At 42.5% G+C, this 72,089-nt stretch overlaps 1 protein-coding gene, 1 long non-coding RNA gene and 1 pseudogene across 6 annotated transcripts; 1 reads left to right on the top strand and 2 right to left on the bottom strand.

Annotated features, from left to right (window-relative positions):
• Positions 1–24,687: 24,687 nt before the first annotated feature.
• Positions 24,688–31,451, bottom strand: LOC116902281. Its single transcript, XR_004388061.1, has 3 exons — positions 31,355–31,451; positions 26,795–26,907; positions 24,688–24,729 (listed from the first exon to the last, which is right to left on the bottom strand). It is a non-coding gene; the product is annotated as an uncharacterized LOC116902281 (long non-coding RNA).
• On the top strand, positions 29,567–54,919 carry Cnr1 (cannabinoid receptor 1). 5 transcript variants are annotated; one of them, XM_032904685.1, is made up of 3 exons: positions 31,857–32,149; positions 32,882–33,118; positions 49,532–54,919. In XM_032904685.1, exon 3 carries the CDS (start codon positions 49,594–49,596, stop codon positions 51,013–51,015), a length of 1,422 nt encoding a protein of 473 aa, XP_032760576.1. In that variant the 5' UTR covers positions 31,857–32,149; positions 32,882–33,118; positions 49,532–49,593; the 3' UTR covers positions 51,016–54,919. The 5 variants fall into 5 exon arrangements, with proteins under 5 accessions (XP_032760585.1, XP_032760595.1, XP_032760562.1 ...); XM_032904694.1 differs by lacking the exons at positions 31,857–32,149; positions 32,882–33,118 and adding an exon at positions 29,567–29,679; XM_032904704.1 differs by lacking the exons at positions 31,857–32,149; positions 32,882–33,118 and adding an exon at positions 29,767–30,380.
• LOC116890632 lies at positions 48,473–48,611 on the bottom strand (annotated as a pseudogene).
• Positions 54,920–72,089: the final 17,170 nt, after the last annotated feature.

Genomic DNA, 72,089 nt, shown 5'->3' with positions numbered 1-72,089 from the left:
GAGCTTGAATAATTTACATGACCTCTAATGCCTAATTTCTTTAGCAGAGAAATAAAGATGATAACGCCAGCTACCTCTAAAAGCCCTGGGTTTGATCAGATTTATATAAATCACCCAGTACAGAGCAAGTGCTCTGTAAACAGGAGCTGCTAATTATTATTTATTAGGCTGAGGTGTGAAGGCCAGGTGGGGCCAGCCATACTTAAGAGTTGTGAGGAAAAGCATTCCGAGAAGAGAGAACAGTGTATATTCAAAGCCGCGGGAGCTCCTGGGATCTGTGGAAAGGCCAGTGTCGCTAGAACTGTGCAAGTGAGGGAGAACACACTGGAGGATGGTGTGGGTGGGCACCATATGGTGGCTGCGTGAGCGCCAGCCCAGAGAAGGCAGATGCTGGGTTCCTTCAGAGTTGCTTTCCCCCTGGAGAATGTGAAAGGACAGAGGGCAAAGACGTTGAGAACGTGTGTAAGAGGGTGGTTCTATTGAAAGTCCGCGCGACCCAAGTGAATCAGGACAGGAGAAAAGATGACCGGGACTGATAGAAGGAAGACACGGGAGCAGCTGAGTGGGTGGCATCCGCCCCACAGGAAAGGTGCTTCAGGAAACCGAAGTTTTGGGAAGAAAATAGGGTCTTTGGATGTGTTAGATGAGAATGCCTAATTTCTGCGGCTGACGAGGGCCAGGGAGTGACTCTGAAATCCCATGGCTGAAGTGGGCTGTTGAAGGTAATCATAGTGAGAAGTCAAGCATAGAAGAGTGCGCGCATTGAAGTGATTGCCCATACAGAGTCCTGCTACCAATCAATATGATGGCATTGCATGGATTAGGAAACGACACCCCCTTTTCCTGTGGCTTTATCGTCATCTACCAGAATCCGTCGGAACATCTTTGCGGAGACATCAATTTATACGATTTATACAGCTGTCGTCTGCATGCTGGACCCAACAAAAATGACAGAAGTCATGGAGGAGGAAGATGGTCCAGGAGCTCAGGCTGGGTGTAACCAAAGGGCATGCACGAGCAGAGTCTGCTGACTGACGCTCAGGGCTGAGGGGAGCAGTGGTGTGGCTCTCCCGGGAGGAAGAGTAACAGTGTTCAAAAGAGAATGGGGTTCCAACTGCTTGAGGTTTGTGAAGCATGAGGCTCCACACAGAGGGTGCAGACAAAGGGCAGCTTCCGGGATCGCCCAAGTGCTTTTGTTATTTATTAAAAATGTTATGTGTTGCATTTTGATCATATTCTCTCTCCACCAACTCCCAGATCCTCCCCAACTCCCTGCCTATATGACTTCATATTCTCTCTCTCAAACAAAAACAAATCTATAAAACAATGAAAATAAAACAAAGAAAAAAAGAAACTCAGTAACACAAAACAAACAAAAAGCATGTGTGCAGACACACACACCAGAAAAACAAACAAACAATCAAACATGGCGTCTATTTTGTGTTACCTAACTATTCCCGGGCTTTATGGAGATGCCTAGAGTTTGGTTGATATCCCCAGTGTCAGTTCACTGGAGGAAAACCGATCTTCCCTTTCTCAGCAAGTGTCGATTGTAAATAGCTTCTTGGTTAAGGGTGGGATTTTGCGTCCACTTTCCTTCTCAGTTATAAATTTGTTTCTGGTTTGAACCTGTGAGAGTTCTCTGGCTACTGCCACCGTCTCTGTGAGTTCATATGTGCACCGGCTCTGTTGTGCTTGGAAGACACCGTCTCCTCGCTGTGAGTCATCACATCAGGCTCTCACAGTCTTCCTTCCTCCTTTTCTACCTCCTTTCCCCCTGGATCCCTGAGCACTGAGGGACGGATTTGCTACAAACAACACATTATTCCAAAGATCCTCAGTCTCTGTACACTGTCAGGTTGTGCGTCTCACGTTGATTCCCACGGACTGGAAGCTTCTCTGATGACAGGTGCATGATACACAAATCTATGGGTAAAAATGTCAGTAGGAGTCACGCCATTGCTATATTACTTTAGCATAATAAGGTTTTAGTTCATCTATTGTCTTTGCAAACTATTTTTGGTTTACTCTATTAGATTTCTCCCCCCTCTTTCAAACTTTCCAGTAAATAATTTGTGTCTCTTTCATCTCTAGATCTCTGTTTTCCTAAAAGCCGCTGGGTAGATTCTTATCTCCCCCGACAGAAAGCGTGCCCTTTAAGGGTGCAATGCTACCTTGTCTCCTTGTTTATTTAGTCGTGGTTGAGACATAATAGATATGGGATGAGTGAATGAACGGATAAAAATATTTTTGCTTTTGCTACAAAGTCCTAGAAAGGAATAATTGTTTATTCACATGAACTAGCTTTATTTATGCTGCATCTAGGGCCACTTTAAGTGTGAACTTTGGGTATTGCAGAGAGAATAATTTATTGGTATTGCCTACCTTTTTCTCTCATTAAATAGATCCTTTATTTTGTAGTTGTTTTTAATACTAACAATTTTATTCTATTTTGACTTTAATGGAAGTAATTATTTTTATAGCTTTCAGTCTTGCTAAATGAAAGAAACGTTTTTAATATTTAAATTTATAAGCAACCATCAATTTTGAATTCACAGTTTTCCTTTATTCTACTTTTAAAACTAATATTTTTTTTGCTTTGGATATTCAGAAATCTCATATTGTTTCATCACTGACATATATATCATATATATGTATATATGATTTACAATAGCATGCTTTATCTCAGTAAACAAAGCTGAAAACAGCAAAGTCCTTCTCTGTTTTGAGGGCAGTGGCTCTCTGTTTGGAGTACATTCATGGCTATGTGGGAAGAAGACTTAAATTGCTTTGTGATCAATATTGGCATGTTAGGTTTTCTTTGGTGATGGTAGGATATATATTTTTTCTTTTTAGGGTAGTAGATGAAAGACTACTTAAAAGTTCCCTTCCTAAAGTATCATTTCAGGGCAGGGAAGATGCCTCACCAAGTAAGGATGACGCTGTTATGTCTGATGACCTAGGATCAATCCTCAGAACCCACATGATGCAACGAGAGAAGACTTTCAGTGTTTGCTGAACTTCAAATTATGTGAAATTTCAAGTACATACAAGAATTGAGAGGGAATAAAAATGGAGAGTCTTCAAGGAGAGGTAGTCCGCATCGTGACCAACTCTCACACAATCTGTCTCATCTACATCTCTATACACGTTGTCTCAGCTCTGCTGATCACTGGATGGTTTTGAAACACATTTTATCTGCAGATATTTCAATATAGAACGACTAAGGAACTCTTTTAAAAGATAGGCACGGACCTGCGAAGATAGGTCAGTCAGTAAAATGTTTTGTCTTATGAGCATGAGGCTCTGAGTTTGGTGTTTAAGCACATATCAAATTTCTGGCTACGGTGGCGTATGTTTGTGATCTCAGTGCTGGAGAGGCAGAGACAGGAGGATCTCTGGGGCTCACTGGCCAACAGTCTAGCCTAAGTGGAGAGCTCCAGGACAATGAAAGGTACTACTTCAAAGAAGAGAAATGCCAGTCCTGGGGATGACACTATATATTTCCTCCTTGTATCTAGGGCAAAGAGGAAGTTCTTTTGCTCTGTTGTGTACGCTGAAGTTCTTTTGCACAAATAAAAAACTGCAAGGAAAACAGAAAAAGGCAAAAACATACATGTCAATGTGTACTTATGCATCCATATACACATGTGTAAACACACATGAACACATATACACACATTAAAATTTTAACCACAATGCTATGATCACATTTAAAAATTCATGCTTCTTACTGTTGTCAAATATCTTATCGACACTTGGACTTCTTTTTTGTTGATCATTTTAAAATAGACACGGAATCATCATCCAAAAGGGTTCATGACCGTGCTTAACTGTGGTCTCAAATCTCACTCATTTTATACCGGTCCCTTTTTTTGTTCCCCTTGTATCTTATTTGTGCAAAAGAACTTCAATGCACAGAGCAGCACAAAGAACTTCCTCTTTGCCCTAGAGAGATCTAGGTTTTGTTGACTTATTCTACACGGTACTTCATTACGTTCCTATATTCGATGCATGAGGTGTAGTTTGCGATCTGAGGCTATAGAGGCCAGTTGGATCGAGCTGAAGGTTTATGAGGTGGCGCTTAGCAGTGTCTGCTATCACTGGGAGGCACACAGTACACGGTTGTCTCTCCGTGATGTTCATATCTCATAGTAATCACTACCAAGCTATCGTTCAGTAAAAATTGTGTTGGCACACGTGTTGCTGCCTTGATCCCAAACTGAAAGTGGAGCCTTGTCGGGGAAGTCAGGATACATGTTTTTTAAAAACCACTTAGAAAGTGCTTGCATCACAAAAGGAGTTTTGGCTAGGTATGACACCATATGAAATAAATATATTTGTAATGCCCTAAGTAGTTTAGTATCTTTTGAAAGAAATACAAAATTGAGTGAACGCTCCGAAGTTGTTGCTGTTGTTAGGCACATAAAATTCTGACGTCCATTTTTGTTTAAAAAAATTTGGAAGCCCTATTTTGGAACCCGATATGTACTTGAAAGAACAATTCCTGTCTCTCCTTATTCCTATCCTCCTCCAGACCAAATTGCTCTGTCTCTTCATCTTCAGCCTACTAAGGTACCTTGCAACAGACCCACAAGAACAGGACCAACTAATCATGGGCTAGAACTTCCACACCGTGAGTCAAAATCAAACCCTTCCTCTTTTTAAGCTATTTCCAGTATTTTATCATAGCAATGGAAAGTTGATCAACACGGCCAGACTTCCATCAACCTGTGTAGATCTTGTCCTGGGATTGAGGATCCAAAAGAACGGGTGGACTAGAGTCTAATGTTGTAGACAACCTGACTTCAGTTTTGATGCACTTTTATACTTGAATGTAACAAAGAAAACAATGACCCAAGGAGTATTGTTTGAGTTCAGAAAAGCATAGTCAGAAAATCATGTAAATGAGCACCCATAAGCACATACTAAATATTGACAGGGCATCCCTTTCCCAGAACTTTTCTAAGGACAGACCAATTTAAGCACAATTGTCTGGCAAGCACCATAGATTGTACCTGAGAAAGCATGAGAGCGAGGCAGAGGGCCATACCCAGACTCCAGGGTACACTGACCAGATAGGGTTCTATAGCCGTGTTCTGGCATCCAACAGGAACAAATATGCCTTATAAATTGAATGTAAATGTTTAACAAAGGAGGCACAGAATTCAGGTCCAAGAACAATCCAGGGAACAAAATGCACCTGAGGTAAAAGGCCCTCTGCCTTTTCTCCTGGAGCCTCTCTCACAGTTCCCCAAGGCCTTGTTCACCATGCATCATTCTTTTGATCATGTTCCAACAAACACAGTAGCGAACATTTCAATTCTGATACTCCTTTTATTGGTTGGGATTCTATAAAGTGAATTTTTTATATGTGTCTGTTTTCCTCATATCAGAACAACTGCTTGACTCCCTTTACTTATAAACTTTCAAAATAGTACATTTTCACATTGTGGTGGCTATTTTTGTGTGTCAGCTTGATAGACAGAAGCTGATGACATAGTCATCAGAGAGGAAGGAGCTTCAGTTGGGGAAATGCCTCCATAAGATCCAGTAGTAAGGCATTTTCCCCAATTAGTGATCAGTGGTGGAGGGCTCCCAACCCATTGTGTGTGCGGTCATCCCTGGGCCAGTGGTCCTGGGTCTATAAAAGAGCAGGCTGTGTAAGCCTTGGGGAGCAAGCCAGTAAGCAGCATCCCTCCATGGCCTCTGCATCAACTCCTGCCTCCCAGTTCCTACCCTGCTTCAGTTCTTGTCCTGATTTCCTTTGGTGATGAAGAGATGTAGAAACATAAGCAGAATAAACCCCATTGTCCCAACTTACTTTTTGGTCATGGTGTTTCATTAGCAGTAATGGAAACCTAACTAAGACACATCTTCCACAATTGACCAGTGACTTTTTATTTTTCCAGTAAATTTTCTTCCTAGTATCATTATCAATTTAAGATTTTGAACATATCTGATGTTCTCCAATTTAAGCACCAACTGTTTGGCTCTATTCCAAGATGACTTCTGAGATCTCTGACAGGAGTTTAATAGGCTCCTAGTTTTCTTGAATGTCATGCCAACTTATCTTGTCCCTCACCTGAAACCAGTCATTTCCTCAAAAAACTCTGTTTTTCTTTTTTTTTTTTAATGGAACAAGATTATTCTGAAGCTACAATCTGATTGGCAGAGGTATTCACTGCTATAGCTCAGAGACTATTCCTAGGGGTTTTCTATTGATAGAGAGTATATAAACTATATTTACATAAAAACACATGTAAGTGAATATAGACTGTGGAGTGGCTCAGTGGGCAGAGGTATTCACTGTTAAGCCTGACAACCAATCCCTGGAACCCTTACATAGTGGAAAGGGAGACCCAATTCCTACAAATTGTGCTCTGACCTCCACACAAAGGCACACGCAGATGTGCACATGCACACACACACACACACACACACACACACACACACACACACACACTCAAAAATAAATAAATGTTCTATTTGCATGTGTAACTGTCATGGTAGACGTTTTTATTTGTTTCACCCTGGTAATTTGATTTAAAGAACAAACTACTTCCTGTATTCTATTGGGACAACATTGAAATCTTTCAGAATTCAAAATGTATTGGTAGGAGACAGTTTTGAGCAGATGCCTCTGGACAGTTTTCTGATACGAAGTTTAAAGCAAAAGCATGTTTAAAATTTTAGAAACAAAATTGTAAAGTATAGAAATATTCATGGTTTAAAATTATGTTTAAGATTAAATCCAATCGCTCTTTCTAAAAGCAAAGTAGAAAAGTACATATGCCACAAAATAAATTTTGGCTAAGTATGATGTCACAGTATACTTTTTAACACTCTGTTGGATTTGGCGTGGGGGGTGGGGGAGGCGTTCAAGACAGGGTTTCTCTGTGTACCTCTGGGTGTCCTGGACCTTGTTCTGTAGACCAGGCTGGCTTCAAATTCCTAAGCATCGTAATTAAAAGTGCGCACCACCGCTGTCTGCCAACTTATAGCACTGAATGCTAGCCCACTGAGGTTGTTTTGCTTTATAAGTCTTATTACAGAAGACATGTATACATAAAATCCCAAATCTTATAATTTGAATGTGTATTTGAGAAACTGTTATCAGAAAGGGAAAATGATTATTTTCTTTCTCTTATATCACAACTGTATCTGACTTGTTTGCTTCATAATAAAATAGGCAGATTATCTTCCATCCGTATTAATGTTACTATTTCCACTTGGCTTCGAGTGAAATAATTGTATACATTCCTGCTTTTAAAAACTATTCTGTTGCATCCTGCGCACTAGGTGACTAGGTTCAAACTTCGCTGGAATTTTTTTTTTGCACTAAATGGACGAGAGCAGAGAGGATCTGAAATAGCTTTGCCCTAAAGTCAACTTTCCCATCCGTGCTAATTCAGGAATGTGGAGGAGAGACAAATTATAAAAGTCCCTATTTTTGTCACGGTTTCTTCCTCCCCACCAGTGCCTTCACATCTCTGACGGCTTTTCATCCTGTCATTAAAAGGACACATTTTGGCATTAGATTAGACTCAGAGTTGGGGAGTGAGTTGGTGAACTTATCCTTGACTCTCACAAGAGTCCAGGCTTAGAGTTTACCCCAACCACTGCTGTTTTGTGTGCTCCTGACCCTTCCTGCCTCACAGGAAGGCCGCTGAGGACTGCAAAGGACTAAAGCATGCTGAGAGAGCATCTGTCAATGGCTTAGATGACAAGCTACCTAACAAACCCCACCTGGTACAAGCCGCAGATGCCACAGTGAGAATGTCACCTCACTCCTGTGTGGTGGCCAGGTATTGGCACTGTCTATTTGATAGGCTGTGAACAGAGTGGGAAAACTCACAATATAATGCAGGTCTATCAAAATCGAAGATGTGTTTCGTAAGTAAAGATGAAAGGAATTCTGGTGGTAGAGAGAGGCTGGTAAAACAAAACGAAACAAAACAAAAATCCCCAAACTGATTTTTTTAAAAAAAACAGAACAAAGATCAGCTTTTTAGAGTTTCTGTTTTCCTTTCTTCCCAGAAGATATACCACCATTCCATTAACCTGCTCATTTAACTCAAAATCACTTCAAATGCACGACCAATTTCATTAAGTATGAAGGAATTTAGTAATAAACAAAACTAAGAGGAAAAAAGTTATAATCGTGGGCTAATAAATCTTTTTTCACTACAGTCCAAGCAGTATACCATTTCCAGTGGCTTTGTTGGTCTTTTATTTATAGATGATTAAGAACATTCTCAACCTAAGATTTTATTTCCAGTTCAGGGCTTTCTCTTGGGGTTATTTCCTTTTGGAAAAGGTGGATAGGATTTGTTTACCTAGTTGAGGATCTGAGGCCAGCTAAAGTTCCTGTGTAACAGTTTCCTCTAAGATTGAAACATACTATCCAGCAGGGAAGCTCCTTAAGCATCTCAAAATAATTTCAGGAAGTCCCAGAAACTGACCAAATTCACTAGCTCTACTCCCTTCCAGTGTAAGCATTAAAGCTGCTGAGCAGTTACTCTCAGACAAGCCACGCTAGGGAAAAAAGACTCTCAGAACAGACTACCTGCCTGGAAGAAACAGAAACCAGCTTAGCTGCCGGAAGAGGTTCAGACAAGCTTAGGTACCTGAAAAGGACCGCAGACCTCCAACATGTTGAGCTCCCTGCAGGCCTCAATATAATCCAGATTCCCAGGTTTTGTGAGCTGTCACCTATGCTGGGGTTGACTTTGGTGGCACAGCTGTTTTTGGGACACTTCTGTTCCTCTAAGTAACCCCTTACTCATATTCCTGTAAGTAACCCCAGTAAAACTCATGGTCTACCAAGTTGGACTTTGGTAGTGTTCATAGTTTGCTCTATCATGGGATTCCTATCTGGAGTGAAGGCAAATAGACAAGTGTGTTGTATCCTCCAGGTAAAGTCTTTCTTTCTCTCTCTCTCTCTCTCTCTCTCTCTCTCTCTCTCTCTCTCTCTCTCTCACACACACACACACACACACACACACACACACACACACAAACGGAGAGAGAGGAGGAGGGAGAAAGGGAAGGGAGAGAGGCAGATGGACAGACAGAAACATACATAGAGAGTCAAGTATGCCTTTATTTCGTTTTATTTCCACTTCTCAGTCCAAGAATCATTTCTTTCCTTTGAGACACTTCCAGCTTTTGGAAGATGAAAACCCTTCTCCACACCGATCCTAACTCCAGACTGACCCAGTCTAATTTCAAACAAACTACTAGTCAAACTGGATCTGGTCACCTGCTGCATTTTTTTCTCTCTACCATGACCTTCCAAAGCACTGCCTCAGCTCTTGCTTCTCTGGATCCCCATTCTGAGGTGACGCTGAAGTGGAGGACTGGGTTCTTGCTCCCCTCTGCAGGAAGTGGATCTGGACCACACTTGGGAGTTTAGTTCCCCACCTTTCAATGCTCCTGTGGGAAAGCCAAAGACAAGGTGGTAAAGTCTCCCAGTCTTGGCTCACAGCGTTTCAAAGCGCTGCAAGCTGGTGCATTTACATTGTAACAGAAGAGTCTTTAGTTCATGGATGGAGAGAGCTTAGCTGTTCAGGGAACACTGATTTTTTAGCAGCAGGGAACATCTCATCAGAATCTTAGACAGAGGAGACAAAGTATGGCTTAATGGCTCTGTCTACATATGTGTTTCGTCAGAAACTATTCTCTTTTCAGAAGAAAAAACCTTCATATATTATTTTAATAACTTGAAAATTATTCAAATAAGCATATTTCCTTATCTTACCAATTCTCAAAAGCCAAGATCTGTATATGAAACTCCAAAGCCCCTTTGCCTTTTTTCTTAAAGCTTTGTGGAGAAATAATTAAAAATTGATTGAAGTTACATTGCACAAACATGCCTTATATTTATGGCAATTAAATTTAGTTATAAATGTAACTACAAATAGTTATATATTTAATTGAAAATAAAAGCCTCCTTAAAGGCAAGATAAATTAGAACAATTTAAATTAATGACTGAGCTGATTTTCAGTTTATTGTGTTTATCTTTTGTGATTGTTCCTTTTTTTGTTCTTCCTTTTCTTCTGCATGTTCCTTAAAATATATTTGGCCCAGAAGTAATGACGTGTCTATTCTAAATAGACACTGTGTCTCTCAATCTGACTATCAGAGGATTGAAATAGGCCCAAAAGAGATGGGATTTCTGCCAAAATTCACTTGAGGAGTACCCTAGGTTTTGGGGAAGAAGAAAATGAGAGATAGGGGGTGAGTGTCTCCAGGCTCCTAAGGCTTGGGGGAGCCATACACTCAGTAGAAACTTGGGAGGCTCCTGGGAACTCCAGGATTTTATGATCTGGAGGAGTGAGGTTCCTGGAGCTTCTGTGTCTGTTTCAGGCACTTCTAATTCAGAGGCAGCTACAAGGTCACCTCCTCCGGCAGAACTTGGATGTGGATGGCAGCAATCTGAAAGGCCAAGGGCCTCTTAGATCAGAAAGTCTGGGAGGAAGAGATTAGAGAAGGGGTCAGAGGAAGATGGATGAGGAAGACTTGGAGGAGAGCAAAAGGAATTGGTGTCAAATTGGGTTTACACAGAGCACCAATAAAGTCTCAACAATGGGGTCCTCCGACCATGAGCCTTGCACTGCTCAGGGAGGCAGAGGTCACAAAAGAACAGAGGTCTTAGTCAGACTGGTGGCTCTTTCACCTGTATAGCTTAGAGGGTGTCCATGCTCCCAGATGCATGACTTCAGGGAAGGGGGAGGAGGGCTCTCTGCCCAGAAGACCTTAAAAGGCAAACAGAGGAACAGAGGAAGGCAGACTGTCACAACAGGATGAGACTGCCTTACTGGAACAGCAAGAGGTCTCAATGGGATGAAGATTGAGCATGTTTAGAGGGGCTGGGGATACACACACACACACACACACACACACACACACACACACACCACCACATATCACACACATCACACACACACACACACACATTTCCACACACCATACACATACACACACATCCTCACAACACACACACACACACACACACACAACACACCTTCCCAACACACATACCACATACACACACATACCACACACAACACACACACACACACACACACACACACTACTCACACCACACACACATACCACATATCACAGCACACACACACATAACACACATCACACCACACAACATACATACCACACACACCACACACCACACACACACACACACCACACACAGCACACCACACACACAACACACACACACAACACACACCCCCACACACACCACACACACCACACACCACACAACACACCACACAGACTACATACACACACCCCACACACACCCCCCACACACACACACACCCCACACCATACACACACACACCACACACACACCACACACACACCACACATACACCACACACACATACCACATATCACAGCACACACACACATAGCACACATCACACCACACATCATACATACCACACACACCACACATCACACCACGCACCCCCCCTCTCACACACACACACCACACACCACACACACACAAACAAACACCCACACACAAACAAACACAAACAAAAACACACAACCAACAAAAACCACCACACCACACAAACACACCACACACACACACACACACCACATAACACACCCCACACACACCATGTATCACACCACACACACACCACACCACACATCACACAACACACACACACTATATACAACACACACACATACCACACACACACCCCACACCCACTACACACAACACACCCACATATACACACATACCACATATCACACCACACACACACACAACACACACATACCACACATCCCCACACACACACACACACACACACCACACACACCACACACACACACACACACATACCACACACACACACACCACACACACCACGCACACACACACACTCTACACATAACACACACACACACACTACACACAACACAAACACATACCACATATCATACCACACACACACTACACACAACACACAATACACCCACCCACACACATACCATATATCACACCACATACACACCACACACACATACTACACACAACACACACAGACACACACACACTACGAAGTTATATCCATGTTTTGTGGTTTGACTGGAAGCAGCCTAGGTGGTTTTGATACACAATGATATTGTTTCTGCGGGTGGAGCTGTCCTGTCAGGTTGGGGCTAAGCCATTTATGGCTAGGGCTTACTATCTCACTCAATTCCTCATGACCTGAGGTTAGTACCTAATATTGTGTACTGAAAATTATGATTAGTGGATGTGAGTCCTCATGTGAGATGGGTCTCTGGTTGTTTAAAGGTCTCAGAGATACAGGAGCACAGTACAGTCCTTCTGCTTTTTTTAAAATAATAGTAATGATGGAGGGAGAGAGGGAGGGAAAAAGAAGGGAGAGAAGGAGAGGGAAAGGGTGCCCCAGACAGTGTGACATATATATGGCTATCTATGATCTTCTGACAGTTTGAAACTTAATTAATATAATTCATATAGTAGGACCTTTATTTATAAAGTTTATTCTGTCTTTAACACACATTTTGAGCAATGCTAAAAATATAATTAAGAAATTAGTAACTTACCCCAACTATAAAAATCTACAGTTTAAGAACAAATGAAATACACCCATTTCAAAATTGTTAATGTCCTAATATAGAGATACCAATGAAAACTAGGAGCTAATCCTATGTCTAAAGTAGCATGATGTTCTCAAAGAGATTGTTTACTCTGAATAACATTTTATGATAAACTTGAGACAAGATTTATATTTTGTCAGAAAGATTGTTTTATGTTTTCTGCTGTTTGTGTTTTCCAGTTTTGGCTACTCGGGAGACTGTCTTAACAAAATCAGAAGTCAGTTAGGAATCAGTCTGTGTTGACATATTCCTGTACATAACTGTTTTGTAAGTGTGATGGTTTGCATATGCTTGGCCCAGGGAGTGGCACTATTAGAAGGTGTGACCTTCTTGGAGGAAGTGTGTCACTGTGGGGGGCTTGGAGACCCTCCTCCTAGCTGCCTGAGGATGCTCAGTCTGCTCCTGGCTTCCTTCTGGTAAAGATGTAGAACCCAGCTCCTCTTGCACCATGCCTACCTGGATGCTGCGATGCTCCACCTTGATGATACTGGACTGAACCCCTGAACCTGTAAACCAGCCCCAATTAAATGTTGCTCCTTGTAAGAGTTGCCTTGGTCATGATGTCTGTTCACAGCAATAAAACCCTAACTATGACAGTAAGTAAGAATTTTAAGCTGATTTTAGTACATTTAATGCTCTGTATATCTGTGGCTAAAAACATGTATAGCCATGCATCTAAAGGTTGTATTATGCAAAAGTCACAGATTTGAAAGCGTGTTAGGTTCATACATACAAAGATATCAACGGGTGGTATTACTCAGTGCTGTGTATTCTTCGCAGTCTGAGGTACTCCAGGAAAGAGACAGGATAATGGCATTAGGAGTCCATAGTTGCAGCCAGAGCCAGCCTGAGAATGGGCAGAGCAGACCTGGCCCTGGGCCAGGCTGATGAGTTTAGGTAACACCACTCAGTATAAGAAATAAAAAAAAAAAACCCTAAAAAAACATGATAGCACCCTGAGGAGTAAGAAAAAGATAACTCACGGTGACTGTCAATTTGGAGAGGTAACAGCAATGGTCTTCCTATCCACATAGCTAACTTTGCACGTTTGAAGGAAAAGCTGGTACAAATGCTGGACTCTGCTTGTCCTGTACTGGACCTTGCCTACAGTTGCCTTTGGTTCCCCCTGGATTCTATCTCCTGAAACCAGTGCTACCTGCTTAAAATGGACAATGATGGACCTTCAGAGATGTACAGTTGATCTCTTAGTGTCGTAACAGGTGTGAAAAGCTATCTAAAACTTTTGCCATCCATACAATCTTACTATTTAAAACCTAGGTATATACCAATTCACTCTGACAAAATAGGTATTTTGCTAATATATACATAATATATATACTTGTAAATACTCTATACTAAGTAGCAATGTTCACAGAAACATAGCTTCTGACAAAGAAACCTGAACACTGTTTCTGAAATGCTAGAACATCACCCACAGGAAAAACAGAATATATTTCAAGTGTGTCTGACTTAAGTGCTACTCCTTCTATACCCTAGCTGCTTAAAACTGGGCCTAAGTGGTTTGTTGGCATGAACTTTTGACACTTGTCTCCTGCCTAGCCATAATATGGAATTGAATCAGACCAATCAGGATCAATACCTTTTCCTAGCATAATGGGGCAATGGAGAACACATCACCAGATAGTAAATCACTGATGTCTTTAGAGAATGTTGTTCAGAGGCAAGGGGAGAAGCTGTCAGAATTGATGCAAAGTCACGCTGGGCATGGTAGTGTTCGCCTGTAATCCCAGGAAAGCCGAAGCAGGAGGGTCGTAAGTTCGAGGACAACTTCGGTTTCATGATGAGATGCTGTCTTGAAACATCAAGGGGCATTTGCTGTGCCAGCTCTTCCCAAAGCAAAGCCGCGAGTTTATTAAAAATAGTTCTTTTTCTTTTTTTCTTTTCATCTCAGTATATCAATCCTGGAAAAGCCTAGACTCAAAATTTCAAACACTATATTTTGCTGGTTTTAAGACATCGCTAGTAATAGATGCACCATTATTTTATGAATGGCAATGGTAGGGAAATCTCAGCCCAACAAATTATGATGACTTCCTATAGGCAGTAAGCAGCATTTTATTTTGCCTTGCTTTTTATTGGTTCTTTGTGAATTTCCATATCATGTACCCCAATCCCACTCATCTCCCCAGATCCACACACCTGCCCTCCACTCTTACAAATAAATAAATAAAGCAGGAAATATTATTGTGGAGCTCGTTGTGTGTCCCACAGTCTACCCTTTATCCACACTTCTTGGCTTGCAAATGTCAATCTCAATGAGTCATTGGTTTGAAGACCTCAGGCTTCTGCTACACTATCAGTTTTGGAAACTCATTGGGACTTCTCTTAGATATCCTGTTGTCCTGTATCATGGAGGTCTTATAGTTTTGGATCTGTAGGGCCAACCCCTTCAATGCAGTTCATTGATGGGATAGATGTTGGGTTGGGGGCCAACTCAGATCCTAGATCTGGGCCCGAGAGGCATTTGAGCTGCCCAGCCTTTCAGTCCTCTTATACTCATATCAGCAGAGTGAGCTCAGACCTACCTCAGCTAGGTCATCCACTGCTGCAGCTAGCAAGGGGCAGAGGCCATGGGTGAGGCTGGCAGGCCTCTGCTCTCATGCCCCTGAGCTGATTCACTGTTAACCTCCACAAACCAAGGCCAGCTCTCACTTTACTGCCCAGGTGGGCACAGGCCTACTCTCCTAGTCCTGCAGACACAGAGGGACAAGGATAGCTCTCCTGCTCTCATGACCCCAGGGCCAGCTCTTCCACCTGCTGCAGGTCGTGAGGGGTGAGGTAGGTAGGTAGGCATTTTCGTCATCCATGCTTCCACATGAGTGGCTGGACCAGCTCTCCCACACTCACATCCTCTGGCTGGCTCACCCTCAGTTCCTGCAGCCAGGGTCAGCTCTACTGTGCTTTCTGGGTAGTGTGCTCCCAAGTACTGAAGCTGGCATGAGGTAGAGTCAACTCTCATTAAACAAACAAACAAAAACATGAATATATATATATATATATATATGCATTCATACATATGGTTCTTATGCATGGCTGCCTGGCATTAACTAAAAGGTGTTTTCACCTTGGCCCCAACGTCCATCCTGTTTATTATACTTGCTTCAGACACCAGCATGCTTCACTTCAAGGTTGTGGTGTGAAAACAGAATGTGGGGAATTGTAACAGGCTTGACAGAAATGAAGACTGTTCTAAATAGACACTTGACTATCTCATTCTGACTAGCAGACTCTTGAAACAATAGACCCAAAAGACATGGAAAAATTCTCCCAAGAATCTCTTGGTAGGAGAAAGAACAGGCATCAGCCAGAAGGGCAAGTTGTCTCCTAGAAAGAGAAGTCACACAGCTCTAACAATGAGTCAGACCACCTTACGGTTGAACCTAAAGCCCAGACAAAGATGGGTCAGTGTAGGTAGGACCACACTTTCCCTGGCACTGCTTAAACACATATATCTTTGGTCCTCTGTTTAAACTTTACCGTCACTCCCGAACCCCAAAGACTGACCTAGGGGATTCATTGGGTCTCTTTCCAACATGGCTACATTGAATGAATCTCCTCTTTCTGCTTTCCACAATAGTTTGGTAGGATGAATGGCTGACTCTGGCTTGGGGCACGGACCCCATAGGATTATTAAGAATGTCTACTAAAATGTGTCCTCTTTAAAAAACAATATCACCCTGGCACATCAGAGTAGTGTGGCATGCTTTATCGGACCTATTTTTGCTAAGTTTGGGAGTTATTTCTAATGAAGTCTTTGCAGCAAAGAAGTAGATGGGGGGTAACTCAGCACAGAAGAGCAAAGATGGGAGTCAGCGGTGGGAAAATGACTAAGAGGCTGGACGAATTCTTCACTAACCAGACCTTACATTGAAGGTGGGCCAGAATGATCTTATCCAGGAAGCTGGCAGCGGGGAGTGCCCAGCATGATTCAGTATCGGGGTGGGGTGTGAACTCTGACTAAACTGCATAGGTAGGATCCCCATAGAGTTGGGTTCTTCAAGAACAGAGGTAGAAGCCTGAGTTGGGTCTCGGAGAGCTGAGGGCTGAGAGACCTGATCAAAGGAGAGGATCTTGGTCAGTCAATGCATAGGCTTTTTACGCAGAATGACACGGAGGAGACTGTGTATCTTTATTTGATTAGGTAATTTTAAAGTTAGATTTTTTGATAAAACATTTAATCTGTAGCTCGCTACATCCATGGGAAGATGAGTGTTCCCACACTATTTCTCTTGCTGTGATCTAACACAGATGAACACGGATGAAAAATGGCCGCCAAGGCAGCTTTCAATAGCAGAGCTTTGTGGGTAGGAATCTGATAGCTTTCAGATAGCGAACCCTACTGTCTAACACTTTGGCGTTGAGGAGATAATAGGTATCTTCAGTTTTCTCCTGCCCTTCTGCCCCACTCTAAAACATGAAGAGGACGTTTCTGGTCTTCTCTGGGAATGATAAACCTCTCTGACCTCGGGACACACTTGCAAGTCTTCTGAGTTCCTCTTTGTTTAATGATAACCTCTGTGCAAGTGCTTTATCAGACTTAGCAGAAAAGCACAGCCTGTTTCCTGTTTCGTTTCTAAAGCCTCCTGTGCCACTAAATACTAATTAAATAAGTGTGTGTGATTAGTGTGCTCTGTTGTAAAGGCTTCCCCCACAAACCCCGCTGAGAAATCAGTTCTTCTACGTTTTCATTAGCAAGGTTGCTTCTGTGAAATCTAGTAGTGACCCATCATTTAGAGTCCATCTCATGGTAACAGCAAAGTTCTGAGGGTAAGACACCCTAAATGTTGTGATCAGCATGGCGACTCAACTCTATCATAGCCCATGAGTGGGTATCAGCCCACTTCTGTATCTGTCAGGTAAGCCCGGCCCCTCTTACCTCCATGCACAGCTCTAGCAAAAGCTGCCTTAAATCTGCTCACCTGTAACCTCCCTGCATGTAGGTTGCATGAAATCGCCTGTTTTGTTGGTTTATGTTTCCCTGGTACTAGATGACAAATGTAATTAATTCAGGTATGATGCCCTGTGAAGTTTTTTGTAGGCCTTTGAGATGTGCGATTTTTGTTACTCAACTTGGTGTGACTGTCTACCTCAAAAAGTCAAAATTAATAGTGGAAGTCAGAAGAGGAGATTTATTTGATGTGGTCAGATTTGGAAGAGGGACAAAAGATACAGTCACCCAAAGTAAGGGGTCCTGAGGTAAGATCACAGTTTGAATAGAAGACTAAGGTGGTGTAAATGTAACCCTTCCTAGTCAAGGTTTGGTCCTGCCCACTATTGACCCATCATTGTCTGGGCTTCAATTTCAATCTGTGAGGGGCTCTGACAAAGTAGACCTGAGTGAGATCTCTTTCTGAGAGACAAATTGTCCTCTGGATGGGACTTTCTCCTTCTCCCAGCATGAGATTCCTAGAGAAATTCTCGTTTCAATAGTCTACCTAGCAGATTAAGAGACACCAGTGTCTTTTCAGAATAGGTTCACTAGACTCTAACATTGAGATTTCCAGGCAAACCACACATCCATGAACTCTGCATTAGCTTGTCCAACATTATCCCCAGGATACCTCTTGAGCATTTTTGCCAGATATATAGTCACTCATACCTCAGGATAGCCCACTTTGTTCTCTTGTGAGGCCTCCCTATGCCACTTTGTGCTTCTGCTTCCACAGCCATTTCAAGGCTCTAGCAAACCAGATGACTTCAAAGTGAAGTCGCCTGGAATGGAGAAAAATAAATTCTGCCTCAGCTTCCGAATGGAGAGCCAGATGCCACAAAACACTTCCGGGAAGCTGAGCACAGGCATCTGAACAATAACAAAAAGCAGTGAGTGAAGAACCCTCACCCGAGACTTCCTTGTGTGGCCCTTTCCTCTGTTCCTCCTGCAGGCTGCTATACAAACCTTACCCAAAACTCTTCTGGGTGTTCCTGCATCATTTTTTTTCTATTAGCCTGTCCCTTGTCAATTAACTCACAGCTTCACAGCCCTGCAACCAGTAGAGTCTAAATTGCTAGAGAAATCTCAGCACTGTTTATTACAAATTGATTTTTTTTAAAGCATGATTGTAAGTCAGGGAGCCGAGTAAAGGACTCCGTCTTGTACTCCCTAACTCTCCAGAAGTCTGCGAGCTTAGGCCTGGCCTTGACGGTGTGACTGCTTTCATTTCATTTGCACATACACCAGTTTAATTGAATATAGAATTCCTATACCAAAACATTTTCCCTCCCAAGGCTAGCTGGATATTTCTCAGTTGTACTTCTTTGATTATTGGTGTGTTACCAATTATTCTCTTTATACAAGTCCCTGGCCTACCTTCCTGATCTGTTTCCGATCCTCCCCCCACCCCTCGGATCCTCTAGAGGACTGAGGACTAATCTCTGTCTTTGGTGGCTCCATTGCTGGATGCCTCCTGGTTTAATTAGCCTATGGGAGGTACAGCAGGAGGTGGAGGGACCCATGCTGCCTATCCTCACTGGTTCCCTGAGCAACAGCATCTCTGGCAGTGGCAGAGAAGTGCAGCTCCAGGCCCAGCACCCTCCCAGGCCCGCCTTCCCTGCTCTCCCTTGCTTCTTCAGCTCCAGCAACAACACCAACTGGTTCCCATTGTTGATAACCTCTGGCTCTCCTTACTCTCCTTGTTTGTACTTCTAATCCTTTCATTAAGTACTAGACTCATTGAACCATCAGAGATTACCATCTGTAGAGTAACCTTGATCGGGGCTTTGTGACAGTCATTAGGGACAGCTGTAGCTAACAAGAATTGTTACGGGTTCACATCTCTTTCTTTTCGATAGCCAGCCAGTTCCCAGGACCCTAGCTCCCCAAGAAAGGCTTAAAAGCCACAATATTCTCCTATTGCTCACTTCCTGTTTCTGGAAGAGCCGAAGGGCTGTTTCTGGTTTGCTGTGTATGAGGCAGGACAGAATGGGGCTGGGAGCATCTAGGATCACTGTATTCTCGTTGTCATTTCCTTACCACATTTGCCTGGGAATTGTAACTATTCTTTCAACTTTTGAATGTTAGGCTGAATTTCTTTGGACCAGCAAAAGTTTTCTTCTGATTAACACTTGGCTCTTTGTTTCTGGCCCCTTAGGAGACGTAGGCTTTTTTATTGGATATCTGTAACACTCCGCATGTACGTGTCCCCGAGTACTTCCATTATTTTAACGATTTTTTTCAATGTCCTAGGAATTTTGATCATTTGTAACAGAGTCTTTTTTTTCAACATCTATTGTCTGCTTGGCTGCTCCCAATTCTGTTTTTTAAACTTGGTGTTCATGTTTTTTAAATTAAGCAATCTTTCACTACTTCCATAATTATTTATTCAAGTTATACAATCCTTGAATGCCTCTTGAATTGTTACTAGAAAACAAGTTAGTTTTCCAAAGTCTACTGAAAATGGATGATCTGAGCCAGATCACCCTGTATCTTTAAAGTTGAAGAAGAGGTTGTTGGATGGGCAGATGAAGGAATGAATTAGTTCAAAGTTCGAGTCTTTAAAGTCATCTTCAAAAGAAAATTTCCATTAAGGCAAAGGTCAATTTTTAAAATACTCCTTTTTTTAAAACACACTGTCAACTCAACACAATTGTAAACGTGAGATCAATTTAATTTTTTCTTAAGTAACAAAGTACCATTTATATTAAAATGCCAATTTTTTTAAAAAGTTCTGAACCAATACTCTTTCTCTGCAGATGTGGACTGAAAAAATATGCAGATGAGTCATCTGAATTGCAAATGGTCCATGGGAAGCATGGAGTGTCAAGGAAAGAGCAGACCACTTAGTGAGGACCAAAGTCCCAGTTCATCGTTTTAGCTGTACGACGTGCACATGCCGTTGGAAGAAAGTCTCTAATTTCCTATGCGAAAATCTGCTTTACCTACTTCAAAAGAAGAGGACTGGTGTGCATATTAACTAGGAAGCACCACGCAATCTTAATTGTGGCTTTTATTATAACCTCATGAGTTGATTTGTAAGCACAATGTTCCAGTAAAAAGATAAAGAATAGGACTGACTAAAAATGGAGGGAGAATAAATCCAACAGACAAACAAATGAAACCCCCAATTGATCTGCATACTAAAAATAGGACAAAAAAAGTAAGTTTAATGGAAGACTCAGAAGTTAAGAGAAATCACCTTCAGAATGACTAGCACCTGAACCTGTGTTACCTTTGAAGTCAGGAAACTCTCACATGAGAATAAACAGAATTTCTCTACTGATTGAAGTGAGGCAAGCAGATTCATGGAGTGAATTTGCTATATGGATAAGCTTTATTTCTCCAATGGAGAAGCTGTGTTTTAAATGTTGAATTGCATTAAGAACAGTTTTCTAGTGATTGCTGTCTGATGACTTTCTGTGGTCTGCTGTCTCTTCACTTTATTCAATGTACCGTCTGTGCAGTATGTTCAAGCACTGTTGTCTCCTAGGTCATGGGGGTTTTCCCATCAACCCATTGTTGAAAGATGAGGCACTGGCCATCTCTCTCCAACACTTTACTAGAAGTGTGCAAATGATCTCTGTCTTCAGCCTGTCCTTTCTGCAATCTATCCTCTACTATAACAATTTTGTCACTTCTTTAAATCCAAGTTTCTAATGAGTTTCCAAACGTCCTTGTTTGGTTTCAAAGGTTACATTTTCTAGCCTTCCACCCGTTAAGTATTCTAAGATCCCCAATTGCTGTTTGCCATTTTTTAAACTTCTGAGGAGCACATGTTGCATACCTATGCCTAGAATGTTTGTTAAACTGTCTTTTATTCTTTTAGGCATTAGCAAGTCTCATTCCAGTGCATCCTTCCCTAATGGTCTCCGAGAATGTTAACTCATATTCTAGGAAGAATGAGTTATTCCCCCTCTTCTTTTTCCACATCATTCTGTACTTCAATGGCATCTGCTACGTGCATAGATTAGCATTGGTGTCTATCTCCCTACCACACTGTAAAATCCCCAAGCCCAGTGACCTTATCTTAAGCCCAGCGACCTCATCTTTTTGTTTTTGTATCAACCCCATTCCTCAACACGAATTGCTCTATCATGATGCAACTGGGCAAGGCTTGAAAGATACAGAATTTCAGGGGATATTTGCCAAAAGTGGGTAAGTAGAGAAACACACAAAGAGCATCCATGATTCCCCGTTTCTTCAGTCTCAATCAGTCTTCTTGTGTTCATCTTTCTGATTAAGCGGTGATTTTATGGGATATGTTACCAGCTCTGGAGCCGGACAACCAGCTTTTCAAGCATGTGCCTTGGGAAAGGCAGAAAAGGCTGGGAATGGTGCCAAGTCATCTGTTGCTGCCTGTGGTCTCCTTCCCTATATAAAACTGCCAACACGTACCAGTTGCAGCACATGGTGAGGGAAATGGCTGAAACACTCTGCGGCATCCCACGAGTGAGCACTGTCTGATGAAGCCTTCTCTCCATACACTGTGTGGCAGCCTTATCCATGTCATCAAGCAGGACTGGCACCTCACCTTTCGGTGCTGTTAGAAAGGAACAAAATAATAAATTTTATTTTGCAAAACATAAAGAATGAAAAACAGACATGAAAACAAAGCACATGGCAGAAGGAGAAAACTCTGACCTCTACAAATGTGTGCCCACACACACACACACACACCTCTCACTTACACATATGGATAATGGATATAATTTTAAAAAAACTAAGGAAAATGAGCTGCCTTTGGAAGAATTTCCTCATTTCTCGATCATCAAATATGGGCAGAATTCCTAGCTGACAAGATCCAGTACAATACTAGTTCTTAGTGATCAATTGAGTAGATTAGTGGCTGGGTTCAGTGAAGTTGGAACAAAGATTTCTGGTCTTTGAGACCTGAGTAAAGTTACATGGTAAGCATTGGGATAACTTCTATAACCCGAAAATACAAAGGGAGGGTATTTTTGTTTTTCCAGGATTCATTAATGCAGTCGGTGATTTGAAGAGTGAATTAGGCACTGTTCTAAGTGCTCAGCCTAAAAAGGGCAAAGCAGAGAACTCAGGCAGGGGTGGGGCTGATGTCTTAGTGATGACTTCAGACTCCAGTCCTCTCTGAGTGCCGGTCTTGTAATGCAGACCACACTGCGGCGGAGAAAGGATTTTCATGTACTGTAAACTTAAAGTCAGAAAAAAAAAAGTTAAGTCACCTTAGGAAGAGAAGAGATACTGAAAAATAGTCTAAAATGTAATGGATATTTTAGTTATGAAATTAAGTTTGTCCTGAAAATATGGAAGTCCAACTATTGTTATCACAATGTACAATAAGACACACACACACAAACACACACACACACACACACACAAAACACACACAGAGCATAGAAGAGAGAGAGACCGTGGAGCTTCATTGGGCTTCACAGAGAGACTGAACTGAGAGAGAGAAGAATCAAATATTTATTGTGTTTTCTGATGTGGTGTAAGACTGGAAAAATCCTCTGGGTTTTTATCACTATGTATAAAATTACAAAACATCATGTATACATAGAATCACATGGAGCATAGGCAGCAAGAGGTAGCCAGAGAACCGTGGTTTTAGTTTTCTCTTCATTGGGCAGTCTACAACACAGTCTCAGCCTACACTGACTGAACTCCAAAAAAATGCAATTCTAGTGGTAAAATGGATAGAAACACAATTCTTCAGTTTTTCTGTAACATTTTCTGCCAAATAATAATTTGAATTGTGTTCTCTAATAATGTAAATTGTAAACTGGAAAATTTCTATTTTATCACTATGTATAAAATTACATATATGATGGTGGCCTGGCCAACGTATACATAGAATCATGCATGGTACATCCACTAGGAATAAAAATAGATTGAAAATGTATCATGGTTACACATCACAACAATTCAGCTTTCCAAAGTGTTTAAATCATAATTGTATTCGGGTTATACGCCTGGAATTACAATGTATATTAAAGCTACAACCAACCAACCAACCAAAACACAATTATACCTATATGCAAAATGTAGTCAGGTTCTCAGATTAGATGATGACGAGCAGTCTCTCAGAAACATGAATGTCTGTCAAGACATCTGAAAGTTCTGTGAGATGCCGGGCATGTTTTAATTGAGTGGAACTGCCCTGCCTGCTGTAATACATTCTATTTTAGCTCCTAATTTCACTCGCCCCATTACAATAGCAAAGCTTTTCTCCTGGTCCCTCACATTTGCAAAGTCTGTGGCAGATGGCACTGCCCATGGTCTACCATTTTTAAGCTAGCTGAACACTGTCCTGGAGATGGGACCAGCTCAGGATTTCATTTAAATCCAGATGTGTGCTTAGTCAGTCAGATCTATTTAAAGCACTGGGTTTGCAATAGGTATTTTCCGTCAATATCTGTAAGGAAGGGAAGTTTGACTAGAGACTTCCTCTTCCAGGAATGCATTCCACTGATTATGTCTGCATATACTCTAAAGAGTTCCATGATAGGAGACTAGGGTAGAACTTTGATTTAAATGTCTACAGTTGCTTTTCTTTATAACAAGCATGTTTTAATGTTTCTTGTTCTAAATGTTACATTTACTCAATAAAAAATAATAAAAGCCTTAAAGATGACATCGATGACTTGAATTTTGAGCTCGGTGTATTGTTGCCACGACACTGAACTTGCTATCTTGACATCATATTATCTGTGAACCACTTTAGAAAGGAAAATGTTAAATATTCTCTCTGTGTCAGCATATTCAAACTTTCAGGCCCTTTCCTACACTCATCCATATCTTTGAAATATTTTGGGGCAGAAATGAATTAACCAGAGGTTTTCCCTCTCTAATTGTGCAGGGAATTATTTAAAGTCAGACCTTCGTGACTGTCTACAAGAGTCCGCACCACCATTGCTTCAGATCATGCAAGGCGTCAGGTCAAAGATTTCACACAGCAACCTAAGCGCTCTTTTTCAGCATTTGAGAGGCACATGAGATAAATATTCTGGAAATCCTACCTTCTTGTTTTCCTCCTGTTTCTTCTTTTTTCTTTTTTTCTTCTCTTTTTCCTTTCCCCTCTCCATAGAAGTAAAAGGTACTGGGAAAGGGAAGAGGACTTTCTCTGGAGAATGCAGAGGAGGGTAGAAATCAGAGCATTGAGGGCATAGTTGTAACACTGTACGACAGAAAGTCTGAGACTCAAAGATTTTCTAAAATGACATTTGGCAATGGTCCATTTTCCCCATGTGCTCTCTTATAACTTTCACACTAAGAAACTGTCACCTCAATTTTTTCTACATGAGATCTTATTGGAGAAATTATGACTATCTTCTAAATTGATTTAGGCACTGAACTTTTATATTTAAGCCGTCTTTCCGATACCTGGGAACCATATACAATACAGAGAGGAAGTTGCCATCATTTAACTCAATTCTCATACAGACATATAAGTCGTGCAGTCTTAAATACTAAGTATTCAGCTTTGAGAAATGTATTTTAAGACGTAATCAATCACATGCCTTCTTGATTTTTATGAGCAAGCTACGTTCCCTTGAGTTGAAAACTTAGCATTCAGTAGGCAATAGTCTGTAGCATAGCACATACTAGCAATAACCATAGATGGATGGGCACTCAAAGAAAGGGGAGGATGCCATAGCCTCACAAGGTAGAGGGGCAAGGCAATATTTCTCAGTCTGTTCTACAAAAGCAGAGCCACCACGGCCGACTCCACAGGCATTCTTGCTTTTTAATGTCCCTACCTTGAGGGTTAGCTCTTAAGACGTGGACTTTGAGAGACATTATCAATGACACCATAATAATCGTTTTCCCCACCCTGAAGAGTGATACCCCTTGGGCCATAAACTGATACTCCTTTCCATATATTTAGCCAACTGTTAAATACAGCCCATATTGTTGCCAAAGAGATGATTATTCGTACATTACAACCTCTTCTTTGGTCTTCATAAAAGTCACCCCAGCTCAAAGAGTCACAATTTATTTTTTGTTCTTTCTTGAAGTAAGCACAATAATTAAAATAGCCTGTGTAATTTCTTTTCCAAGAAGAAATCACTCGACAGTTAAGAATTTCCCCAGAGTTCTTTCCCAATGATTCCCATGTTTATTATATTACTCGACACTGTCAGTGACAATAAGGGAAGTAGGGAAGATTAGTGTGAGCTCTACCTCTTTGAAAAGATAGGTCTGTACATGGTGAGCAAGAGTCTGGGCCATCATCAGCACAGAGAAGGTGTAGAATATCCCGAATTTCACCTACCTCTGCCTAAATTTATAGTTTTTTAAACAAAAACTTAAGGCAACCATTTGTTATATCTAGTCCTTCATAAGACCTGAGCTGAAACTGTTTTCTTTAATGACAGATAAACTAGACAAAGCAATGAATCGTGGACTAATCACACACACCATTGGCTTTTGCAAATTCTCAATTTTTACTGAGAGCCCAAGTTCCAGATACCAGATTGGGGAGGGGGGGTGCTAGATCTGTTACTGCATGTACTCCTTTTTGCTCATGTCAGTCGTTGTCTTCTCTTTTCTAAGTTTCTACTCAAAATTGTAAAAACAAAATGAAGAAACAAAGAAACCACAAAGAACACGAGTGTGGTGGTTTGAATGAGACCAGCCTCCATAGCTGCTTAGGTTTGAAGACTCATTCCTCGTTTGGTGGAACTGTTTGGGGAGGACTAGGAGGCGTGGCCTCGTTGGAGGAGGTGTGTCACTGGCAGCTGGAACTGAGGTTTCAGAAGCTCACAGCAGTCCTGCTGTCTCTTCTTCTGCCTCATGACTGTGTTTCAGGTGGTAAGCTCTCCACCATTGCTCGGTGCGCCACCTGGTTGCCTGACACCATGCTTCCTGCCATGTCCACCATGCCTTGGAAATCTAAAGCCCCAAATAAACTCTTCCTTTTTGACGCGTTGCCTTGGTTCATGGTGTCTTACTACAGCAATAGAAAAGTAACTAAGACAGTCTATTCAAGGAGGACTGTGCATGACTAAGAAGTGTCTGTCTTCACTACCGGCTATCGTTTGCTGTTTTGACAGTGCTATCCTGCTGCTTATCCCAAGATTTTAGACTATAAATATTTAGATATATGTTTTTTAGTCTTTTTAATTATAGAGCTTTGCTGACAGGTTTGTACTCGTTTTATCAAGGGGAATAAAGGCTGTATTTACCTGGTTCCTTGCTGCTATATTTTTACACCCTTTGCTTGTTTATTCTGTTAGAACATGCTTCTCACGCGGTTCGAAGGTACGGATGCTCCTTCTCCTCATTACTGATCTTCTGCCTGGCAACAAAACCACAACAGAACACATTAGCAAAAGAAAATGCCTTCCTGTCATTTCTTGGCTTTCCTTGCCACTGCTCATCTGGCGTGTTAATGAAAGAAGGTGAGAAGGCGAAAAGGAAAGAAAAAAAATTTTCCCTAAGTAACACGGGTTTAGTTGTATGGAAAGATCACCAAGAAGCCACAGCTACCGTCTTCGCATCTAATAGAGAGTATCCTGAGGTGAAGGAGGTCCTCATCCTTCCTTCTCCATCCCTTCTTTTCTTTCCTGTCTCAGCCTGACTACCAGCTTCCCCACTGAAGGCAGCCTCAGGATGCAAACCCCTTCTGATGGGGGCACGACCAAGAGCCTCCTGTTTCAGCAGCAGTTCGTAGTTCTGAGGCGCAGGCAGAGTCGATGTGGGTGGTTCTTTAGCCTGCCACATCACTGGCAGAACGTGACACACAAGCAGGCATTTCAGACCGCACACTGCAGCTGCTGGAGCCTGGGCTGCAGGGCTGCAGGCCGCCACGCAAGGCAGAGCCACTGCTGCGATACAAAACGCTTTAACACGTCTGAGGAGGGACAGCAACAGCTGGTGGAATTCTAAAGCTACCCTCTGAATTAGAATGAAATCCTGTCACCAGATCATTCCCTAAATATCTTTAATCATCCAGCATTCTAGCCCTATGTGAACGATTATCACCCCACACACACCGAATTGACGTGGGGGGCCAAACTTGGGCCCCATACCCCAAACTCTAAAAGATGGTGATGCTTTTGCTTTGCAGTCCCCGAATAAGGGGACCACTGTCCATCACCTTGGAAGTGGAGGGGAGGCGTCTGGTGAGCCACAGCAAGTTGAAGGAGAAACCTCCATGTGTGTCCTCTTTGGGATCCATGGTTGTGTCATAGACAACCATTGCTTCTTTAATGCTCTGTGCCTAGTGTAACTAGGAGCACATCGACTGTTGCAAATTGAGATCTTTCTTTGAAGTTTAAATATGCCACTTTAACTGTGTTCTCATCTTCTACATCCCACTGAATGAATAACCCAAATTACACAGAACAGTGGCAAATTGGCTCATCATAGCCCTGTTATAATTTTAAAAGAATAAAAGATCTGAAAAGCCAGAAAGCCTGAAGGAACTAGTGACGCCTGCTAAGGAGTTGACAGGTCTTTCCTCAGAAGGACATGGGTTCTACATTCAACCTTGGTTTGTAGAGATCAAGGACCATTTACATTTCGCATCATGTTTACACGTGTCCTTAGCATAGTGTCCCTAATAGGAATGCTGACAGCTTTGCCTTTGCCGTCCCTGCTGTCTCCTCTGGGAGCACAGGACACACTCGGGGCGCGTGGGCTGTAAATCATTTCCTCCCATACAAAAGGGATCTCTGCAAACTGAAGTCCGAGGCATCAGAGAATACCTGGCCTTTCCCTGGTCAGATGCTTGCCTCTCTTTTGGCTTCCCAACTCAGAAGGAAACAGAACAGCTCACTTCTGCCTGGCTGATGAGCTTGGGGCAGACAGAACTTGAAAAACACATATGCATACTCCCCCCCTCAAGAAGAACATTTTCCAAACACCTTGATTCTCTCCGTTTTAACAGAGCATCCCTTTGTGGTAATAAAACACCAGGTCACAAGTCAACGTTTGATTCCATTATTGAATGTTATCTTTAAATTCTGAATACAGTTGGTACAATTTACCAGCTGTCAGACTCTAGGCCTCTCATTCTGAACAGAAGAATAACTAACTAAACAGTAATAGCTTCTGTAATCTCTCTCTGATTAGATTAATACTGATGGTTCCCATCTACAGATCACTTCAGCCAGCCAACCAACAGACTCCCAGTCAATATATATATATATATATATATATATATATATATATATATATATATCCATCGAGAAATAGACATACATACAGTGAAAAAGTACAGCATACATCATCAGCTAGAGATTTGCGATGATTTTGAGACACGGATAACCATCTTTATTAGGAAATTGAGATCCATCTTAGAGAAAATAAAAGCTGGTGTTGATGAAGACTTACGTACAGTACCTCCCACAGGTTGTAAATGACTACTTCCTCCATATGTGATAGGGGCCACCAAGACGGTGGGTCAATATGGAGAAGGTCCTCTACATACTACCAGGACCTCTGTGTGTTGTACATCTCAATGACGCGGAACAACAGTGCGGAGCCACCCCAGTGGACAAAACACAGCAACATCCATATGAGCGCCTGCTGTCTGGAATCACTGAGGACCCCAGCTCCCTGACTTGACCACACAGAGCAAGAACTACCTGCTTCCTGGCTAGCAGGCAGTGCTGAGACTTCTCCAGAGTCTGGGGAGGGGGAGGGGGATCCCAAGAAAGGCAGTGTCCCCCCAAATGTTTGCTTCTGCTAGGAACCTGAGGTGAGCAACCTCCAAAAGAAAGGGGCGGATGATGAAGCCTCTTTCTCCTCTAAATCTTTAGAAAGAGCTGTCCTAATGCTGGAGATGTGTTGGAGGGGGGAAGCTGAGCCTGCAGACTAGGCGGCAGGTTTAAGGCTCTAAAGGTTTCCCACATCCATCCAATCCTATGCATTTCTCCCTCTATGGATTGGTCTGTCAGATATTTGTTTATGTTTACCTACGACTCGATTGCTTCAGCTGTAGACTATCTCAAAAGGCCATCTCCCGACATGGAAATGGAAACTACTCTCTCTAGTGGAAAACAGTCTCAGGGATATTCAGACAGCTAGCGCTCTGCAGGAAGCCTTTCATCAGCCCGATCTGTAGGTAGGAAGATTTCAGACTTTCCTTCTCAGAGCCGGACTCTCCTCCCTGAATTCTGCAGCTTCCTCTACCCTCTACGTCCCTTCTTCCTTGAGGCTCACCCTCTGGGATTCTTGTCACCAGATTCAAAATAGGGGCCGGATACACTTAGCTTTTGGCTTTGGGTGGGGGTAGGACGTTAGGGAGGACTGGTAAAAAAGAGGCCTTGTAGGATGCTGTTTGGGTTAGACGTCCTCGAATCTGAGCAAGGCGTTTAAAATGAACGCCAAAGCTGCTACCTTGCGGGCCTAGGAACTGAACGCTGTGCCTACAGCTGGGTCCCTGGAGCCGACGTGACGTGGCTCCGTCAGGTGGAAACCTTGCGGGCTGACTGGACCCAACTCTCTAAGGAGAACGAGGTCTAAAACGCAATTCAGCTGTAGCCACAACCGCCCGGTCCCCGGGGGCCCGGGCGGAGAATGGCCCCCTCGGCTGAAGCTGCGGGCTGACGCTCGTGTTTAGGGTTGCAATTCGCCGTGATAAATGTAAAGACCAATTAAGGTTTGATCCGTGCACACAGGAGGCAGACGGCGGCGGAGAGTGGAACCAATTAACGAGCATGTCCCCTAATTCCTGCGGCGGCGGCCGGGCGCACCGCCGGTCCCCAGGCTCCCGCTCCAGAAGAGCCCCCGCCCGGCGCGGCGGCTTCTCCCCGGGAGCAGGAGGTGCGGGGAGCGCCAGGGCTGGGGAGGGGGCGCCGGGCGCCCACGGAGCCGAGCTCGTGCGGCCACCGCTGGAGGCTGGGCGCGCCCGAGTGGTCGCGCCGGCCAGCGCCCAGGCGACGCCGTGCGCCCCGAGGGCGGAGGGCTGGTGGCCACAGCCAGGTAGCTGTGGGCTGGAGGCAGTGCGGAGGGGATGGTCGGGCGGAGACCGCACTTGGCTGGCCTTCCTGCCGCCCTGGTTCCGGGTCCCGACCGCCCGGCGCGTGACCTCCCGCGAGGTCCTGGCAGTGAGCAGCGCGCATGATTAACGGCCCCGAGGTCGCGGGCAGTGAGGCACGCGTCCCCTTTGGCCCCGCCAGGGTGGGAGGGCGTCGGGGAGCAGATCAGGGTGAGGCCGCGGGGTCTTCGGGACCCAGCAGTGGCAGAGAGTGAGGATGACACAGTGGCCGCCGAGCGCCAGGGCTGGCCCTCCTAGCCCCCGGGCCAGCGCCGCGGCGGGTACGGCGCAGCAAAGTTTGGAGCCGCGGGCGCCGCGCGCCGGTCCCTCCCCGCGCAGATCCCTTGGCGGAGTCTCTGCTGCCGCCGCTGCCAGGGCAGGACAAAGGCTCATTAACACGTGATGGGACCACGCTTCATAAATGGGACTGGAGAGCGAGCGAGCCAGAGACAGCGCGCGAGCAGAGGGAGAGGCAAGGGACCGCGAGCAGGGCGCGGCGACGGGCGCTCGGGCTGGCCCAAGCGGGCGGCCCCAGGCCGGCCAGCGCGGTCAGCAGGACTCCGGGGAGAGCCTGGGAACGAGGCGGGCCTGTCCGAGCCCAGGGACGCCAGTCCCGGGGGCTGTGGCGCACGGGTGATAGAGGCCAGGGACGCGGGCGCGCAGACCGACTGACTTACTGACCGATCGCCGCGGGCACGCCCCGCTCCACCCCGCCCCGCCGCGCCCCGCGCCGCCTCCCCTGCTCGCTCTCTGCCTCTACCTTCTCCACTTCTTTTCCGCCTCCGCCTCCTTCTGGCTCCCCTGGCGCCAGAGCCTTCCCCTGGCTCAGGCGGGAGCCTGGGCTGTCTGCAGAGCTCTCGTAGAGTCTGGGGGCAAATTTCCTTGTAGCAGAGAGCCAGCCCCTTGGCTGGGCGACAGGTGCCGAGGGAGCTTCTGGCCCGTGGACCGGGGGATGCGAAGGGTAAGACCTGGCACAGTGGCGTTTGGGAATAGCTTTTCCGCCTCCCGCCCCCTCGGTACTGGCCAGTGGTCCCCAGGTGTCCTACGCGGAGTTCGTGTTCCGTGTTCCAGAAGAGCAAATCGTGCTAATGTGGTGTTTACTTAGCTGTATAGTCCCAGCTTGTTACCTGTGGTCTAAGCTACTTCTGGAGGCTTCTACCATTTACAATTTACTGAATGTGCCCCTAGCTCTGCATACACTGATGTCTGCTTTTAGAAAATGTGTAATTGTGCATGTTTGAAAAACAGGCGCTGGAGTCGATGCTTGCTATCTTTTAACCGTTTCAGAAACTAAGTCTTCCGGGGGAATACATGTCTCTGCGCCGAATCTAGAAAACGACTCAACTGAAATATTAAGTGTAATGTAAAAAATCTGTGCCAAATGACGAACTTCTGATGCAGAGCGATAGCTACAGTAGCCATCTCTCTTTAAGGAAAAAAAAAAATCAAATCTGCATAGTATTGATACCTGTGATTGAATGTTATAGGAACAGGAGACTAAGAGCTGGCGCCAGGCGAATAAAGTTGATGCTTTATTTTCAAACGACGTTTCTTGGTAAGATTTACAAGTCATAAATGGAGCGTCTCCTGAATGCAAATGTTTGCTGTGATGGATGAGAACTGTTGTCTGGCCATCTCAAAGTTTAAAGCAACATGCGTGTTTCTAATTGTAGTACATGGGTCATCTCTCAAAGGTTTCAAAGAGGTTAGAAAAAATTTAATAACCTATTTATGAAACATCCTATTTCCTATCTTTTTAATTTTCTTCCAAATAGGAGCTATTAGCTCTTCCTGCCTTTGTTTATTTCTTGGCATATTAAACCTCCTTGGACATTTAATCCAATAAGAGATTAGAGCAGATTTACTGGCTTTAAGGATGTTGAAAGATACCTCTCCCAGTCCCATAACTTCTCATTTTTATTGCCAACTTAATTCCTTTGAACAATGGGGAGATGCACATGCTCAGGGGAGACTCAGCGGGTACTGATTATCTGTGGGGTCACTCCTGACATCAGTCTGTTTGGCAGAAAATTGAGAAACTAGGAGTAGCCGACCTCCGAGGTTCCCACAGGACTGTCTGATTTAAAGTGCTGGTCTTCTAATCCCAGCTTTTGACAATTTGAAAGGGAGATAGATCCTACTGATCGATTTTTCTCTGTCCCCCCTCCCTCCCTTCCCCTCCCCACCCCACCTTCTCTAACTCATTTAGGAGCAATTCTATCAAAATGAAAGGCCGAGAATACTTTCTTAACTGAGAGAAATATTTTTTTTCTGATTACGTCCACAGAGGAACAGAATGCGTGCACCTCTAGCATGCTAAGCAGCACACACTGCAGGCTGTTGGTTTAGGCACACGAGCAGTTGCTGTGGCTGGGAAAGAGGCTTCATGTTGACATGGTTTAAAAAAAAAAAAAAAAGAAAAAACCTAATCATTTTAGGTCGTTAGGAGAACTTACTGTGAACAGGCTCTTTTATTTCTTCAAAAGATGTCTCCCATTTCAAGCAAGGAGCACCCATGGCTGAGGTATGTATGTATCAAGTGTCTACTGGGGGGAGATTTCATTGTGTTCCTGATCCTACGTGAGGAGGGGGCGCGATAATACCACATGGTGGCAACGCTTACTTCTGACCTTTCAAAATGACTTTGCTTGCGTGCTCATTGTTAAGAAGACAAATCTGATACCCCCCCTGCCCCCCGATTTAATGGCATCAGTGGCTGTGTATAGAAATGCATGTTGTGGCTAGAACCTTAATTAAGCCATAGGTGGTGTTTGTGAATCGTGTATGTAAAGTTTTAATTCTGCTGAAAATAAGACCTCACGGTGGAGTGGAGCTGGGCTTGGCTTTGTTTGCTCTCCAGTGTTTTCTGCTTCTTTTTCCTTTCCCTGTTACCCATCTCCCAGCGGACTGTGTTCCTTTCTGTCTTGCCTGGGAGACTGCTCCTCTCTAATAAGCCTAACTGCAGGATCAGTGTGTTCTTTTTGGCATTTGAAAATGTTAAAATAGTGAAATTGTTAAATGTTATCCAGATGAAACTGCTCAGAATGAAATTCTCCAAAAGAACCATGGTATTTGTGACATGCTATGGGTTACAGACAATCCTGAAGGAAAACTCCACGAATCGTTTTATCTATTTTTCTCAAGAAGGAAGCAGCCCCAGTTGATTGTGTTGATAAGTGTTTAGTATGCTCTGTCAGCTTATGAATTACGAAAGCCAAGCCCGTGAAACTCTCCAAAACAATCTATGGCATTCTCCTGCGTTTTGACTCAGGATGAACATTAGCTGCCAGGATGTGTAGACAGGTTCTTTGGTTGTCTTGTGTATTGGTCTTTGAAATTAGACTTGGATTTACTATATGAGAAAAAGCATTATTAAATAGAGCTTATCTGACAGTTTAGAGTTCATGGCACTCACCAAATGCTTCTTCCCAGAAAACAGTTGGCCTGATAAATAATCTCCTCTAACTAGCTATTCAGGAATTTACAAGGAAAAAAGTAACAAATTGAATTTAGATACTGATAACACATTTATACCTAAGAACACACAATTGGTAAAGAGCAATTTGGTCATAGCTTCTTGAATTTGGTCAGTGCAATGCAGTCTCTCCTCTAGGATGCTGCCCCGTTATTCTTGGGGGTAATCACATTTGGTTAGCTGCATAAGGAACACAGTTCAGAGCTTGGGTTCCCAGCATTTTTAAAGGATGTTGGGTCTTTGGGTCTTCCCAGTTGAAGACTCTTCTATCCTGTTTTGGTAGTCACCATTTCTGACTGATCTGGTAGAGTGAACCCAGCCTCTGGATTTAAATTATTTATAATTCTGTTTTTGTTTTTTTTACTGTAAACCAAGACTGCACAGTGCTTGAAACACCACCAGGGCTGAGTCACAGACTGCATACCTGCATATTTTCAGAGACACACAGTTGTGCCTATGTTTCTCTTCCTGGGTGGTGGATAATGAAAAGAGCACAGGGGAATTAAAAACATCATTTATGTACTTGAACTCTGGCTTTTGTATCTTCTTTCCCAGATCTCCAGTTCTATCCCAATCTCGTTCGTATAAAAATGTTAACTTTATGTTATAAATGCACAGATTCTGTTTTGTGTGGGTTGGGACTTCAACACTTCCCCACTGAATTGCTAATTCCTTAATAACTATTTAATTCACTTAGCTGTATGTTCTTAGATTAGATTAGATTCGTCTTATAAAGTTCACTTCAGATTCTAAAGTATTTCTTGGACTAAAAGAAGTGATGTCATCCAGAATATCAATGCTTTCAAACTCTATACTGCAAAAGTTACAAAACTGAATGGGTAGACACACTTTTGTACCTATGCACAAACAAACTTTTTCATTGATGTGTATTATAGATAAAATAAAAATGTAGGTACATTGACTTTTTAGATAGGCAAAAACACCATTCTGATTTTTAAATAAATACTGCAATTTTGGGAAAGTGTCCAAGTTCAAAGCAAGTCTACAGAAGGACCCAGAAGACTCCAAGCAATGGAAAGTGTTCACATTGAATTAAAGCAAGACGGTTATGTTTTCCAGGGTAGGTGGAGATCTGCTCTAGTCTTGTGTGCTCTAAGAATCTTATACATAGTCTAGGATGAGGAAGGGCATCAACACACTTGATTACAATTTTATCATAAACACCAATGTTTATGATGGGTTAAATTTTGGATATCAGATCTATACCAATTGGCAGGAAAAAAAATCACAAAACACGTGTTAAAGTAGCCCTATTTGCTTCGTATTTCAAACATTATCATGTTATTACAAGGATGTCAAAACAGTAGAAAGTGTGGGAGAGCAAAAGAGATGGGTTAACTTTAGTACCGGCCATGACCTCTTACCATGATTCAATTGCTTAATCTTATAGGAATGTTTTCCTTGAACTTGGCACATGGATACTGGGTGTGCTTATGACAGATGGCCAATGACAGGTCAAAGTCATTCCTTGAAAGAAACCAGTGTGATGACCTGTAATTTGGAGCAGAAAATACCTAGTAAAAGTGTTCCTGAGCTATGGTTCTTCCCCAAGCAGGGTATCTAGGCAGAAGAGAGCACATTCCAATACAGAATTTTCTCTAGGACATCTAGTTGGCATGTACAAGAAGAGTTCTCCATCCCCCGCTGATACGTTCCCAGTGTTTGAGGACTTCTCCTCACACAGGAGTGTTGAGCAATATTGGGACTTTAATTGGAAAGTGACCATGAAATTCTCGAGGACCACAGGAGTTGAGTTTTTAGAATGTTTTTTTTTTTTCCTTTTTAAGGAAGAACCATTTGTTCCCCAAACATGAGCTAATGGGCCTGATGTTTGTCTTGGCAGTGACCCGAGTCCTGCTCCGGCCTCAACTGGAGAGATTTTTTTTTTTTTACACCTGTACTTTAGGAATACTTTTGAAGTCTTGTTTTCTTTGTTTTGTTGTCATTCATTTTGAATAAATGTGTTGGAGCTCTTCCTATGAGAACCCTTGTTTTTCAAACAAGTGATGTGTTTCATTGAGTTGGTTGCATCACTGCCATGTATTTTGTACTTTTGAATAAATTTCATAAACATGATTTTGCAATTTTTGGAGGGGAACTCAAAGGAGAGTTTTTCCCCTTAACAGTAGACTAATTTATTATTTAATGTTACCTTCCTACTCTTGTTTGCATTCTTAGTTATGAAAACTGAACAGATATGATACTTTTGACTTGATTCCTTACTACTTTTTATTAATCTTAAATAGCACTTAAAAACATTTTTTAACTTTGGGAGAGAAGGTGCAGTCTAATTTCCCATATTTAATAATGTAATATCTATTTTTTTCCTACTAGCAAATTCCATGCCATTGCTTTTTAAAGAAAAGCAGAGGCATCTTTCAGAGCTGTGCCAGGCAATCTGTTGTGGTGGTTTAATACACTGACAAACGCTCTCACAAACTGTATATGCATATTTAAATATAATTAAAATACAACATAATCAGGATTTTTTAGTTTTTCAGTTTGTGCTTCGATGGGAAGGTCCCTCTCTACCCTTTACTATTTCTTTAGCCATTACTTGGAGCCATATTTTGAGACAAGAAAATTGTAGTCAATATGATAATTGAGTTGGAAGGAGAGCTGCATTCAGACTGCTGAGGAATCGTAGTATGCTTAGAAATAATTTGAAACTGTGTCTTAAGTCCCTGCCTTTTTGGACATTTGTATTTGGCAATTTTACAACACTGATTTCTATAGCAAGTAAATCAACATTCCAAAGTTTGAGATCCCCTGTCTTTCCATTAATATTTGCTTTCCATTCAGCATTCTTTAAGAATCCAATCCATGGATTCTTTAAGGGACACTCAGCTGAATGCTGTGTGACTATTTTGGCTGGTTAAAATATCAACTAGCTTCAATATGTCACTAGCCAGAATTTGTACATTTTCCTTACCCCTCCCACAAGAAGTGAGCAAGGACACGTGAAGGGATAAAAAGGAAAACTGAGTACTTTAACATATAACTGAAATGGGGAGGGGAGAGTCTTTTCCAAGAATTCTGTAGTCCTGACTCTGTGGGAATTTGGCTTTGAGAATATTTAACTACCTTGAGAAGTAACATTTAACTTCTCATAAAACTAAGAGGGAATAATGCTAGAGTAACCTGGGATTCATCTTCACTGAAATAATCTGGAAATGGTTGCTCAGAGTTTATGCATTTGGATATTTTTGGATATATTTCTACATGCTTATAGCTCCTAGGTACTTATAAAAAGATACCAGTTGTGGTTGTACTGCTCTCAGACCCTAGCAGCAAAAGTCTACAGTGAGTCCCTGCCTCTGCAAAGTCTCCATGTTCCTTTCCTGTGACACATTCCTTTATGGTTAGGGAGTAAAGAAGAGACACAAATGTTTCCCACATAAGCAAATGAGCTGAGGCGTTAATTTCTTTGACTCCCTAAAAACTCCTTTATGCTCAGCAGCTAAAGTTTTCTTCTCAGCGTTGTTTAAGAAATGTGTTGCAGTCCTGTAAAACTGAATTGCGAGGTTTTTAAATAGAATCAGGGAAAAATGAGTTTCTTAGCTTACCTTTGCCTACTGGGTTGGTGTGGTTTGCATCTTTGAGTTACTTTACTGGATAAAATGTTACAGGATGTTTCCAGAAAATGTCTAGAGGAGCCCTCCAATCCTACTCTGACTTGCTGGCTCCACTGCTGCTCCTGTGTTCCAGTTGGACAGGAGTATCCTGGCCCCTGCCCTCTGCCTCAGAGAGCTATCTTACAATGTGAGAGCTCTCCTGTTTCTTGAACTCGTCACCCATACTCACGAACAATCTGTCCTCTCACGCGCAGACTCCAGTCTTCTTAAAGCACAACTCCCACCCCCTTTTGGGCTTTTTTTCATGGGTTTCATAACTTTAACCAGCGGTTCTTAAATTTCAGAAATATTTCCTGGAGGCCTTGTTAACAGCACAGATGTGGCCAACTAACCCTAGCATTTCTAACTCCATCGATCCAAACTGAATTTGCACTCATTAGTTCCCAGAGGCTGCCCTGCTGCTGTCTTGGAGAACACCACTGGCCCGTTCGTGAAGCGTGTTGCACGTGGAAACCACTGCTGACCTTCAGATTGGTCTCGAGGTGTGCAGGCGACGAGCTTCCTGCTCAAGCTCACCTGTCCTTTTTCTTCAAGTCATTCCTCCCAAACACTGTCAGTTCCAGCTCAGTTCAGAATGTCATAACTGTGCCACACGACTCCCAGAATGAGTTTGACCTTGTGTATGCACAATGGCACGGAGGTTCTGCACTTTCCTGCACTTGCACGCTTCCAAATCCTATCTTGGTGTTGCTTTTGCATTGTCTCCTGCCTAGTGCTTCTACATTCCCGTGTAGCTAACCGTTTGCGTCTTGTGAGCTCACTTTGGCTTGTGTCTTGTGCCGCTAGTATGCACTGAAAAAATTTTCCGGACATTCCAACTAAAGTAACTAATACTTCCATTTGTAGTTTTAAATATATTTTAAAAAGGAAATCCTGGACTTAAATGACAATGTAATTCATTTAAAATTATGCCAACGAGAGAATAATAGGGAGGGAATTGGATTATTTAAAAACTTTCCCTGTTCCCAATAAATATGATTATTGGAACTAATATTTGCTTCTCTTGTGAAATATTTCATATTAGTCCCGATAATAAAAACATTAGTTTCCATTAATTTTCATCTCAGAGTTAGTTATGATCTGTGTTGATAATTTCATGTTTGCAAGTTAGATAAATATTTCATAACACAGAAATGAGCTTCTTGCTAGAATTGAGGCTGAGCTCCTGAGACCTCCCATTTCACTTTCAGCATCTCTTGGCATACACATATTTGTTTTCAGTAGAATTTTTCTTTACTAATTCTTAATTACTTCCTTGAGGCAAAATTCCAAATATTCACAATTAATTTTTATTAATATATTGAATTTTCTCAATGCCTCTACCTTAGAAAAGTAATTAGAAATTTAATTTTTGTAGGCAGTAGTAATAGCCAACTTTAACCCTCATAACATATTTTCTTTATATTATAATTAATTCAGCTGTAAATTTATGAAATGTTGCAGCAGGAGAAGTTACTCAACCGAAGCGAGAGCTGTGTCCAGTGAATGGAATAACGAGTTGATTCCCATGGGCTTATCAAAGCCACTCTATCTAGTGGCTGACTTTAGTTTTCATATAACTTCTCTTGACAGGCCATTTGGGAAAGATCGGTGCTTAGCACTCACTTGGGAAAGGAAAAAGTCTAATATAAGAACACTTCTATATGTCTTTAAACGTCTATCAGTAGCATGCACTGGGATCCACTCAAGGCTGGATGCATTGCAGGGATCTCCTTCACAGGGTAACTGTAGTTTATCTTACTTCAGAGCCCACAAGAACCAGAGGCAAAAGTGGGCACCTGATCATTGCTGATGACTTCTGCAGACCGCAGTATAAGTCTGATTCTGAGAAGACTCACTCAGAGAGATCATTATCGGCACATTTTATGTTGACATTTTACATCCTTTCAGGGGGACATTTGTAGGAGATCAAGACTAATGTTTAGTGTCCTAGTGGCCAATTGGTTTTATAATGAGGGCAACTATGTTAGATTTGCACTGTTGCCAACGCATGGTAACATCCATTGACTAACTTGCTCTGTACCAGATCCTGAGGCAGGCAGAGGTCTTCTTGCAGGGGAAGATTGCTGGGAGAGATGGCTCAGCGCTGCCCACAGTTGCTTCTGGGAGGACTTCTCAAGGCACAGCTCATGTTCTTTAGAACTCCCATTCCATTATTTTAAGTATGTGAAGGGGTAGACACATGCATAGGCTTTGCGATGTGCGGCCCAAGATAGAGTATTGTATTCTTTGAGTTCTTTACTCAACCCATAGCGATCACATCTCAGAAACATTTCAGAGTGATGTGTTGTGGGAAATGTTCATGACTTTGTGTGTAATGTCTGTGCCAGGCACAGAGTACATGCCTAATAGAAGTGTGGCGACTGAACCATGCGAAGGCACACATCCATCAGCCACATTCTGCAGTCACACAGCTGAGACTGACACAGGCGAAGAGTCTAACAATCATTCATTTTGCTGGAGCATAAACTTTACATAATTTGTCCGAGTTGATTGAGCTCAGAACTTGGGAGTAGGCCTCAGGGATTTCCTCTGTGTTAAAGAAAACTCCACTGATGTTTGCCTGTAGGGAGTGGTTGCTCTGAGCTTTGCTTTACTAACTGCCACCATGTCTTATTCTAAAGTGAGAGGGGATGAGAAAGGTGTCAGACATGAAGGTGGCCGTTTCATATCACAGCTGTGCCGTAGAAGTGTCATTACAATCAACAACCCTGTAAATTGACTAATGAGGCACAAAAAAAAAAATCCACTCATACCTAATTAAAAACGGTGGTGACTTAGATTGCACTTAGTTCATCGTATTTCAACCACCAAGGTGCTACTCCAGAATCAGGAGCTCACTCTACCATGTCCTGGTTTGTTATGCTTGTCTCTGAAGAGCGTGGGGCAGGGAGGCTTGGCAGGTGGTTTGGGCAACCTTTCTGCTGTCCTTGAATCTTCTGTCCCTTCAGATTTTAATCATTTGTTGAGTAACTTTTATCAGGTACTGCTTATCAATGATGTTGCTTGCCCAGATCATCAACTCTTCTATTTCAGAGAGAGAGAGAGAGAGAGAGAGAGAGAGAGAGAGAGAGAGAGAGAGAGAGAGAGAGAGAGAGAGAGGTTTATACATTTTGTGGGCCACGGAGTGAGGAATGTGGGTTGAAGTTCCACATTACCTTCCCCGGAGCATTTGCTCTGGAATATTTTAGGCAAAGCCTTGGCCTTCTGAACCTCAATTGTCCTTGTGCAGAATGGGGATTATAATACTATTTGTGGCACATAAATACTAAAGGAAAATAGTGTGTCACTCAGATTATTCTTAGGCAAGAATTTAGGGAAAGTCGGATTTTCTTTAATATGCATTTATTCATCCGAATCTAAGATTCGAAGCCAAAGAACATATTTGGCTTTTCTTTAGACTTAATTTATATGCTCATGGATTCAAAGTGAAAACACCACTTCATCTGCAGATGAAAGGAGGAAAACCTTAAAGCTACGCTACACCATTGACATCGGGGTAGCGTATTTTAAACCATCGCTGTGAAGACCTTGATAATGAATGGTAAAGATAAGAGCCCATTAGCTGGGTTCTTCATAGTTTATGGTCTAGAATAATATATTGCTTTTCTACTTTTAATGAGAAAACCTCATGTACAACATAAAGACAACTCTAGGAAGCTTTTATTGACTCGAAAACTGTATATTCTTTTCTAGGAGAAGGCTGCTTCCCAAACCACATTCTTTCCGGACTCTGGAAAATATATCTCTTTGACCGAAAAGGTCAAAGACCTTAGTAGGGGCAAACATCTAGGCCACAGAGCAGAATTAAATGGTAAATGGAAATTAGCTCCCAAGCCAAGTTAATTCACAGCATCGCTGGTTCACGTGTGGAAGACTTTTCCTGGAGCACTGCCATCTCACGGTGCTTAAGCCCATGCGATTCCAAGGCGCCTCTCTCTCTCTCTCTCTCTCTCTCTCTCTCTCTCTCTCTTTTTTTTTTTGAGCCCTGCAATTAAATTTTAACAAGCCTTTAAGTGTTAAACAATAGGCTACATTTCACATTAGATTTGTAAGAAAATATAACCTTGGAAATATCTAATGTCACTAGTTCATACTAATTGATATTTTTAAAGAAGGCAGAACAAACCCCCCTCATACCTTTGTTAGTCAAGAATAGACCAAGGAAAATAGTGTGTTTCATAAGCTCAATTTTTCTTTTACAAAATAGATGAAAAGCTCTGAGAGCCAGTCAAGCATTACCAATAGAATGGAATTCATATATATGTATATGTATACATATATATGAGTATATATTTACATATGTGTGTGTGCATATGGAAAGGAACTGACAATAATACAAGGAAGAAATATCATCTACTTTTGACTGATTTATCAGGATAATTAAGCTAATTCTTTATTTCTGTAGCTGAAGGTGGAGAGGATGACCACAGTGCGGAAGCCATAAGTAAGCTTAGTTGTTTGCTCAGCTCTGCAGGGAAGCATCATTCCCCGGGCTATGCTGCTGCTCTGTCCATTGAGGCGGTGACTTAAGACGTACGGTAGTAACAGTAGCCAACTAAAATGTTTCCCTGATAATTTTGAAGACGTAGATGATCAAGGTCCTTCTCTTGAGCAAATCAATAGAAAGCAGCTTATTATCAGAAGTAAATGGGAAAAAGATAGTGAATACATCCATCAGGACCTTGGTTCAGTCCAGGTGAACACCTGGCCTGACACGTCCACACGGCCACCCAAGCAGGACACCCACGACTCCAAACTCCCATATTTGGCCTTGACCCTGTCAGTTTGTATAACAGGAGCTTGTTACTGTCTCATTTTAGTATTTATAAGCTTGGAATACTGGGGCATATTGGTAGGGTGCCAATACAGTCTATAACCATACCAGGGCATACCACCATTCTGATGCTTTTAGAGCTGTATTTATGGACACATGGCCTACATTGAGCAGACAGCAGCCTATTACCTGTAATCCCAGAGATGCTACTCCAGTTAGACTCTCAAGAGTTTTAATACAGATGCAGCAGTGATAGGCACCCAAGTTACCGAAATGCCCCTCTAAAAGCAAACAAACAAAACAACAACAAAACACAAACAGGTCCTCAGAGCAACTGCTGTTAAATTGTACAGACAGTCTCGTCAGCACTTGAGGCCTTGGCTTCAGGATTCTTACACTTTGCCTAATCGGAACCATGGCTGACTTCAGATATTGTTTGGGATTTTGCTCTTTTAATTTAGTGACAGGGCCCTGCTGTGGGAGCCTATGTTGGACTCACGATCTACCCGTTTCATCCACCCAAGTGCCAGGATTATATGCATGGACTCCCACATTCAGTTGTACACATGACTGTTTTATATGCTATAGAATTAAGGACATGGCCCTTGGGTGTATATTTTTAAAAGATTATGTGTTGCCATCCTCACCAAATTCCTTTTGCCGATACCATAGTCAGCTTGTTAATAACGTGCGTTCCCCCGCCCCCTGGGGAGGAAGAGTAGAGATGCAGGTGTATGTGCAGAGAGAGGAGACAAGAACAGATGGTGCCGACCTCAGAATCCAAGGAGGGTTTTCTAAAATAATAGCTTCAACACGTGTAAACATTTTTGTTATTGTTACTATAAAGGCCCGGTTTCTATATTAAGTTGTGAGGACATTTTAGCTGCCATTCAGTCGTTCTTCCGCTACGACTGTAATAAGCCCCAACGGCTTCTTTAACAGGCACATCTACACATCCTGTTAGAATTTCCAATTACAATTTTCCCATTAGCAAACAAAACCGAAAATTAATGGCAGCCCCGCCCCCCCAAAGCCTAAGCCATATCACTAATGAACTCTCAAAGAATATTCTCCATGCAAAAAAATAATAAGGTGGAAATGAGTGCAATAATCCAAATGTGGAAATAAGGCAAAGGCTTTCCAAGACGCAGGACGTCTTTGCCTCCCATTAGCTTCCACAACGGCCTGTACACAGCGGCCTGTACACAGCGGCAATCTGACATTCTGAAATTCACATTTATTTTATACTCTTCCCCTAACTCATATTGGACAGACACAGCAGCTACTGGCTGTCAGGCTCTGGCTTAGATTTAACATGTTGTTGTTAAGGAAAATGTTCGGTTGCTTTGCCATAGGTAGTCTGGTCATATGTGGTGATCGTAAATAAATTCAGCAAATCACAGAGCCCTTTTGAGTTCTGATCTCTGTCCATCCCTAACGAATCATAATTCCCTCCAGTGCTGGCTGCAGTTTCAATCCTTGGCTTCCATGCCAGGAGGCAGATTTACCTGGAGGATCTGGGATTATCACGAACGACTGTCATATCGCCTTCACTCTGGAGTGTGCTGCCTTCACTTAGGTTTTAAAGGGCAGATAAGATTTGAATATACGATGCCCAATAGCTTTAATGTGGTTACCATCAAACCTCCAAACAGATAGAATGTTCCAGCAGAGCTCCTGGAGTCCTTCAAACATGGATTCCCATTGGTGTTCTGGATGATTTACTAACTACCTACTGGCCTCCTGGGAAGTCGGGGTAGAAATAAGTGCCTGAAAGTCACTGTGTTAGATTCCTGAGAGAATGGAGGTAAAGTTCCTCCAGTGCCTAAGCCCAGCTGCCAGGCTGAGACTCTCCTCGCCATGTTTGTGTCTCCTCTATGCCTTATACCTCTGTGCTGATACAAGGACACAACTAAGCAAGCAGCCTGTAAGCGAATTAAGATGATGTGTCTTCTTGAAATGTGATTAGCATACAATGTAGTAGTCAGTCTGTGTTATGTATTCTTGCAATGCAGTTAGGATGTAGAATATGGTGACGAGCCACCAGCAGCACCCAGAGGGAGGACAGCAATGCTTACTGCAGACTTGGCGTTTGTGCTAGGTCCAAGTACGATTTATATCGAGTCAATTTCCCTAACACTTCTGTGATTTAGGCATCATTGTTAGCCTGAGCTTATAGATGAAACACTGCTTGAGTGGATGTGACCCGACAGCCCTGGTCATCCAGTTTCTGGAACAGTTTTCTCAGGGCTTTGCTGATTAGAGTGAGTGGGGAAACTGGGGGAAATAGGTCCCTCTCTGAGCTTAGAGAATGGATCGTGAGGCTTCAAAGCAGGAAGTCGGGACCCACACTGTCTAGTGGGCAGTTGATGGTTACTTTCAGCGCATGAAATGAGGTCCACACACCAGGCTCAGCCCCAGCTCTCTCAGCTCTCCCACCTACTAGATGTGTTAATGGTATATCATTTACCTTCTCTGTGCCTTGCATACAGAAATTACCTCAGACGCAATTGTAGGAATACAATGTGCTGATGCATGGGAAAGGCTCAAAGAGTCTCCTGTGTGTAATAAGCTTTCTGTATGCCTTGGAGTGTGCGAATTGGGGAGGGAGGGCTAATGACACTTAAGAGGTACACCTGATTATAGAGGCCAAGAAGGAGGTGCTGTCACAGTAAGTCCAAGCTCAGGGTTAAGATGGCGAGAAAGATTACTCACAATAGCATAAGCAACGAGGAAAACAAGGTGGTTGGCATTAATTCATTGCGGCATTATCTGCAGTAACAAAAGATGGTTAAAAGCCCCAAGCCTCCCATCAATAGAAGGCTGATCACATTCATCTACCAGACCCTTAGGGCAGTCAGAGAATGAGGTGTGTATTGAACAAGCATAAAGCTGCCTTTGCTGTGTGCTGCTAAATGGAAAGCTATATAGTACATGCAAACATTTTCTAAAGAAGTACAGAGGTGGTAAACACACACACACACACACACGCGCGCGCGCACACGCACGCACACGCACGCACACGCACAGATGCACATACACTCGGATGCATATGGACTTCCTCTAGAAAAAAGTAACAAGAATCTCTACGGCTCTGAGAGATGCACTACTGAGACACAGGTGAGAGGAGCATTATGGTGGATCTTTCAGTACTGTTTGAATTTGAAGCTTGTAAATCAAAATACATAACACATATAAAATGTGGTGGTGCATGCAAAGAGCTCAAAGAATGTGTGTGTGTGTGTGTGTGTGTGTGTGTGTGTGTGTGTGTGTGTTGGGGGGGGTGCAGGAGGACTAGTGACACTGAAGAGGTTCTCCTGATTATAGAGGCCAAGAAGGAGGTGCAGTCGCTGTAAGTCCAAGCTAAGAAAAATAAAGTTGTTGGCATTAATTCATTGCAGCATTAGCTACAAAGTTTCAAAGTTAGCCTCCAACTGGGAGATGTGAAGAACTAGGTGCCCGAGAGGAGATGCCTGAGGGGTGTGGCCACGGGATGCTCAAGATTAGGCTGCTCAGACAAAGGACTACTGCGCTACTTTTATTTGCTTTAATTTTGAGAAAAGGAAATAGATACTAAGTCATATTTTAAAAACTATCTCAGATAATGGCCATCTTAGCAGGTCCCAGAGCTGTCCAGAACTAAAGAAGGCGATAAAATTTAGCGTTCTGTTTAGAAAACTGCATTGTGGTTATGGAAGTAGATATGCAAATCTGTGCTTCAAGGATGTCGTGAGGCTTATGACAGAAGAATCAGGTAGGGAAGCTTTTTAAGCCTTCAGGCACAGAAGTAGCATTGGCTCCAGTCTAGGAAAATCTCTCTAGCCCACAGAAGACTAGGATGCGAGCACTTTGATAGGGAGAGGATCAGGAGGTAGGTGTGCCAATATGTTAGGTCAGTGAGTCACCTTCCAGAGTTGGGGACTAAGCACCTACTTGAGAAAATGTCACAATGTCTCTTTGATCAGGGATAAAGGTTTTCATATGTAAATCGACTTGTTCTGCAAACAAGTTTGCAAAGAATGCTAGTTGACTCCTAAGGTAGGATATATTGTTATTGAAGAAATAATTGTGTGAGGAAGATATAGTAGACAGAAACAGGGAACTTAAGGATGCCTGAGAGTAACTTGCAACCTGGCTGAGGCTGGGAACCTAGGAGAAACATTCTTTTTGTAGAGAACTCGAGAAGCATCAGGCACCAAGCTCAGATCCTGGGCTTTAGTCTCCTTCCTGTATCCTTCCTGCCTGCAGCTTCAGCAACTGCCCAGAGTCTGTTGGACTTAGCAGACAAACTGTATTCAGTATCACCATGAGCTTTATGTCTCACAACTCCTGCTTCTGGCCAGGCAGTCACTGACTCTCACATGGGCCTTGCTTCTTGACAGACCAGGAATAGTGTGCAGAACTGCTCAGAGGAAGGGAGAAAGCTCACTTTCCTGAATGATGGGGAAAGTAACCGTCTTTTCGATAGTGCCTCTGTTGTCACCAGAGCAGCTATCCTGTTGACCAAACAGGGTAAGTGAGTGGGCGAGCCTACCCTTCAACTCACCTGCCACAGAGTACTGAGGGCACTCACGATCACTGTCTGCCTTGTTTCTCTAAGCACAGCTGCCTATGTCACAGCTGGTGAGTACAGGCCAGGTGGCTGTTACTGCCCGTGGCACAGCTCGGGACTGCAGAGCAGAGGACTGTAAGCAGGCCACCTCACCTAGAACACTAATAACTCCCACCCAAATCGAGCTCTAATTTGAGTATATGTGTATTGACTTATTGACCCCAGGGACATGCGTGTGCCTTTCCCATTTTCATGGTGAGATTCCTTCCCTTAGGTAGAAAAGAGATGTTCTGGCCCTATTTGAAGACAATATAATCGGTTAGACAACTCAATCTTAAGCTTCTTTCTATGTGCCCTGCATGGTGGTGAGAATAAAGGTCTCCAACGAGGTCCACGTTGGACTTTCTCTGGAACTTGTGAGCAAGAAGCAGACCAGGAAAATGCTGTGATTCCAAAGCACCAAAGGTGGGACTCCGTCTGAGCATGGGAAGCAATGAGCTAATGGGAATAACAAATAGATAAGGGCTGTCAGGCAGGCAAAGGTGGGAGAGGGGTCATAGCATGAGCCTGTGTTTGTGTAACAAAACCCTATGTAGTACAGCTAAGCCAGGCTGGGGAGGGCAGGACTGGAGAGACCAGGGTTGGATCTCGGAAGGTTTTTGTACTGAACTTCTCCCAGGAAGCCTGTCTGTGGAAGGCTCTCAGGGCGAGCAGACAATGAGAGGGTGAGCATGTTGGCCAGAAGCTCATCTGGGCTGTATGAGCCCTGAAAGGGAGCTCCCATTGAGTCTGCGTTTTGTCTTCAGTCAGAGAGGTTGAAATGAGAGGCACACAATCTTCATGTGTTTGCAAAGCCTCCCCCCCCCCAGCGGATGTGGGACCAGAAATGCTTCTTGGGAGGCTTGTGATCTGATCCTGGTGTGGAGGTTCAGCCTTAGAGGCAGCAGAGTACAGAAGGAGGGCCATATCTATCACTTTACGCCTGCCCCAAATTATGTTTGCTTTTACAAAAGTTGTGAAACTTGAGGTATTAATTTAAAAATCTTTATCTTTGCGTCCTATCCCATTCCACACTCCTCCTACATACTAGGCATATGTATCCTTCCTTGAAGTCCGCTTTGCTGTCTACAGACTACGCTCCACAGTACCTTTCACCTGTTGGGGCAGCCAGCCTTGCCTACAGGTGCTGGGATAGCTGGTCCTCTCCTCTGCCAGATGTCAGACCCCTGTGAGCTCGATGCTGTGTCTGGTGCAGTGTATGGTGTACAATGGGTACTCTGTCGTTTGCTGAATGGATAGTATATTAATAAGTGAATTATATTGATGGCTAGGCTCTCCGTATTTTAGCAGAAAGGCCTAGAATTTCAAATTTTGTTTCAAAAGATAATAGCTTTCTCCTATGTGTTATACATAGAATCAATGGGTGACAAAATTATTGAAATGCATGATTATTCAACTGTCACGTGTATCATCCTGCATTTGCAACAGTCTTTATACACTAAAGAGAAAAATAACCATCTTTTATACTTGATCTTAGCCAAAAGGCTGAGAAGCGATAATAGCCATCTTTTAAACATTTATAAATGCTGAAATTAGTTCTCTTGCTGTATATGTTGAAAATAACATTAAATTGCTTAACTTAGAATTGAAGATCCCATTATATTAGCCATTGGTATTTCTAGCACTGTGTCCATGGAAAGCACTGGACAGCACCAGGGAGAGCTATCTCCTGTCCCTGTGCCAGCGCACCCAGGCAGGAGCTCCTGAAGTATCTACCCCTCTACCACTGCCACCTTCCTCTTGGTAACCTTGGAATCCCACAAGCCTCTGTGCGAGTCTTCCTCCTATTTCCCCCTGATCACCGTAGACATTTTTATAAGTTCTTATCAGCCATGCCACGATCCAAAACTCCCTTCCTCTGGGTGAGGAAGCATGCCTGGTGGGGAGCATCTTCCCACCACGGTCTGGAGCTGTCTCTGGTCCTCTTAAATGGCTTCCTTTGCGATTAAACTGCACTGCTCATCTCTTGGTTCTATTCCGTCCTTTCAGTGATTGTCCCGTCTGTCCAGTCTCATTTCTCTTTCAAGGGATCTCACAGGACAGAGGTTATCATCACCACAGATTGCTACATACTTGATAGTAGAAGCTTGGGGAGGGGGGGGACTCTTCCCATGAGGTGCACAGTGATTTTCATTTCATTGGGCTTGGCACATTTGACTATACAGATCTGTACAAGACCCACTGACTTTGGTTCAAAGACATCAAGAAATGAGAACCATGTGTCTCATGCATGGCACTCCATCCCCTAATTTTTTTGGGGGGGGCAGTTGGGGCTCTCATCTAAATTAACCTATTTTGTTGACTGAACCTCTGTGTTCAGAGGTGACACCAATTTGCGGTGCCTAGTGTTTCTGTTTATTACCCTCCTGACTTTCTTACCTCTCAATATTTTTATGTTTTGTTTTCTCTCCTGTTAGGGTTCCCTCCCGGCATCTCTTTCTCAGTCACCTTGAGTCTGGCCTAATCAAAGACTGAGGTTATGAAGTCGATCCTAGATGGCCTTGCAGACACCACCTTCCGTACCATCACCACAGACCTCCTCTACGTGGGCTCGAATGACATTCAGTACGAAGACCTCAAAGGAGACATGGCATCCAAATTAGGATACTTCCCACAGAAATTCCCTCTGACTTCCTTCAGGGGTAGTCCCTTCCAAGAGAAGATGACCGCAGGAGACAACTCCCCGTTGGTCCCAGCAGGAGACACAACAAACATTACAGAGTTCTATAACAAGTCTCTCTCGTCGTTCAAGGAGAATGAGGAGAACATCCAGTGTGGGGAGAACTTTATGGACATGGAGTGCTTTATGATTCTGAACCCCAGCCAGCAGCTGGCCATCGCTGTACTGTCCCTCACACTGGGCACCTTCACGGTTCTGGAGAACCTACTGGTGCTGTGTGTCATCCTGCACTCCCGCAGTCTCCGATGCAGGCCTTCCTACCACTTCATCGGCAGCCTGGCCGTGGCCGACCTCCTGGGAAGCGTCATTTTTGTGTACAGCTTTGTCGACTTCCATGTGTTCCACCGTAAAGACAGCCCCAATGTGTTTCTGTTCAAACTGGGTGGGGTTACAGCCTCCTTCACAGCTTCTGTGGGCAGCCTGTTCCTCACAGCCATCGACAGGTACATATCCATTCACAGGCCTCTGGCCTACAAGAGGATCGTCACCAGGCCCAAGGCCGTCGTGGCTTTTTGCCTGATGTGGACTATCGCAATAGTAATCGCTGTGCTGCCTCTCCTGGGCTGGAACTGCAAGAAGCTGCAATCTGTTTGCTCGGACATTTTCCCACTCATTGACGAGACCTACCTGATGTTCTGGATTGGGGTGACCAGTGTGCTGCTGCTGTTCATTGTGTACGCGTACATGTACATTCTCTGGAAGGCTCACAGCCACGCGGTCCGCATGATTCAGCGTGGGACCCAGAAGAGCATCATCATCCACACGTCAGAAGACGGCAAGGTGCAGGTGACCCGGCCTGACCAAGCCCGCATGGACATTAGGCTGGCCAAAACCCTGGTTCTGATCCTGGTGGTGTTGATCATCTGCTGGGGCCCTCTGCTTGCGATCATGGTGTATGACGTCTTCGGGAAGATGAACAAGCTTATCAAGACGGTGTTTGCCTTCTGCAGTATGCTCTGCCTGCTGAACTCCACCGTGAACCCCATCATCTATGCTCTGAGGAGCAAGGACCTCAGACATGCTTTCCGCAGCATGTTCCCTTCGTGCGAGGGCACCGCGCAGCCTCTAGACAACAGCATGGGGGACTCAGACTGCCTGCACAAGCACGCCAACAACACAGCCAGCATGCACAGGGCCGCGGAGAGCTGCATCAAGAGCACTGTTAAGATCGCGAAGGTGACCATGTCTGTGTCCACAGACACGTCCGCCGAGGCTCTGTGAGCCTGCTACTTTTGTGGCTGCACAGAAAAAGAAAAAAAAAATTTTTTTCTTTAGCTTAAAACTTAGAAGTCTGTTGTCTCATCGGTTACATATATATTTTTAAGTTTACCGTGTTTAGTAAAATAGTGACTGTCACAGTGCTTACTGAGTTTGCTGACATCTCAATAGCTTAGGTACTTAAACTCCATTCCCCAGGGGTTTACAGTGAAGAAGGCCTATTGCTTCAGTTACTCGGTGGTCCTTCAAAGTCTCTGAAATAGAAGGGAAAACTTTGGCTTCCAAATCCGAAGCCTAACTATCCATAGAAAATCACCATGAAATGAGTAATAACCTTTGTAACCACACCTTTCATGAGGCTGTGTCTGTCCACAGTATTAAAGAGGTACATTTTTACCATAAGTATAGTGCTAAAGTAGAGAAACTTTGTAACCTGTTTTCTGTCCCCGTTAGTTGTGTGTTGTGTCAGTGTTTAATGTGTTGGTTTATTTATTTATTTATTTATTTTTGTCTAGCTTAGCAAAACCAGAATGTAGCCCTCATAAGAGCGATGGCATACAAGAGTGATTGTGTAGCAGGGCGACCCCTGTTTAGATAGTATTACTGTCCATGATACGATTTTAGAAACCTTAGTATTTCTTCCAATCTCTGTATCTAAAGTTAATATTGACATAGGCATAAAGGTTTATTTTTCTGTTCAAACAACAAGAAGAATTTGAAGACTGTTCAAAGTATTGAGCAGAATTCATGGACACTTAAAACTGTGTTAGGCCTGCATTTTCGTAGGAGGACATTTCAATATCTTCTGGACCACAGCTGTTCAGTTGGGTAATGGATTGTGATCAGAATGGAAAAGAGAAAGTAACACTGACTTTCAAAGCTGACGCCCTGACTTTCTGCAGTCGTTAGCTATAACTGGACCTCTTAAGACAGCATGTGTCAACCTTAGTGTATACTGTTATCACTGTGGAGTTGCTGTTCACCTGCTGTGTATCGCATCGTTATGTTCTGGATTTAAGTAGATTTCAGGCCCAGATGGCCAAAAGACAGTTTGTCTTCTCCTTAATTGAGAAGAGACATTGTCTGGCTCAGTAAAATTGTGAGTGTGATTGTAAATGTGTATGTGTGTATGTGTGTGTATGTGTGTATGTGTGCATGTGTGTGTATTCTATCTTGCAACTGTTACAGCCATGTCCCCACAGGAGAAAAATCGACCAAGTGTGAGCTGTACCACTTGCTGCACCCTTGCACATGGATTTAGTTGCTACAGTTGAGCTCTTCATGAAATCCTGTTTATAAAAATTCTGACTGAAACTTCTCAGGAGAGTCTTCCCACCTAGGAGATTGGGTTAAGAATTCTCGTGACGTTTAGGTGTTCTGTAAGGCCAGCAGCATTCAGCAAGAAGTAATCAGTAAGAGGTGCCGGAAAGTAGAGGAGTCTCCCAGGGAGAGGAGAGTATGGGGGATGGTGGGCGCCTACTATTAATCAAAGTCCATGCAAATGGAAATCAATAAAGGGGATGGTTCTACGGCCTTCTTCAACCCCCCCTCCCACAGTAGCAAGTTTCAATGGTGCACGTCAGCAGTGCAATCTCAGGTTAAGGAGCACCATGCCAGTTACCAGGGCCAGGCCATTTCATGACAGAGGATGAATAGGACAGAGGGTATATATAGCAAGTGGGCAGTGAAAACCTGGTGATGGCCCAGTACCTGGCTCTGTTTAGATGTTTGGACAAAGCAAAAGGCAGTGCCTCTGCCTGCTGGTACCAAGATGTGCCAAAACATAAGGACGAGGGTGGCTAGCTTCGGTTCGACATCTCTGCCATGGTGCTCAAAATTTGGGCCCTTTTTCCGATAAAGAGAAGTATTGCTTTTAAGAAGCCACTCACTCCTGATAAATTCTATGTAGAGTCTCTCCTCATACAGGTTCTCCCCAGTCCTGAGGACTGAGTAGCATGAAGTGGAGAGCTAGTATATACCTGTGATTTCTAGTGTTTGGGGTTCCCAGCCTGATGGGGCAGTGCCCCTCCTTGCAATCAATGTGACCTGAGGGCCAAGCTAGGATATATCTAGATTTTTTTCCAGCTGAGTCTCTTGCTTTTCTTCTCTGTGCACAGAGGAGGACTCAGGATGCTGGAGGATTAGTAACTCCATAGAGAAGGGTATTGATAGAATACCACCAGGGGCTAGGAATTGCCGGCCTCATCCTACATCCACCTGAATATCAATCATGTCTCTAGCTACCAGGCTGTACCACCTCTTCTCACAGCTACAAAGACCTGGTAGGACATTCTAGGTATAGTTATTAAAAAAAAAAGAATCCAAGATTCACTTTTAGAACTGTATTTGTGTAAATGCCATTTTAGTGATAAGATTTTATAGTGCATTGAACTTTCAAGACCTAACTCATATTTAATAAGCTAAGGGACAATGGGGCTGATAGCACTAAACTTGGTGCTTATTGATACTCTAAGAAATATCTGTGAAATATCATCATGTGTGCGTTAAGCTACCTTCATTTAAAGGGACTTAAAATTAGGTGGATCCACTTTGGCTTTTCCCATATCATTTCCTAACCATATTGACCAAAACCTTTTCCCCAGTGAGTATTAGTCATTAGAATTACATTCATTAGTATCATTCATTAACCAGCCCCTTAATTAGATTCATTAATTTAAATGATTTTAATTTAATCACTTATACACTCTGGCGTCAGGGTTATCTACTTCCCTCTGACATTTGTCCTTAACATGCATTCTTCGGCCATTGCTCATCTTTAAAGGGGGCCAATTCCCAAACTACTTAACTTTGTCCAAATAAAGACTGAGTCCTAGACTACCAGTATCATTTAAACAAAGAAAGCAGTGTCTAAGAGCTCCTAGATTTACCCCTATGTATTAAATATATGTAAAAATAAATGTGCATCTGGGCAGCTTAGACATAAGTCTGTGTCAGATGTCTCCAAAGCTGTCTGATACTTGACTTTCAGGCTTAGCTGGTATCAAATGCCAAGGAATTTTTGCTACCTAAACCCATCTGCAGGAAATAGGCCCAACTACCAGACGAGAACTAGGTCTCTAGTTACCATTCAGCTCATTAATTTCTGCCATTCCATATCCATAAACAGCACCACTAACATCATGCACAAGATTAGATTCCTAATATTCTTGACTGTATATTTGTATGATATTTTAAAACCTCCTAAATGGCCATTCACAGTTGCTTTGCACTGGCCTTCTGATAAAATGTTAACACACCTATTGTAATATACACAAAACATTCTATCTACTGATTTGGACTGAATGTATGTACATAGGCTTTACAAAAAAGTCAGACGTCGAAGCAGTGGTTTACAGATCAGTGATTTTCAGATAGAGTTTCTTTCAGTTGCCGTGGAATCTTTCAAAAGCACTCTTAGTGTGAACTTACTGAACTCTAGGGGTCCTGGTGATCAGAGTCGCCTAGAGAGGAAACCTTTCCTTGTATTAATATGAACCAAGATACCAGACTATCTTGATTCTCACTTCCAGTGTTTCAAGTGGAAAACGTATTTCCTTGTTGTCTCTGTAAATGGAACATCCTTAATTTTCCTCTTAAAGAATATTGTACTGTTAGATGTTTGTTGAACTGGTAGCATCATTGAGACTGCTGTGATGTCTTTGTCAGTAATCTGTATAATATTTTGTATACAAGTACTTACTGGTAAGATTGTTATTAAGTGTAGCTCCAGTCATTAAATTACTATAGCAAAGTAGTACTTCTGTAATATTTACAATGTATTAAGCCTACAGTATATTTTATTTCATTGATGTAATTTTATTGTTATTTATTCAAGAGAAAGCAGTTCATCATGTCTATTGTCTAAAATTACCTGGAATCAAATAAAAGTTCTAGATTATCACGAAAACCCATAAAAGGCCATTGAATTCTACCTTGTATCAAAGTCTAATAGTAAAACATTGGAGGTTTGAGTAGGTGCATTTTCCACTATTGTGGCTAGGTGAGGCAGCCCAGTTAGAGGTAAGGGATCCAAAGACAGGCAACAGAGTCAGAAACAGTCCCTGATCCAGTTGTTAGGGGTCCCACATGAAGACCAAGATATACACATCTTACATATGTGTAGAGGGCCCAGGTCTGTAGCATGCATGCTCTTTGGTTGGTGGTTCCGTCTCTGTGGGTCCCTATGGGTTCAGGTTAGTTGACTCTGTGGGTTTTCTTGTGGTGTCCTTGACCCCTCTGGTTTCCTCACTCCTTCCTCCCTGTCTTCTACAGGATTTCTAAGCTCCACCTAATGTTTGGCTATGGGTCTCTGCATCTGTTTCCATCAGCTGCTGGGTGAAGCCTCTCAGATGACAGTTTTGCTTGGCTTCTGTCTACACGTGTAGTCAGATATCATTAATAGGGTCATAGGTAGGCTCTTTCTAACGGCCTGGGTCTCAAGTTGAGCAAGTCCTGGGTCCAGAAATACCCTCAATATCTGCTCCATCTTTATCCCAGCACATCCTATAGGTAGGGAAAATTGTGGGTTGGATGTGAGTAGGCTGGAATCCCCCTATCCTTCCATTGGAAGTCTTGCCTAATTATAGGAGGTGGCCATTTCAAGTTCCATATCCCCTACTGCAAGGAGTCTTAGTTCAGGTGACCTTCATAGGCTCCTGGGAGTTTCTCTTGTCCTAGGTTTCTTGTTCATCCTGCCACTGTGCTTTCTTAAACAATTGTTTAATTAATGATTCTAATGACCTTGTAATTTATTAAAGCACACAGCTGCAATACATAAGTTAAAAATTTAACATACACACTGAAGCATAAATCTTAAAAAGGGTATAAACGTATACCTTGAGCCATATAAAAGATGCATGTCTTTTTCAATAGTTTGCAAAACTAAGATTTCTATTCAACTAATAAAAAGAAGCACTAGGAAAAAGTTTAACTTTTTGAAACAAAAGCATGTAATCAATTTTGAAGAAAGCATTAAAGATTTTGAAATAATGAATTAGTGAATATTTAAAACTAGGTTATTTTTGTTTTTAATAAGCAACCTAAATTAATTATTCTGCCTCTTTCATAATGCAAAAGCGTAATGTGCTGACAAAAAATAAATTATAACTATTCTTAGATATTAAATTTTATGTTAGTACATCAAAGGAAAAGAATACATATTTTAGTATTGTTATAGCGAATTTTAAAACCCCAATCTGGCCCTTCATCCACATATGTTTCTCCCTATATAGAAATATATATTTTAAATGATGTCAGATTAGAAATGCCAATGTAATCCACTAGAATTAATCCATGTTGGATTTCTTTGTGCTATTTGATTCAGTTTAACTTCTATACATCTTGCCCCTCTCTGCCTTTCCCTCCTGTCTTCCTCTTCCTCACTCCCTTCACTGTTTTTGAAACAGGCTCTTGCTACACAGTCCACGTTGGATTCACACTTACAGCCCTCCCATCTCAGCCTCCAAAGTGCTGGGGTTACAGGCACATGCAGACACATACAGGCACACAGGTTTACACCAGGTTTTTAGGTAATGATCGGAAATGAAACATCTATGCAACACTGTATCTAGCACCACTCCAACATTGTATCTAGCATCGCCAGATGATGTGCCATCTCTCCACAGAGCACCTTATCTTCATGCTCTGTGCTGTGTCAGCTCTGCAATGTGTATGACACTGTTTGTGTATAGGTAAGAAGAAAGGCTAGTGAGATTACAGAGCTAAGGCTAGAACCAAGGCTTCTCTGATCACAGGGTCCATATTACTTTGTTTATAACAGTGCTTCCACCTACAAACGTATTCATTTTGTATATATATGCATTTCTTGATAATTCTCACATGCTAGCAAAGTTAAAGACGAAGAACACTTACGCATGCTAGAAAAAAGGAGTGCATTAAGGGCTCTTTTCTTGTTTCTGTAACCAAGTATTCTACAAGCCAGCGAAGAAAGGAGAGCTTTCCTTTGCCTCACAGCTTGGGGGTGTAGTCCGTCACTGAGGGAAAGTTATGGCGGCAAGAGCGTTGGCGGGCCACGTTGCCTCCGCAGTCAGAAGGCAGAGTTATGAAGGCTCACCTTCAGCTTGCTTTTCAGTTTATACCGGAGGCAGTAGAATGGTGCTGGCCACATTTAGGATAGCTCTTCCCACTCTGAGGAACTCAGTCTAGAAATCTCCACACATAAATGCCCGGAGGTTTATTTTCACCCTGACTCTAAATCCTGCCAAGTTCACAGTCAACAATCAGTGTTCTGCCTCTGTATCTTCAGCACATGTGTAGTCTTTAACAGGTCCAATACCGTGCATAGAGAGTAGGAAGTTGCATTTCTTTCATGGAAACTTATGGTTTTAGGCTCTAGATTTTGGATCCCTCCATGGTACAAACTTGCAAAGGAATAGGAGAAACAGAGTGGCGAATGACTCTATTCAGTTATTCAAACGGCAATTAATAAACTTCATTATATCTATCTTGGTTGTCAAATAAATTTGTGCTCTTCACTGCTTACGGAACAGGAGCATGACTCACCTTGGTGAGGTGATGAGGTAATTGGGGGAAGTTAAATATACTTCACGACAAGTACACCCTGATCCTACCCATGCATGCTACACCTCCAACCTTTGCTTGCTTACCTACAGGAACATCTAACTTCAATTCACTTAAGGAAACAAATCTACCTTCCATCTTTTAGCCTGTACATAAGGCATCTAGAAAACATATTCTATACTAGTCAATGGAATATAGCTTGATGGGATTGTGAAAACCACATAAGCAGTTTATGAACCTGTCTTGTACCTGCCACTGACAATAATGGTTAGAATTGAGCTCATTAAAATAAGAGGCATTATCTCATTTAATCCTCTCACTCACCCTGTGAAACAGTATTATTCCTATTTGACAGACAGTCACCTGCCTAAGGTCAAGCGACTAGTAAGTGGCCCGCTTGAACGTACTCATGGCTTACCGGATTACCGAGTAAAGACCAGTGAGTTTACAGCAAATGACTAGTGCATTTATCCTGTATATTTCGAGCACGTTCATTATCTACCATGCTAGATCATCAAATTACTTTATCTGGTCAAAAGGTGACCCACCAAACCATCTGTATGTAGTACAACCAATAACAAAATGCAGAGAGCAACCGGAAGTAGGAGGGAGGGACACTGGAGCAGAGTACAGACAGGAAGTAGCCTTGAAAAAGAAAAGTGTATACGAGCATGCTGGGAAACGGTAGAGTGAGAAATAATGGTAGGATGGGCACAACAGCAAGAGATTCAAGCTAGTATAAAATGTCCAGCGAATGGAACCAGTGCTGGGCGCATTCCTTGTTCTTGGTGAGGCGCGCTGCAGCTTACATTGCCCCAGCAGACCGGCGGAAACAGTTCACGATACCAGAGCCTACCCAGCCTTTTGGTAATCATGACGAGTCAAAGGCACTCTTACAAAACATCACATACACATAAAGAAGTTTCCCTTCCTGCAAGGCAAAGCAGAGAACTCAGTGGTGGAAGCAGGGCCTCCCTCTTTGTATTTCTAACTAGCTAGCCACATATTTTTCCCTTCTGACATTATCATCACTGAGAAAAGAACATTATTCATTTGGAACAGAAGGACATCAATTAGCTCCCCAAACAGTATAGCCACCAGTCCCAAAGTGTTCTTGGTCATTATTCACCTGGGCTGGGGCAACCATTTGGTCTCAGAATGACAGGGACCTTATTGAGCTCCAGCCCCTGGGGGCTCCAACCCTCTGCCCTTCTGACCTCCTTGTAAATAAGATTATTGTTGTTGCTTCTGTCTTGATTGCCTGAGGGAAATCCTTCAGGAAACAAATAGATAAGAACTAAGGGGGAAAATGCTTTTGAACTGTCTAAAGCAACCCTACTCCTGACCCAAACACAAATGATTTCATAACATACTGCTTTCAGATGTGAGTCTGGCTTGTTTCCAAGTTAATCACTTTTAATGGAGAATTCACCCTTCGTGGATACATACAGTCACGAGAATTTCTTTATGAAAATCTTGTGTCATTTTAAGAGATGAGAAGTATATCTTTTTATTGTAACAGATTTCATTATTTGAATTTATAAAGCTGAAATTTCTTTTCTGGCTTGTGCCTTATTCAGAATCATTGATTATTCCAGACAGACACAACCACCTTAGCCATACAATCTCATCTCTGATTGCCTGCTTTATTAAATCTCAGCCCATTTAACATGGGCGACTATGAGCTACTGTCACCTGGCCACCGAATATGGATACTTTCAAGTGTACATTCCCTCCCCCGAGGAGGAAGTGGAGCAAGAATACTTTATAAGAAATACCTCTCCTAATGGCTTTGTTAGCCACCAATGAGAGGAGAAGCCATTGGTCCTGCCAAGGCTCGATCCCCCAGTGTAGGGGAATGTCAGGGTGGGGAGGCCGGAAGGGATGGGTGGATGGGTGGATGGGTGGGGGATACCTTCATAGAAGAAGCGGGGAAGGATATGGGATAGGGATTTGTGGAGGAAAAACCGGGAAAGGGGTTCACATTTGAAATATTAATAAAGAATCCAAAGTTTAAAAAAAGAAATACCTCTCTTTCTTCTTTGTTTCTTAGTTTCTTTTCCTTCCTTCCTTCCTTCCTTTCTTCCTTCCTTCCTTTCTTCCTTCCTTCCTTTCTTCCTTCCTTCCTTCCTTTCTTTCTTTCTTTCTTTCTTTCTTTCTTTCTTTCTTTCTTTCCTTCCTTCCTTTTTCTTCCTTCCTTTCTTTCTTTTTTTACTTAGGGCAAACTCTTATTTTAGAGGTATTTCCTTAAACAGTGGGTATAAATATTTGGAGTAGGTCTCATTTAACTGCAGAATCCTACCATCTCCCTAGAATAACCTTCTGAGAGAGATGAGAGTAATTGGGACATCTGTCTATTGTAGCAAATAGTGTTCAACAAAGATCATAACTAAGTTGCTGTCCCTGAAGATGGGACACATGAGAATTTCCTTCTCTCAGAATGCCAGCCATTACTACGTCCTGTGGAAGGGAAAATAGTGTGCAGTGTGGAGGAAGGGTGACTGCATGTTTTACCAAAGCATAAGAACTCTTGGTTCAAATTACACTATGCCTAAGCAGAGGGAATAGGAAAAGGAATACTTATTCTTTTTTTGTGCTTGTTTTATTTTTTGTTTTTATTGGCTATTTTATTTACATTTCGAATGTTATTCCCCCTTTCTGGTTTCCCCTCCACAAACCCCGTATCCCATCTGCCCTCCCCTTGTTTCTATGAGGGTGCTCCCCCACCCACCCATCCACTCCCATCTCACTTTCCTAGCATTCCTCTACCTTGGGGCATCAAGTCTCCACAGGACCAAGGGGCGCCTCTCCTATTGACACCAGATAAGGCCATCCTCTGCTACTGCTGGATGCCATGGTTCCCTTCATGTGAACTGTTTGGTTGGAGGTTTAGTCCCTGGGAGCTTTGAGGGCGTTTGATTGGTTGATATTGTTGTTCTTCCTATGGAGTTATAGCTCCTTCTGTCCTTTCTCTACCTCCTCCATTAGGGTCCCCATGTTCGATCTGATAGTTGGCTGCCAGCATCGGCATCTGTATTGGTCAGGCTCTAGCAGAGCCTCTCAGAGGACAGCCATACCAGACTCCTGTCAGCAAGCACTTCTTGACATAGGCAATAGTGTCTGGGTTTAGTGTCTGCAGATAGGATGGATCATAAGGTGGGACAGTATCTGGATGGCCTTTCCTTCAGTCTCTGCTCCATCCTTTGTCCCTGCATTTCCTTTAGATAGGAACAATTCTATGTTAATATTTTGAGATGGGTGGGTGGCCCCATCCCTCAACCAGGTCAGTGCCTAACTGCTGGATATGGTCTGTACAGGTTCCATTTCCCCTTTGTTGGGTATTTCAGCTTATGTCATGGGTGCTGGGAGCTTCTTGCTTCCCTGGCATCTGGGACTTCCTAGTGGCTACCCCCAGTTTCCCACTCTCCACTGCTACTCACCTCCATTCAATTTCCAATCCCCTATACTCCCCCAGTCTCCTCCCACACCTGACCCTGTCCTCCTTTTTCCCTCCCCTTCCCTCTCCCTCCCAGATCCCTCCCTCCTTCTACCTGCTGTGATAATTTTGTTCCTTCTAAGTAGAACTGAAATGTCCACACTTCAGTCTTCCTTCTTCTTGAGCTTCATATGGTCTGTGAGTTGTGTCATGGGTATTCCCAGCTTTTTTCCTAATATCTGTGTATCAGTGAGTATATACCATAATCTTTATTTATTTATTTTTTGTTCCTTAATCTTTTTTATAGTCCAGTCTTCATCCCACTCCTGGTCTGCCCCCAGACCTCTTCTCATCCCACACCTCCTCCCTCCCATCTCCAAGAGGATGTCCCCAACCCAGCCCCACCCTCCAAACCTCCCCACTCCCTGGGGCCTCAAATCTTTCAAGGGTTACGTGTGTCTTCTCCCACTGAGGCCGGACCATGCTCTGCTATCCATGTTCCTGGGGTGGGGGTGGGGCGCTCACACCAGCTGGTGCACGCTGTCTGGCTGGCGGCTCAGTGTCTGAGATCTCAGGAGCCCGTGTCAGGTAAGACCGCTGGTCTTCCCATGGAGCCTCCCTCCTCCTCGGCTTCCTTCAGCTGTTCCCCAATTCAAGCCCGGAGGTCCCTGGCTTCTGTCCGTTGGTTGGGTGCTAGCATCTATATCTGACTGTTTCATCTGCTCCTTGGGCCTCTCAGAGGGCAGCCATGCTAGGCTCCTCCCTGCAAGCACACCACAGCATCAGTAACACTGTCAGGCCCTGGGGCTTCGCCTTGAGCTGGATCCCAGTTTGGGCTGGTCACTGGACCTCCTTTTCCTCCGGCTCTTCTCCATTTTTTGTCCCTGCAGTTCCTTCAGACAGGAACAATTCTGGGTCAGAGCTTTTGACTGTGTCTTGTCCCTCCCCTGGAAGTTCCCCCTCCCCACTATAGAGCATTTCCCTCCTTTTCAGTCCTGAGAGTCTCTCACCTCCGGGGTCTCTGGTACATTCTAGAGGGTCCCCTCCCCCACACACTTCCTACCTCCTGGTGTTGACTGTTTTCATACTTTCTGCTGTCCCTCAGGGCTTCAGTCCTATCTCCCCCCAATACCCGATGTGTTCTTCTCCTTGTCCTTTCTCCCACCCAGGTCCCTCCTTCCCTCTGCCCCCAGTGATTGCTTTCTTCTCCCTCCCAAGTGGAATTGAGGCATCCTCACTTGGGCCCTTCAGCTTGTTGACCTTCCTGAGTTCTGTGGATTGTGTCCTGGTTATTCTGTATTTTTTGGCTAATATCCACTTATTAGTGAGTACATACCATGCATGTCCTTTTGGTCTGAGTTACCTCACTCAGGATGATATTTTCTAGTTCCATCCATTTGCCTGCAAAATTCATGATGTCCTCCTTCTTAATAGCTGAGTAGTATTCAATTGTGTAAATGAACCACATTTTCTGTATCCGTTCTTCCATCATGGGACATCTGGGTCTTTCCAGCTTCTGGCTATTATAAACAAGGCTTCTATGAACATAGTGAAGCATGTGTCCTTGTTATGTGTTGGAGCATCTTTGGGTATATTTCCAAGAGTGGTATAGGTGAATCCTCAGGTAGATCTACTTCCAATTTTCTGAGGAACCTCCAGATTGATTTGCAGAGTGGTTGTACCAGTTTGCAATCCCACCAGCATGGAGGAGGGTTGCTCTTTCTCCACATCCTGCCAGCATCAGCTGTCACCTGAGGTTTTGATCTTAGCCATTCTCACTGGTGTAAGGTGGAATCTCAGGGTTGTTTTGATTTGCTTTTCTCTGATCACTTAGGACTTTGAACATTTCTTTATGTGTTTCTCAGACATTTGAGATTTCTCTATTGTGAATTCTCTGGTTCTGAACCTCATTTTTTGATTGGGCTGTTTGGTTTTTTGGAGCTTCTTGAGTTCTTTATATACTCTAGATATTAACTAGATATGGGGTTAGTGAAGAATTTTTTCCCAATCTGTAGGTTGTTGGTTTGTCTTATTGGCTATGTCCTTTGCCTTACAGAAGCTTTCCAGTTTCATGAAGTCCCATTTATCAATTCTTGATCTTAGAGCCTTAGCCATTCAGTTCTGTTTAGGAAATTTCCCTCTATTCCAATGAGCTTGCTGCTCTTTCCTACTTTCTATTCTATTAGATTCACTGTATCTGATTTTATGTGGAAGTTCTTGATCCACTTGGACTTGAGTTTTGTGCAAGGTAACAAACATGTATCTATTTTCATTTTTCTACATACAGACAGCCAGTTAGACCAGCACCATTTATTGAAGATGCTTTCTTTTTTCCATTGTATATGTTTGGTTTCTTTGTGAAAGAAAGTGTGCATAAGTGTGCAGTTTTATTTATGGGTCTTCAATTCTATTCCATTGATCAACCTGTCTATCTCTGTACTAATACCATGATTTTTTTTTATCACTATTGCTATGTAATATAGCTTGAGGTCAGGTATGGTGATTTACCCACAATGGAGGAATCAGAGAAAGAACTGAAGGAGCTGAGGGGGTTTGCAACCCCATAGAAAAAACAATAATATTAACCAACCAGAACCCCCCCGAGCTCCCGGGGACTAAACCACCAAACAAAGAGTACTCATGGCTCCAGCTGCATATGTAGCAGAGTCTGGCATCAATAGGAGGAGAAGCCCTTGGTCCTATGAAGGCTCATTTCCCCAATGTAGGGGAATGCCAGGTGTTGAGGTCAGAGTGGGAGGTTGGGAGGGGAAGCATAGTCATAGAAGCAGTGGTGGGGGGTGATGGGAGAAGGGGAAAGAGGATTTGAAATGTAAGTACATAAATTTTCCAATAAAAATAAATAAATATTACAAATAAATAAATATTAAAAAAAAGAATTGTTTTCACTATTCTGGGTTTTTTTGTTTTTCCAAACGAATTTGAGAATTGTTCTTTCCATGTTTTTGAAGACCTGTGTTGGGATTTTGATGGGGATTACATTGAATATGCAGATTGCTTTTAGTAGGATGGCCATTTTTACTATGTTAATTCTACAAATCATTGAGCGTGGGAGATCTCTCCATTTTCTGAGGTCTTCTTCTATTTCTTTGTTGAGAGATTTGAAGTTCTTGTCATACAGATCTTTCACTTGTTTGATTAGAGTTACTCCAAGATATTTTATATAATTTGTAACTATTGTGAAGGGTGTTAATTCTCTAATTTCTTTCTCAGCCTGTTTATTTTATGTATAAAGGAAGCCTACAGCTAAAATCAACCAAAGGGAGACAAGGAGAACAACACAAAGAACCAACAAAACCAAAAGCTGTTTTGTTGTTGTTATTGCTGTTTTTTGAGAAAAATCAACAAGATACATAAACATCTAGCTTACCTAATTAAAGGGCCCTGAGACAGCATCCAAATCAACAACATCAGAGATGAAAAGGGAGACATAACAACAGAGACTGAGGAAATTCAAAAAATCATCAGAGCCCACTACAAAAGCCTACACTTCCAACAAAATGATGAAATGGATTATTTTTTCTAGATAGATACAAGTTAAATCAGGATCAGATAAACCATCTAAACAGTCCCTAGGAAATAGAAGAAGTCATTAAAAATCTCCCAACCAAAAACAGCCCAGGGCCAGATGGCTTTAGTGCAGAATTCTACCAGACCTTCAAAGAAGAGCTAATACCAATATTTCTCAAACTATTCTATAAAATGGAAACAGAAGGAAAACTACCAAGCTCATTCTATGAAGCCACAATTACTCTGATAGAAAGCTATATGAAGACCCAACAAAGAAAGAGAACTTCAGACCAATTTCACTTATGTATATTGATGGAAAAATAAAATTCTCACAAACTTAATCCAAGAACACATCAGTATCATCATTCACCATTTTTAAGTAGGCTTCCCTGCAGGGATGCAAAGTTGGTTCAACATACAGAAATCCATTAACATAATCCACTATATGCTGAAAAAGCATTTCACAAAATACAACACCTCTTTGTGTTAAAAGTATTGAAACAATCAGGAACTGAAGGCCCATACCTAAACATAATAAAAGAAAAATACAGCAAACCAACAGCCAATATTAAATTAAATGGAGAGATACTTGAAGCAATCCCACTAAAATCAGGGACAAGACAAGGCTGCCTGCTCTCACTGTATCTATTCAATACAGTGCTCAAAATTCTAGCTAGAGCAACAAGGCAAAGAAAGGAGATTAAGGGATGGCAAAGGAGAGATCAAGATATCACTATTTGCAGATGATATGATAGTATACATAAGCAACCGTAAAAATTCTACCAGAGAACTTCTCCATCTGATAAATAAGCCAAGTGGCTGGGTAGAAATATTGATTCTTAAACATAGAGGCCCACACTTAAGCTTTTCAAAACTAAAAAGGAATTAAAAAGAGCTTCTGCGTTTTCACTGAAGGACAGAGGGAAGTTGTCGCTAATCAAACCATGCCTTTTTTATTAGGTGTACAGAAGGGTTAGTGAAGAGAAGAGCTGTCAAACAAAGGGCTTGTATTGGCAACTGTCATTTCTAACAGGAAGTGGTACAAACAAATCTGGAAAATTTAGCTCTACCTTTCTATCAAGGGCTCAAATACTTTGAATGAACCTAAAGCATGCCAAGCAGGCAGCCAAGAGAAACTCAAACGTAGGCAAAAGCCATTTACTGTAATTTGTTTTTTTTACATCTAGTTTAGTTTTCAAGCTCTGGGATGCTTGTACTAGGACCCCGAAGTCATCTACACAAGTGACAGCAAAGTAGAAAATCTTCAGAAAATAAAAATATGAGCTTTTGTTCAGGAGCAAATGGAGACACGAACAAAAGAGAATATGACACAAATTGACGCGGCCATTTCAACTTTTTGAATCAAGATAAAAATTCAACAGGCCAGGGATTTTAAATAGTTGAAAAGATACCAGATTTAGACGTTTTAAACAAAGCAGACAGACCTCTTTATACAAATGTAAATAAATGAATAGATTTGAATGTGACTTTAAGCAGATACTTCTAAACCTGGCTTTAAGTTGGTTCACTTAATTTTCTTCTATATATGTAATCCTATAGAATTATAGATTATAGAACTTAATCAGGTGTGTCTCATTGAAAACCTTTATACAATTTATTTTAAGCAATTCTCAGCTTTGAAGTTAGACACAGCACTAAAGCTTATAATGTTCCCCTGGGAGAATGAGCCCTCATCTACTCCATAAAAAACATCTTAGTAGGAGTGTCTAGATAGGTGCTTTAGACAACTGGATGTATTAAAATTGAAATTATGAGTAGATGGATGATGAGGAAATTATTTCTTCATTTAAACACACTGCCCTGAATAAAAGCTAATGGTATGGCATGCTTCAAGAAGCAGATACTCCCCTGACTGATTCAAATGTAACCAAGTGTTTATAAAGCTAATATACAGAAATCTTTAAGAAGCATCCTTATTATCCAGAGTGAGACGTTCCTACAGCCTTAAACTTCCTACTCATCCCACCTGACCCTATACGGAAGTCTCTATTTTATGTATGTATGCATGTATGTATGCATGTGCATGCATGCATGTGTGTATGTATGGTAATATATGTGTGGTATGTATGTATGTATGTAAGTATGTATGTATGTATGTATGTATGTATGTATGTATGTATATACTCTAAAGCCCATTATTCTTTGCTGTCAATATATGATGAGCTGAGTATGCTCATCTCTTCAGGGCATAGGGCTCATCTACAAATGTGTGATTATACTTGGGCCACAAGCAACTCAGTTATTACAGTAATAGTGGGTAAGAAGGAGTGAGTCATGAAATTTTTGAAAAGTCCCCAGATTACCAGGTAACCAAATGCAAAAGGCTCTATCCTGATCAGTGATCTCACTTACTGGTGCTAACAAGCAGATAGAAAGGTGGCCTACCATTCTCTGAGTTCACTCATTGTCCTCCATTTGCTGATAGAAATAAAGGCAGGCAAATTGTCAGAGGGTGGGTAGCCCATTCCTGGAGCAGAGACATCCTGGAGACTACACAATTAGCTCCTAAATAACAAGACCTTCAATGAAACAGGAGCAAGGTGGAGGGGTTTTACCTCCTGTTAGCAAGGGTTTCTTCATATCTGTGGATGCTAAAACCACAGAACCCCTTAGCTCAGCATAGTATGTTAATGGCTGCCATCACCAGCCACATCTTTAGACAGCGGCTCCTCTGAGGTAGCAGAGACTCCACAAGGCTACCATGGTGCAGGGGAAGCCTAAGTTCATGGCCTGACTTTACAGTTGGCTTTCATGTGGGCTCTACTTTCCCCCCCTCCCCACATATGACACTGAAATAGTCCTTCTAGTTGGCATGATGAAATAGGCTTGCTATTGCGTGAACATATGTGGTGTTCAGTGTAAGGAACTGGATGGAATTTATTCTGGGGAGTTTAGAAAGGGAGAGAGCGGTCAAATAACGCTGGATAGACTGTCTTCCCATGAGCCTGCCCTCCCACAGTCCTTTCATGTAAGCCCATTCTCTGAGTTTTTAATCCATCCCTAAACCCTCAAAGAGCACAGCAACTGAAAATCTTGAAAGCAGAAAGCCAGCAGATTTCTGTTGTGTAGCTGCACTGTTAGGAGAATTCTTTTAAAATATGATCTATCTTCTGTGATCAAATTCAGTGCCATCCAGTTCCCCCTGGAGGCTCCTAGTGACTCAGCAGCAGGGCAAACAACACGCAGAGCTCATAGACAATGCCACATTCCATGCAAAACGTAGTATTTCCCACAAACACCACACATAGGTAAATAACTGAAAACACTGAAAATGGGGGACTAAATACAATTGATTCCTGGTGGGTTTAAAGTTTTGCTGGAAAGTTGGAGTAGCTCGTGTTTCTGTCTCAGAATTACTTTTGGATCTGACTTTGACAATCAGTATAACATAGACTGAAGAACTGAAACATATGACTGTTCAAAGAGAAGAGGGCTGTGTAATGATGTCAACTCTTACATCTTCCGATGACACGGTTCCTTCCCATTTTTAATTTAAGTTCCAGTGAGGCCAAGGCACCATGCAAATAGCAGAATCCTTGGCACAAGTCAACCAGAATTTGATTGTTGATTTATACATCTACTAAAGGATCTGGATAACATGAATTGATTACGCAAAAGGAAATGAAGATTTATTCAGCTAGAGAGTCATTCATGTCACCAAGATCCTGCGGCAGATGGTAAATTCTGGCACATTGAACATATCAGTCATTATCAGTCACTTTTACCTTAGCATTTCTTTAGGCGTGGCTTCAGTTACACACACACACACACACACACACACACACACACACACTCACACACACCTATACACATACATATCCGCATACCATAGATATATTATATACATTTTTAGACTTTTTAAAAATAATCATATGGAAGTGTGTGTTTGTGTTGGAAAATGTGCACCCGTGTGCAAAGGATGTCAGGTGCCCTAGAGCTAGAGACGCAAGTAATTGTGAGCCACTAAATGTGGGTGTTGGGATTCAAACTCTGATCCTCGTGATTGAGTAGTTAGGTCTTCTTAACTGCTAATTCACACTCTGGCCCTAAATTAATACGTCTGACAGATACTTTTGCTTCGTGTGCCATATGCTTACTTCAAAAAACATCTCTTCAGTCATGGTTAACCAATCGGAGTAACCACGGGGTATACTCAGGAGAACTCTTCCCCGACTTAAAACGTGCCGTTCTGTGCATAGAAACCTCATTTGTGTGTTAGAGTAGAGGAAGGCTGGAGCCCCTTGTGCCTGGCTGAAAAGCACTACCCCTTTCTGTCACCGAGAAGAGGGAAAGAAACAACTGATCACTCACAATCCATTTTGGCTCATGGATCCATCTAACTTAGGAAGTCGCCGCTCATCAGACAGAAAGTATGTGACAATGGGGCAGACAGGAGTTAACAGATATCAGTATGGAATAGGGGATTTGGAGGATGAAGCTTATTTTGGAAGCAGCTGGAAGGCTTTGGTCAATGAAAGGAGAGTAAGAGATCCTCACAGGCTTTTAGCCTGTCTGAATGTGAAATATGAATCTTTATTTTTTCAGTTGTTAGGGTATCATTGGACAGATTTAAAAATAGGATGGCTCTAGACTGTACAGGAAGAATGTTATCATTTCTGACTGAACCGTGTATGTTTAAGCGATGTGCTGTACAGTATGGAGCTTCTGCATCTGAATCGACGTAGGATCAGTTAACCCCGCGTTCACATCTTAGTCATATCTGTAAGAATCTCTGTGCTGCCTTCACCACCTCAGTTCAATCTCTTTAAGTGTCTGGTGACATCAATGGAGTTGTGTGTCTTCCCCACTTTGACACTTAGATTCTAAGTATAATTTTCTGCAAGGCATTTTTCAAAATAGAAGTAGTTAAAGGTGATTTCAATGTGTTTCAGTGTAAGAAATTCTATGTTACTTTTAAATCTGGAGTAATTTTGTCATGTTTAATTGTGCTTTTTTCCCTATTTGAAAATTATTTTCTAATAATGTATGAGTTTCATTAATTTAAGTGCATCTTCTCTTGGCTCTCCGTGACTCTGGTTGTTGACATGATCTTTTCCTTTTCAGGACTTCGTGGCACAGTGCCAGAACCTTTCATTTCTGTTTTCATTGATACAGCTTTTTCACCCAGGAAGCCAAAAATCATTCACAAACAAATTGATTTTTAAAACTTCATCATGAAGCAGCCATCACCTTCCTGATGTATCTGCTTCCATTCACCAATTCACTCAGGAATTCCTTAGCTTTATAGTCATGTATAAATATACCATAGATGCAGAAATTAAAAGATTCTGGGCACTCTAATACACCTTGGCAATGGATCGACTGTTGAGAAGAAAAACATTTCCATGAAATTCTTTCACATTAAATCAACATGTCTCAGAGTTTCACTACATTGTAGAGAATTTGTAGAATAGTGACGGTGTCTTAGTTATTTTTTTCTTTTGCTGGGATAAGACACCATGATTAAAGCAGATTGCAGAGTAAGGAGTTTATTTGGGCTTACAGTCTCAAAGGGTTAGAGTTCACAACCATCACTGTAGGGAACATGGTGACAGACAGACAGGCATGGAACTGGAACAGTAGCTGAGAGCTCCCATCTTGAGACACAAAAATGAAAACAGAGGCAGAAGCAATGGTAATGGCTCAAATCTTTTGAAACCTCAAAGCCAACTCTCTGTGACATACTTTCTCCAACAGGGCCTAACAACTGGGCTCTGAGTATTCAAACATCTGAGCCTATGAGTGCTATTCTCATTTAAACCACCACAGAAGCTAGACACAAAAGCCTGGAGCATCTTTTAGTCATAAGTCCAGAGTGACTTAGGGGTGGTTAGTCAGGGATGTGGCTAATTAATAGTTCATGCAGTAGGGCAACAGTATATCCCAGTGGTAGATACCTGTCCTTTGTGAGTGTCATAATTTCTAGGTTCAAAACTCAGTTCAACCACTTTGTGACCTTGACTCAATTCCTTCTCTTTACCTGTAGTCTTGTTTTGGTTTGTACTTATTTGATACTGCACTCATTAAGAAAATGCACATAGACAACAATATGAGTCAATCATTGGAGGGATAAAAACTAATTATTCATTCATTGGGGCTAGAGAGATGGCTTAATGTGCTAAAATGCTTACTGTGAAAGCATGAAGACCTGGGTTCAAATCCCCATCATTCATATGAAAACCAGACACGGTAGTATCTAAAGGCTGGGTGCTTCTGGCAGTTTGGGAGGCAAAGACGGGAGAATCTCTGGAATATTGAGGGCCAACTAAGCCCACACACAGAAGAAAACCGTGACGTGATGTGGAAGGTAAGAATTTGACACCCAAGGTTGTCCTTTGACTTCCATACACACAATGTGGTATAAATGCACCTACACACACACACACACACACACACACACACCCACACACACACACACACACACACACACACACACACACACACACACACACACACACACACACACACACACACACACACACACACACACACACACACACACACACTCACACACACACACACACACACACACACACACACACACACACACACACACACACTCACACATACACACTCACACATACACACACACTCACACATACACACACACACATACACACACACACACACACACACACACACACACACACACACACACACACACACACACACACACACACACAAATTTTCATGTCTTCCTTTTATCCCAGTTTTCTAAACACCAGTGTCCTGTGCTTAGAAGCTTTAAACTTTAGTGATACCATCTTTTGTCATGAGGCATCTCTTGGCTCTGATGCAAACAATCCTAGACTTATGGGAATCCCTGCTCCTGAGGGAAAATTTTACAAGGGGCATTTTCTTGGGGTTTGTTTCTAAAAGAGACTCCAGGCGTGCTTATAATTTATATTAGAATATTTCATATCTTACATTAGTTGTAATATTCTGGCTACATGATTTCTAGGAGTCCTTTTAATGAAGAGACCAGTACCTCCATTTCTTTAGGACCACATTATAGTTTTTCCAAATAGATGGCCCTTCTCTACATATTAGTAACTTTGGTACAGAGTGCCAATATTTTACGACAAGTGTTTTCTTACCTTACCCAAATGTAGAAATGTAAAAGTACTCCACCTTTACTGAAGGAATTAATCTTCATTTTACATTGCTGTCCTTCTTAGGATGGATAAAGAGTCACTAAGGAAGAAATACTCCAAGTGTATCTCTCCCCATTCAATCTAGCTAGTGACTGCGACTAATTAAAGTAGAATTGTTAATAACATTCTACAAATACAGTATGTGGTGGCCTGGAAATTTTCCCCTGATAACAAGATAACTATAGGTAAATTTCCCCTCAACCCATCTTACAAACAAGTTGTACATATGTAATTGCCTCTAGAGCAACCCCAGCCTCAAAGATGTTGCATTTATCTAGAGCATTTGTGAGTTTTGGTTAGGTCAACAACTTTACCTTTTACCTTTTGAGGTGAGCGGTTCTAGCGTGTACACTGTTAGGAAAAATTTGAATGTGGTCCTAAAGGAATGGGTGTCACCA

The sequence above is a fragment of the Rattus rattus genome, chromosome 1 (assembly GCF_011064425.1).
Source record: "Rattus rattus isolate New Zealand chromosome 1, Rrattus_CSIRO_v1, whole genome shotgun sequence".
Classification (NCBI taxonomy): Eukaryota; Metazoa; Chordata; class Mammalia; order Rodentia; family Muridae; genus Rattus; species Rattus rattus.
Note: the sequence above shows the minus strand (reverse complement) of the source record. Positions and strands in the feature narration are given on the sequence as shown.

What these genes read in the sequence shown, in the direction of transcription:
- Cnr1 (XM_032904694.1), top strand. Translation starts at nt 49,594, where the DNA reads ATGAAGTCGATCCTAGATGGCCTTGCAGACACCACCTTCCGTACCATC.